The sequence below is a fragment of the Xiphias gladius genome, chromosome 14, assembly GCF_016859285.1.
Source record: "Xiphias gladius isolate SHS-SW01 ecotype Sanya breed wild chromosome 14, ASM1685928v1, whole genome shotgun sequence".
Lineage (NCBI taxonomy): Eukaryota > Metazoa > Chordata > Actinopteri > Istiophoriformes > Xiphiidae > Xiphias > Xiphias gladius.
In genome coordinates this window covers 4,567,339-4,639,427 of record NC_053413.1, presented here as the reverse complement: position 1 = coordinate 4,639,427, position 72,089 = coordinate 4,567,339, and the positions used below count along the sequence as shown (strand labels likewise).

The window sequence follows — 72,089 nt, the reverse complement described above, 5'->3', positions numbered from 1 at the left end:
CACCAGATCCTTCTCTCAACCTTTGCAAGGGCTGAGCTTCTCAGGTTTTGCAGCCCTGACACACATGCTGGGCCAGTCTTACCGTCGACTTTTCTACCGATATCTATACATATATATAGTTAGATCATACACTTGCATAGCTTCTCCTACCATTCCTCTGCTGATACACCCTGCTATTCTTCGCCTCCGTCCTTTCTGATATGCCTGGCAGATGCCTCAGAGTGGATATTAAGTAACCATCAAAAGCTCAACCCATACACGAATGAGCTTGTGTTCCATCAGGGGAAAGGATGCCTGTGCCAAGATATGTCCATCACCACTAATGATAGTGTGGTGATGCCAGCTCAATCAGTAAGGAACCTGCAACAAGTCCTTGTCAGCTCTAAAAACGACCGCTAAAACATCTGACCTCTTGAAAAACAAATCAGGATGGTAAAAAAAAACACACTGTTGTGCATTATGTACCTCTTACCTCTTTATGGTGTGTTATTGCCCGGATGTTGAGCCTAATGCCTGTATCTTGGCGAGTGGTGACTTTTTTGTAAGTGTGGTATTACTGCAAATGTTTTGAGACATTTGCCATGGCATTTATTGCAGAGATCTTTGGAAGGCTTAAGCATCTAAATGAAGAAATGCTGTAGCTATAAGTGTAGATGGCTCCCTCACACTTCATAATGCAGCAGTGTAACGGTTAATATTGGTATAGGAACATATTCTGTGATTATTGGTACTATGGAAGCTAAGCTGCTCTCTTGTTTAGTCATGGTTCTAATTAACTGAAGTGCAATACTATAGCTTATGCTGTTACATAAACATGTATGTATTTCACATGTATTCTGGCATTTATAGTCCTGTCTGTCAGTATTAGCACAACTCAAAGAGACAGAGTGTTAATTACACATTGAGGCATCACTCCTCCCCCGATATGTTTTCACACGTCAAGTCTCCTCATATCTCAGTGTGTTTACTGACAAATATGTGGGAGTAGTACTTATGTAGAAAGAAATGGGTTCAGCCTTATCCACTGTGCAAAACTATTGAAACCACAGAAATTAAAATCTCAGCTTGGCCAACGATGCTAGATGTGCAAAAGAACAAAAAGTTCCTCTGCCAAAAACTTGAATGTCACATGAATAAGAAGTAAGCTGAACAAGAAGTAGTTGATATGTGATGTAATAAAGAATGGATCACTTTTTCCAGATCTTTAACCCATTTGTAATGAAGTCAACAACAAGAAATATTCAGATTTTGGAATATGTGGCAGCTACTAAGTTACATAATTGACATGTGAAAGCAAATAAGATATTTAAAGGAACTGTGTTTGGAAGAGGAAAAAGTGCATGAAACAAGGGTTTGGCCAAAACAGCAGACGACTGTTTTCTACAACAAACAGGATTAAAACATGAGAGAGCGAGAGATTTGACATTTGACTAAGGTTGTTTGAATTGTGTCTATCCGTCCTGTGTTGATCTTCCTGAGGTTTCGTTCTCTTTTGGAGGATCAGCCATAACATTAAAACCAGTTACCAGTTTTAATGTTATGGCTGAATGGTGTATAGATAGATAGATAGATAGATTGTATATTGACTGTATATGTAGTCTTCCTTGCAAAAGGTTTCTAGTTCTGTAAGATCTTTGGGCTGTCTTGCATTTACTACTTGTCTTAGGTCAGGACTTTCCAAAGTTCACCGGGCTTGTTGGCTGGACCAACAGTGGGGCCCAGCCCTATAAATGCTATAAAACAGCTTCTATTTCATCATCAGGGGGGTGTCTACAAGCAGCTAGATTTACTGACTTTTCAAGGCCCTTTAGAGGCTTTTTTTCATTAAAAAAAGTAGCGTAAAATCTAGTGACTTTTTGGACAAACATTAGCCACTTTCCGTAGAAGAGAGTCACCAGTATTGGCCCGCAAGCGCGAGGTGGGTCTTTCCCTCAGCAGGCACACCGCTCTCTGCGTCGCATTCGACTGACCGCACAGAGTGATGAGTGATCATTTTACAAGTATGTATAGCTGAAATCACAGCACAGCCATTCTCTCTCACTTATGTGTATGGTGATTTTGTAATAAAATCAGGATTTTAGCAGGACAGAGCAGCAGCTTGGAAATGGCTTGGAAATGACTGCTGGTTAACATGTAGTGTTAATGGGCTGCGTTTCAGTTACTATTTCATACTTGTTCTGTTTTCTGACAACAGAAACAGAGAAACGTAAATAAGCTTTATTGGGAATTTGACTGTATTAAATTACTGTATATGTGAGCGCAGAGAGTAGGAGAGAAGCAAACAGATAAAAGGTGGTCCAGCCATGTACTAGGTTTTGACCCAGTCAAACATCAAACCTCTGATCCTGAACTTTGTGGTGAAGATGCAGGAAAGGTTTTCTTCTGATGTCTCTTCTATGAAGGTCATATTTGTGAAGGTGTTGCTGCACAGCAGAACAGTGCACCTCCATTTCCAGAGTCTGCTAAATCTTCTTGTAGGTCTTTTGCAGTCAAACAGAGGTTTAATTTTCCTTTCTAGCAGTCCTATGATCAGTTCTCTCTGAAGGTTTTCTTGTTCTTCCAGACCTCAAATTAACCTCCACAGTTCCTGTTAACTGCCATTTCTTAATTACATTACAAAACGAGGAAATGGTGACTTGAAAACACTTTGCTATCCTCTTATAGCCTTCTCCTGCTTGTGGGCATCAGTTGTTTTAATTTTCAGAGTGCTATGCAGCAGCTTAGAGGAGCCCATGGTTGCTGATTGTTGGGACAAGGTTTGAGGAGCCAGAGTATTTATAAAGCTTTGAAATTTGCATCACCTAGACTTTCCTAACGGTGACTGTGAATATGCCACAGCCCTAACAAGCTAATTAAGGTCTGAGACCTTGGTAAAAGTTATCTGAGAGCTCAAATCTCTTGGGGTATCCAAATGTTTGTATGGTGCTCCTTTCTTTTTTTATCACTCTAAACTTGTACAAAACAAAAATGATACACTATTCTTGATTAAAATGTTTAAAAGAATGTTTCACTTTTAATTTTATGACTTTTGGAAATCAGTTCATCTTTCACTCATTTAACTATTCTCTGATATTTTGACCAGGTGTGCCCAAACTTTTTTCCCCACTGCATATATATTATGCACCATTCAGCCAAAACATTAAAACAGGTAACTGGTTTTAATGTTGTGGCTGATTGGTGTATGTGGCCAAGCGAAGAGAACAGTACTAGACCAAGAATTGACCATTGTTGTACATCAATTATTAAAGAGGGTGATGATGATAGGGGACTACATTAAAAGCCAGTGACAAGGGTTAGGAAAGGAAAAAAATAAAAAGCCAACTGGACTTGGTTGAGACCAAGGAGTGTAATGGAGTAGAATGTAATAGAATAGTGTAAATTTTATTAAAAGTTCTAGAAAATCAGTAAAAATAAATGTAAATTAATGTGCATTTCCATCCACTATTCTAATGTTTATATTAAGAGTTGGACACATCGAGATAAACTGTTGGTGATACTAATTCTCCAATTGGATGCCATTAAATCACTGCAGAGGAAGAGGGTGCAACAAGATGATGTAATTAAATATTGTTAATTTATGGTCTATTTATTTGCTATGGTTGCCTCTCTTGCATTTCCACCTCAGCCAAGCGAAAAAAACGATTTGTGATATTTTGACTTTTTTTCCTTTCTTGTGTTTCATCACCAATGCACATAGAAACATGTGTATGGAAACACATTTTAAGATAGTACTATAGCCCTGCCATATAATTGAGGACAAAAATTATTTTGGATTTCTGTGTATTATTGCTTGAGTTATGTATACACTTAGCAAGCACTTTATTGGGAACACCAGACTAATACTGGGTAGGGCAGCTTCAGTTCTTTGTGGCATCAATTCAACAAGATGGCTTGCCTAAACCACCCCCTAGTTATGCTGCTATAGGCCTAGACTGCCGGGGATCTTCCCATGATGCACCAAGCTCCTTTATCCTCCTTTCCTCTCCATCTGTACGCATTCATATCCCATCAATCCTCGTTACTAACTTGTCTTCTTCCCTCTCCCGCAGTTTTGTTCTTTCTCGTCTCTCTCCTCTCTCCTCCTGTCGCTTTTTGCAGTATTTTTTTCTCCTGAGCTGAAGAGTATGGATCTGTGACTGTGGGCCACCTACGGCTGCCATTATTAGTCACACTTATCATTATTATTAGTCTTATTATTAGTTCTATTACTAGTCTGATTATTGTCTCATTAGTTTGATTATACACTTCTTTAACATAGCATTGTGCTATGTTCTCTTTTCTCCTGACTGCTGAGATGTACAAGCCAAAGGAAAACAAATTAGACCTAAAAAAAAAAACATAAAATCAAGCAGCTTCCAATCTCACATCCTCATACAAGCAAAAACAAGTAATTTAACCACTCTGAATGCAGTGCTGAAAGTTTGTTTAAACAAATTATTTTCATTAACACATCGTAAACAATTTTAAGACTCCAGTGCACTTTCAGTGACCAAATATTGATGACCATGGTATTTACTGTCATTCAGTGTGGGGGAGAATGCTGCCAGTTTACATCACAAGGCGCAGGTGGTGTGGCTTGGAGTTGAACATGGAGATTATTTCATAGTAATCCAGTGACTCTGCCAGCTCACGCTCTGGTCACAGTAAAGTCAGGTTGTTCAGATGAGAGCTGGTGATTGATGACCAGAAACATGTTTTAATCCTGTTTGTTGTAGAAAACAGTCATCTGCTGTTTTGGCCAAAACCTTGTTTTATGCACTTCTACCTCCTCCAAACACGGTTCCTTTAAATGTCTTTATTTTTTTTTTTTGTATTTATTTGTGTCAAAGGGCATATCATTTACACACTAAAAACTCTTTACAGTAATAGTTTTCAAACAGATACTCGACCTCAGAGTCCAGCTGAGAGACAGCTGATTAAAGATCTCGAATACATCCACTGTTTCAGAATGTGTGTGTGTGTTTGTGTGTGTGTGTGTGTGTGTGTGTGTGTGTGTGTGTGTGTGTGTGTGTGTGTGTGTGTGTGTGTGTGTGGGCGTCGTCCTTATCATTTGTTTACTCGGGCCAGAATCTATGATTGAATTGCTAATAATGGATGTGCTTCCATATCCGCAGCCATAATGGAAAATAAGTGGTACAGAGTGCAGAGTGAAGTCTTTTCAAAATGACATGATTAAACTGTTCTGTAAATCAGAGTGTATTGAGATGCTTCTGTATAAAAGGCAAAGGCAAAACATTTTTCTGTAGGCCGAAAATCAAACTAGACCTATAACCTATAAACTGAGGGGTTTATAGGTTACTTTCAAAAGTAACCTATAAACTTTTGAAAGCTTCAAAGTAAGTCTTCTCATGACTAAGAAATCATAGTCTATTACAGAGGTTAAAACTTGATTCACCCCGAGCAATGTCAGAAATGTCTGCTATTCACAGGGCCCTCACTTCAATTCACCTCACAAATTCAATCAAAGGTTTGTGGTCATCAAGCACAGGAAAGTGTCAGCAAGAACAAAGTCAGTAGACAAAAATCATTAGCAGAGGTAATGATTTTTGGTTGTGCAGCATGTGGTGGCATTAGTGCTAACAAGTTGGTGGTCTGCTCCCTCATTAAACCTCTATCAGACTAAGAGCCCATAGCCAAGCTAGCAGCTCTGTGAGGCTTTATTTAGACACAGCGCTGCGTTGAATGCTAACATCAGCATGCTAACATGCTCACAATGACAATGCTAACATGCTGATGTTTAGCAGGTATAATGTTTCCCATGTTCACTGTCTTGTTTTAGCGTGTTAGCATGCTAACATTTGCTAAACAGCACTAAACACAAAGTACAGTTGAGGCTGATTGGAATGTCATCAGTATTTTAGGTATTTGGTCATAAACCAAAGTACTAGACAGATTCAATTTTGACCTGATGACACCACTAGTTTAAAAATCAGGGTAGCACCAGTGTTATTATTTTTCAGTTGTATTTTGCTAAAATTCCAACCTTGTGGTGGCGCTAGTGGAAAAGTCTGGGGATCACCACAATAGCAGTCAATCATCTCTGGACTCCGAAGTTTCATTGCAATCCAGTAGTTGTTTAGATATTTAAGCCTGGATCAAAGTGGTGGACTGACAGATTAGTGTTCTTAAGCTGAGAGTTCTATTAAACGGTTGAAGTTTTGAGCAGGTGGGTATAGCAGAGCTTTTTCAGCTGCAGGCAACTTTTTTCAAATGGAACAAGGTTGATGAGAGCAGTGAGATCATACCAAGAGTTGTCAAAAACTGCGGGTCATAAAACCAAAACTGTCAGCTGAAAGAAGCTAAAATGAACAAAACATAACAAAAAAACAAACCAAAAAAAAAAAAACAGGAGCGGTGCCCTTAGCTTGTCTTCAAAACCCTCTGCCATTTCTGATGTTGTTTGTTAGTGTGCTGCTGACGTTACTTCACACTCTGATATACTGCCCCCATTGTCTGTGCACTTAAGCATTTATGCATTATCATGCACTTGCAAGTTAAATATAAAAGTTAGAAGCTTAGTGCCCACTCTACAAGCAATAGGTCAGCACACAAGTTTTTAATTGCCCTCCTGTGTCTCTCACCTTGACATCTCAACTGCTATCATGCATAGTTACTATACACACATTTATTATACACATTTATTTTTGTCTGCCGCAATGAGAGGTAAAATGGGGTGAACGTTACTGCACACCTGCAGCAAGGTCTGCATGAAAACATCAACATGGTTAAATTTTTACAACAGATTGCCTGAAATTTGCTGTTTGCTTCTCTAACATCCGTGTCAGCTCTATTTCTGCCAGTTACCTCAGATTGCATCTCAAGGTAGATGGTTCATCAAGATGGGTGAAGAGTGCCTCAAGGTGAAGTGCTGCATATTGTGGCTTTCGGTCCTTCAATAATAAGCCTGAGCGTACATCTGAAGGGATCAGTCACCGGTTTACTGTCAATGTGTTCCTTGTCTTAAGGATGTTATATTTTTCGTGATTGGTTTTTTGCAGTGAATATTGTTAAAACATAAAGAAAAATGAAGTATTAAAATCTGTGCTACTTCCTTCTCAAACTTATTCTGGGCTCAAAATAAATTTAGACTTGTGTGTGATTCCATCACTGATCACTGTTTTGGATTAAGAGACAGTTTTGAAAACAGGAGTTTAAACTATTAACATAGGGGGGGATTTATAAACCCTCATTAACCATGTTCATTGCCTTTTTAGTTTTCAGCATGTCCGTGTATTTTTTTCACGCTACAACTGGAGACATCAGAGGGAGTTCCTTTTTCTCTTAAAATCAATATTAACCCAGACCAATTTGCAGCAGGCTGTCTCTAAACCCTGACAAGAGCCAACTCAATAATCAGCATCTCATCGCGATAATCAGCACTCATCACTCAGTGACCTTCATGATGTTCTTGAGGAAGAAAAGCCGAATGCAAACCACATGATCTCATCTGCAACAAGTTGGTGCCTGATAACAATAAAGGCATAGTCCAAAGCTGATTGGACTTTTGTTCATTTTCACCTTTATACTATTTCTGTAACTTTAGAATGTCCCTAACTTTGTACATAAACTGATTTGAGACGGAAAAAAAAAATCAATAGAAACTTTAACAAGCAGAGCGAAGAGGCTTGCGTTCCGAACAAAATTCTATCATGGATCCAGTGATGACTAAGAATGAAATCAGGAGTGCAAGATGATTTTTGCTTTCACCTGATGAAAGATAGATGCTGAAAACGTTTTAGTGGGGTGTTGATTCAATAACAGAAACATCTCTCTGTGTAATGCAGTACAGTTCAACAGCACCACAAACTACTTCCGCTAAAATTATAGAGTTGAATCAGCACCTCTGTAAAACAATTTCAATAAAAACTGAACATTATGGCCATGAAATAGAATTTATTGCCGGACTGTTGTATTAGACTGCATTGGTTGTAGCTAGGTGTCCCTAATAAACTGCCAACTGAGTGTATTATAATAATAATAATAAGAAGAAGAAGAAGAAGAATTAGAGAAAAGAATAATAAATAAATTAATATTATAGGATTTTCTCAACTAATACAAGATTGTCAATTATGATGAAATTATGTTAACTTTAATGCTGCTCATCAATATTTTTACACTAACAATAGATCAAATGACTGTGTGGTGTGAACAGCGTTGCTCGTAGTGATTTACCCACCGAGAATTATCAACCAATTTGTGGTTTCACTACATTTCATGAGGAATAGTTTTAGATTTTATATAGTTAAGTTGTATTATATGTGATTGTTGTAAATTACTGATGTGTGGTCTTATATTAATATGACATCTATCCTCCATTGCCATTTTGGTTAGGTCTCTTGTACAGGAATTTCACAATTTACTCTTCCTGGTTAAATAAAAGTTAAATAAGAAATTAAAATATGGAGGATTTCAGCATCTTTGTATCAGCATCATTGTTTTGGTTTCATGGCCCACAACTTTGCTTTCTCCAACCACTGCCTCTAACATCGTTTTCAGTGGTTGTTCTCAGTTTATAAACTGTGTCTAATCCACTGTACAACACTCAACAACACACACATCACTAACATTCATTTCATGTTGTGTTTCTGTCTATCTGAAGAATTGAATCCTAATATTCATTCTCATTTTAACTCTGATTCGGTCTCCAACAACTCCTGAAGGAAAAATCTGGCTCCTTAACCGCTTTAGCTATGTTCACTAATGAGTTGCTGCCTTTGGTGCAGGTACTGTGAACAAGAAAGTTTGGGTTTGAGGAAAAGTCACAACGCTCTTCTACCCCTCCGTTGTATAAGCAGTTATTACCTTCTGTATGATTACTTGGTTTGATGATTTCTTAACGGGTGGCAAGAGCAGGCTGCAGCACACAGTTAAAGTGACCAGTAATTTCCAGCCTGATCTGTTTCACATCTTACACAAGGGAGCAATTTGAAAGGCTCAAGTCATTGTAAAGTGTCCTCTGCACCCTCTATATGGAGTGTGTGAGCTGATGCCATCAGATTGTTCAATGGTCATGAGTCAGCTAATGATGAGTCTTATTTATGGCAACTGGTGGGTGGTGCTTTAACCACTTATGATTAGAATGGATGATGGCTGGATGTGGAACAGGGTTTTATGATATGTCTTTACGTGAACTTGTGTGTTGGGTTTTGGCATATGTTTTTCATATTTGTATTATTTCCATTAATTTTAATATACATGTATCATAACTTCAAGTCTGTTCTCTTTGTTTCACATGGCTGTAAAACAAATTTGCCCTTGCTGATGATAATGTTAAAGTGTACTGACAATTCTCTATGGATTTGGCACTATGACACCTTCCATCATGTAGTCATTAGATCAATTGTTGATATTATAAATGTTTATTGGAAATTAAAGTTACATGTTTTTTTTCTGCTAGAGCAAACAAATCTAAATCACATCCTGTGCTCTCCTCTGGTATGTATATTTTGTATTTTTTGGTTTTCTGATTGCAACCCCCCATTAAATTGCTTAACACAGTCAGAATGCTGCTGGCTATCCAGCAACATGGATAGAGAACTTTTTTTAATACAGCCAATCACATAATTTTCTTTTAAACTGCATACAGCAGTTGACATCACCATTCTGTAGGCAGATGGTCCCACTGACCAACTCCCCACTCAAACAATAACAAAAAAAAACTGGAAAACCTGTCATTTCAACTTGTTGAGTGTTCACACATTAGACTAGATGAGTTTCTTCTCCGTAGTGTGACTGGGCTCCAGATAGGGCTAAAGATAGGGTGCGGAGCTCAGACATTCGGAAGGAGTTCAGAGTAGAACCACTGCTCCTCCAAGTCGAAAGGAGCCACTTGAGGTGCTTTGGGCATCTGATCAGGATGCCTTCTTGGCACCTTCCATTGGAGGTTTTCTGGGCATGTCCAACTGGTAGGAGACCCCGGGGAACGCCTCAAGGTCCCTCATGAGGACCCAGAAAACGTTGCCAGGGAGAGGGGCATCAGGACTACCTTGATTAACCTGCTACCACCACGACCAAAGTCCAGATAAGCGTTATAAAATAGATGGAGTGATAAAAATCATTTTGACATTATGGAAAAATGGGTGACAAAGAAACTTTCGCTTGGATTTAAAAACTCTGACTCTAAAATGCAATACATTCTCCCCAGTGGTGGCTGGTGACTGTTTACCTGGGTGGGGCTGCATGCACTGAGGACTGCTGCTTACCCACTAACAACGTTGCTGTCTAGTTTGGTGCACTAAGCTCTGATTGCAACTACAGACGACTGTTACCTTTACTCAGCAGGCCAATCAATAAAGCAAACACACTCCCATCAGATAGCTCAGCATGGCTACTTACTCCATCTGTGTCTTTTCCCACCAAACCGAAAGATCCTTGGACTTCAAAAAATATTTTATTCATTTAAATTCAACATAAATGCTGAATGGACATTGATTACTGTTTTTCATGAAGATAAAATTATTGTCTTGATTTGGTTGTAATATATTTCTTTCCTTTCTGCTTAACGCTTAAAGACTTACTGCGTTTGTGATAGTTAGACCAATGCAAATATGCAACAGTGCATATAAAAAGCTGCAACAGTCTGCAGTTTAGCCTACCATACTATCTTGTAGTCATAATCATTATTTAATTTGCTGTGTGTGTCCAAAACAGATTGTTTAAAAGCACTGGTGTGCTCATTCTGGTTGTTATATTTGTAACATTAGCATGTTTGTAAATCCTGCTCTTTCCTCAAAACATACCAGACACCAAATATATGCCAGGTTTGCAACATGGATGTAAAAACTCATATCAGAGATGACTGCTGTGTAAACAGACAGAGCTTCACTCTTGACAAACTGTGTCAGTACAGGATTTAATCAGTATTACTGATCCGCCACAAAGATTCATGGAAAGAGACTCTGTGCGCCTGTTCATTTTCTGGAAAATTATAAACTAGACAACATTTTCCATCGAAGGTCAGTTTCCTCTATCAACTGCCACAGATTACCAAAGTCCAGAGCAGTGACTAGATCACTGGAGCAAACAGCTAATTCTGCTCTTGGAGCTACTGGCCTCTTGACATAATGAACGTTTTCCACTATTTTTTGATTTGTGCAGTTTTAGGCACAAAAACGACTTTCCATGTTCATCTCCTCATAAGCTGTCAATCATTTTGGGTCATTTTCTACCCCATGCCTGCAAATGCTTCTCACTGATGTTGTCATTTGGGAAACCCGTCTATTGACTGCTCTTTTGTCACATTGGTGCCATCTGCTGGACTGGACCAGTGGAGCTAGAAATGACTAATACTGTGCTAATGGTAGTGTGTACTGAATGGCTGAGACAGCGTCCATTAGGAAAAAAAAGTACAAAGTGGAGTCATTTTTGCAGTTAATATCATTTTCTATAACTTCATTCGCTTTTATGTTAAAGAGCTTAAAAAAAAGGAAAAATTATTCATTTGCTCATTTCGAATATTTAAAAATAATTTATTAAGCTTGCTGACTCTGAATTAAGCTTTGCAGTTGGTGTGGCACCACGAGTGCCCTTATTGACAGCCCGCCACTGATTCTCCATTCCACAAAGCAGGAAAATTGTATATATTGTATTTGTATTAATACTCATGCAAATTTCTTATAATACACAAATAGATACATGTTTTCTGTACCCCCAGATATTTTCTTGAGAACACACTTTCAATGAGCATAAAAACATCTCTCACTGTTGCACTTCTCATGAGCTGTGGCAAAGAATGGCAAAAAAGGTCAGAAGAGACTTGATAATGATTATACATACACACACACATACACACACACACACACACACACATATATATATATAAACACACACACAGGTGCTCCCTTAACAGCATATCTTGTATTCTGATGTATTTTCTTTGGAGGAACTGATGAAAAACAAGACAATAACAAGGTGCTGCTAAAACCCAAGTGAAACAGCATACATGCTGAAGCAGAAACCGGCTCCAGCTGAGCAACAAACCAATCCAAGTGCATTTCAAATTGTTTGGACTCTCGCCCAGAGCAAAGTTTTCATGGTTTAGTATATACTTTAGAATAACGGTGTGTCCTTTGGGACGGATGTATTGAGCAGGAGATTGTTCAGTAAAAAATAGACCCTGGCTCAGGGTACATTTATAGGACCATAAACGGAGAAAGAGATGGAAGAGAGAAAAAGTGGAACTGAAACAAAAGCAGAGCGAAGGGGCAGAGACTTGTGTGTACAGTTAGTTTCTCTTTCATATTCTGAGTGTGTGTCTGGTGTCTGGTCCCTTGTGGAAACAGCAGAGTGCAACATATAGAGAGCCTATTGGCATTTAACTGTTCACTGTTTCCACTCCATCCAAGCACAGCCTCTTGGGCTACCATGTAAAAAAAAACAAAGTCTGTTTAAAACAGTTCAATGTGGCTCTCCCTTACCTCCCTCCAACTTGTGGGTTGCTAGGTTGAGCAAAAAAAATATCCCATTAGGCTGGGTTTATTAAAGCGCAAATATTAATGTTTATTATTAGTAAACATTGCTAAAGGGCTCTTACAATATTCTATCGATAATAAAGCCACTAGTAATGCCATTTGCCGATTAGAAAGGGGTGCCAATAAAGCCAGTCATTTAAGGCAAGGAACAGCCTATTGTAAAATTGGTAGACACATTTAATAACGGGGATATAATAGAGATGAACAATACTCTACCAACTCATGTTTTTGTTGTATCATGACAGTAGCAGAAATAAAAAAATAACCTGGAGACGATAGAAGTATTTAAATCAAAGTGCAAACAATTGTTAAAACCAACAGGCACTAAGAGTTGTTTCACATAACTAAGCTGCAGAAGCATGTCTCTCCAAAGTCTGCAGGCAACAGGCAACAGGGAACAGGAGTGATGTCCACAGGCGAAGTGGATAATACTCTAACAAGCACTGAGTGTACTGTCTGTTTGTGGTGCATGAACGAATCCAGCGAGCCCCGAAGATCCCACTTTGTCTCTTCAGCATACTTCAGCCTATGGGCTGCAGTTTGGCGTGTACGAGCAGTGTCGAGGGCAGCATAGTCTAGTTTAACACGAATTCACAGTGACTTCAGGCACAGCATGTTTATTCATATTTTACCCAAACCACGATCTTTGCCTAATCTTAACCAAAGTGCTGTTGTTGCCTAATCCTAGCAACGGACGGGACTCTCTGGTGACTCCATTGCTAATAAATGTAACGCTTCTGTCAAAAATGTTGACTCTGAACGTAATCCAGTCAGACATAATATTTGCTACAAAATGTATTTGCTGTGGCAGTATAGTTTTATATAAATGTAATTGCTAGGAGACAGGGTTGCCCTAAAAGTCCAGTCTGGAGCAGGCAGCCAGCCCAGTAATGAGCGTCTGTCCATTAAACCTCAGACAGTCTGTTCTTTATGATTACCTACACTGGGTTTCAATGCAGCTGAATTCACATTTAATCTCATTTACACACATATTTGTTTTTGTTGTCAAAAAAGGAAGAAATAACCCAGTGACTTAATTTGTGGCTCAAATGTCAATCAAGCTGCTGCGTCACGGTGGTAACCAAATCATTAGGCTTTATAATCACATGGTCTGTGAAAATCAACATAAACAGATTAATGAAAGTCAGGCTATATCGTTGGCTGTATCAACATGAGTGATTGCAGAGAAAGTTAGAGACTAGAGAAGGTTTACTTCTTGACTGTATATCATGTTCAATATTTGCACGACTTGTGCCACAGTGTTATCCATGTTCTAGATCCTCTACTTTAAATCTGCAACCCTGCTTGTCACTTATCTTGTATGATATGAAATACAGCGAGAGAATTTATTAGTATTGACCCTGCTTTGGGAGTCCCAGCTTCATATAGATAGATTAGTAATGGGGGAGTGACTGTACGGATAGGCTACTGTACTGTACGAGATACTGTAAGACAAGTGGATATTTTTAAAATGTATTTATTTGTAACTTCAAAACCATTAAAGTAAAGTTTCAGGTTAAAATTGGGGTTTATGCTGTTAAAGCCACGACATTAAAATTAGTTACCAGTTTTAATGTTGTATATATCAGTATATATCTTTATTTGTATATATATATATACACATAGATAGATAGATAGATAGATAGATAGATAGATACTGTATGTATACACCACTGAGCCAAAAAATTAAATGCGGTAACTGGTTTTAATGTTATGGCTAATCGGTATACAATAAAAAGGTTAAAAGGAAACTCTACCAATTTTAGACATCAAAGTCTATACACTTAAGTCAGTGTCAGTTGGGACTAAAGATTACAAGACTGGAAATGAGAAAAATCCAGGGTGTGGAGTTAGAAAGAAGCGAGTTTACCAGACCACTGTTCCTCACCTCTGTTTGAGGCTGGAGGTTCTGGGCCACATTACAGTAGCTGCCACTAGCATAACAAACAAATCTGACAAAACGGTCTGCAGTCACGTTGCATTGGGGGTAATGCAAGTGCCAAGTTTTGATTCTGCTTCTGCTTCCTTGACTTTGCAATTTTTTTCAAATGTCTTCAGTAATTTGTAGGTGCTTTAAGCCCTCAAAAAGACTTTTAAGCTCAGGTATATCACTGTGAAATGTAAGACTTTCATTAGAATACAACTGGATGAATTTCTTTTGGGAGACTTTTTTGTCATTCTTTGCATTACTGTTAGGAGGCTAAGAAAACAATCTACAGACTTAGAAGTATTTTTGACCTGGAACTTCAGTGAAACTGAAGTGAAGACTTACCAGGGGAATACTCATTTTAAGGAAAGACAAATTTTGGTCTGCCTTACTTATTTCCCATACAAACACTGGGACACAACATGGCTGCCTCCAAGTTAATATGCATGCTTTTTTTTCTTAACAACACTTCGCTTTAATACTTCATGGGATGGTGATAAATTTCCCAACTGTAAATTAATGGCACACTGTGGAGTTTCTGAACACTACTAGCGCTACGGAGCAATGTTTTTAAAAGTGGGTCCCCATTTTGTTTGTTTCATCCCATTCCATTGATTGACAGTTGTTGGTGGTAATGAACAAAAAAAAATCATAGAAATGCGCTGCAAGCTAGCAAACATGGATGTGTATGATGCATGATTTAACATATTCAAAAATGGGCTTCACAAGAGGAGGTAATTGCATTCAACATTTGACCTCAAGAATACACACAATGTGGTTTGGTAAGAAACAGTATCACCTTTTAAACTTAAGTTTTATGTCAGTGTTAAATGATTCAGCTTTAAAGTCATGTGTTTACATCCAGGGAGAGGCGCAGTGGAGCCTTACAGAAACATGTCATCATGGTTAATTAGTCCTCATCATCAACACAATACTGCAATTCCCTCTCTCCTGTAAAGACAACCCGTTTTCTCATTTCCTCTCATCTTACCTTGTAACTGATGTCATCATTTGTCTAATGCTTCAGGTTACTGCTACCCCAGTAGCCAAGCTACATTGGCCCACCAAAGATCTAAATTCAGCATGCCTGGCTACCAGAGTCATGCTAGACTATTCCACAGGGTTGAACTCCCCAGGCTGGCTGGTACCAGAACATAGGCGAGTGGATCGACAGACAGTGACATTCAGCCTGAAGTGGTTGAATCCCCAGGTCAAAAATGATGTCACCTATATTAATAGTCTATTAAATTATTGTAATTAATGTCAACAGTCATAAGGAAGGGAAGGAAGACTGCTATAGGAGTCAAGGACTAAATGGGCAGTGTACTCTATTAAGTGTAGGTTTACTGATTTTGCTTTCTCCCAGCACTAAAATGATCTGCTGTATGTTCAATGTGTTGTAAACCAGTGTCCTTAGATAACTTGCTAAAACTACATATGGTGATTGACCCTCTGTACATTATCTTGTCATTTCATCTTTTCCTTTTAGGAATGTTTTATTTTACATTCACTTGGCAGACACCATTGTCCAAAGCAACTTACATTTTTTTCCCCGACATATATGCACATATGGAGAAACTTAGGTCCTATCAGACTGAAATGAAAACACTCTGGATATGACTTTAAACAAGCTAATTTGACTGCCAGTGCAGTAAGTGATTTTCACTACATCCGATCTTAAAATAAATCAGAATGTCCAGCTGCCAGAAGTCTTAAAATATGATCAAAAAGATTCATTTTAAGGATTCGCAAGATCAATTATTGTTTAGTGTTAATCCAATTACAAGGTAATTAATACTCAATACTAGGGGATTGAATTAGTTAAAATATCATTAGTTTTTCTTGATTCCATTTAACAAGTCCACACAGGTAAGACCAACGCATATTGTCTCTGTCCCAACCGGGTTTTGAACCTACATGACCTTTAAGTTCCAATGATGTAATGATTATTCTAAGACTATAGTTTTGTTCATTGTATAACTGAATGATATGTAAACCATCTGAAGCACTGCTGTCATCAATGGAATGTGATAGGTTGAAAAAACATGAATTTATGTGAAAAAAAAGAATAAAAGTTGGAAATGAAATATTTTATCCCAGGAACAATTTGGGAATATAACCTTGTGGAAACCAAAAGACTACAACTTGAAACAAAATTTTTTTGTCTTGAAATTTCAGAGCAACTATATGATGAACACATATGTTGTACATAAATAGAAAGAGCTAACAAATGTAAGTAAGAAATCTACCACTTGTGTGAGCAATTTTCTGAGAGTGAAAACAGAAACAAACTTCTGTCCTGTGTAGTTGCATAAAAACACCCCATTTCCCACACAGTTGTGGTGTAGAGAACGTCTATAGTGTTTGTGTTGTGTTAGTTGACTGACTGTGACTGCACATCCATCTTTCTCATCTTCTGACATGTGGACAAAAATTCTCTCATGGGTTTTGAGATTTAAAAAAAAGGCTGCTATTGATCTGTAACCGAATCAAAGTCCTCTGCTGTCACTCTATTCTGCTCAGCAAAACAGAGAATCCATTTTGTGACAGTAGGTCCAACTACACACCAAAACAAATGAAAGCTTAACAGAGCTTGGGCACAGACCCAGGGTTAAAGTATGAAACCTTGCATGCGTATATCAGTATACCGCTTCTTTTAAATGCCTTTAAACACGTTTAACTAAATACTGGAAAAATGAACATTTCAACATTATATTTTGAAAAATAAAGTGACAAAAGCTCCTATCAGCATTTCTCTGTCCATTGGTGTATATTATGCCATAGTGAAAGTTATGGCCGAGACATCAGATTTGAGATAAAGTCAGGGTCTTAGCATCAGTCATCAGCATGTAACCTTACAGGAACACATGGATATGTAATCCTCATCCCATTCAACCATCTGAGGCTGGACCCAGAGGTTGCTCTATGCTTTTATTAGCCCAGACCTGTGCCCAGAAACATGAAGGGGAAAGCAGAGGAGGAGCTAGAGCAGTTGCAGAGACAAGACATCTCTGATCCAGTTGAGTTCTCCAAGTGGGTGGCTTCCATTGTCCCTTTCCTAAAAGTGGATAACACAGGAAGCATTTGTGGTGACTACAAATTAACACTCAATAAGGTGGTAAGGCAGGATGAGTAGCCGCTGCCTCGGGTGGATGACCTATTTGCACCCGTTTTTCTTGGGGTGAGCCATTCACCAAGCTAGACACGTGCCATGTCTACAAGCAACTGTTAGTACATGAGGACTCAAAAGAATACATGACCCCAAACACACACAAGGATTTGTTAGGTACAACCTCCTGGTGCTTGAGATCGCTTCCAGGCCTTCCATTTTCCAGAAAACAGTGGATAATCTGCTGCAGGGCATCCCATATGTACAATACAATACAACAGAAACAATTTTATTAATCCCACAAGGGGCATTTTGTTTTCAGCAGCTATGTTTACACACAACTCAATAACATACAAACAAACCAATTAAAAATTCAATATATAGCAAACAAAAATAATCTAAGAAAACACCAGGGAACTCTATGTAAAATTAAAAAAAATAAATCAGATAAGACATCTATCAACAATGAAAATGCTAAGACCTGCAGAACATTTAGCAGTCAAATTGCAGAGGGAATGAATAATTTAGAATAGCAGTTAGTTTTATAAGCAGGTATGCGTGCGTGTTTCCAATCAACCGAGAGGTCCAACTCAGATGCCACTGATGAAAGAGTCAGATAGCAAAGCCATGACGCGCAAGCCAGGGCCCAAGAACTGCTTGATTGCTCATCCTCTGAGCAGAACAGAGAAGAGTCCTGCACAGATACAGAGGACTATCTAGCCTCTCATATGGCTGCCATCATCCTAAAGCCAAGGCCAAGAAGTCCGAAACTCTTACCACACTCAGGGCACAAATGCGCCACTTCTGGGGAAGAGGCCAAGTCTTGGCAACCCTCACCTTTGGTGCCCCCAAAACACCACTCCCACCGAAGGAGTGAAATGCCATCCTCACCTCTAAGGGACTGGAACACTGCCCTCGCCACGAAATGGAAAGGGTTGTATATCGTCTTGTGATGATTACAGGGAACACCCTCCGTCATCCTCTGATGAATCTGTTGGACTTTGGCCTTAAGGAGACAGAACACTGGCAGTCTGAATTTCCTCATGCCTCGCTATGTGAGAAAAGCTTATCTGAAAAACCACCTACAGAAGCATTCCTGCTTTTGTTGAAACATAGCCTTCATGTGTTCAAGACATGCAAAGTCCTGCCTGCCATACACTGATAAAACGTAAGCCATTATCAATTCCATTCAAATTAGGCACAGAAAATCAGCCTATGAGAGAGTATTATAGTTGCCTACAGAAGGCTTACTTCGAGGGAAGTAATGCACCAGGCCTTGAAGAGGATTATGGTTTCAAGTCTCAAGATAGATAGGATAGATAGATGGATACTGTAGATAGAGTGCTTTATTGAATCCCAAAGGGAAACTGCGGTGCTGCAGCATAAATAACAAAATGAGGGAGGTAGGTAACAAAGAATACAATTGAAGGCTAAATTATATACAATAAAAAAACAGTCTAAAAATAGATCCATGCACATTAGTGCAAGTCAGGTGGATATAATGTGGATAGAGGTGCACAAAACTTGAAAGATGAGATCAATCTGATTTATAGCAGATGCGATAAATAATGTGATAAATAAAAAGTCCAGATTAGCAGTCTGTCCTGTTACTAGGAAAAACTATTTTGTCGGAGGAGTCCCCTCTCCGGACACAGAGGAGAATCATTGTATAGATGATGACGATGGTGAACATGAGGACAATGCCAGGGTCCTTTGCACCCAGTCATTAGACAGCAAGAAACTAGAGCTTAAATGTCGCAAGATCCTTTCAGCCAGAACGAGCAATGGATCACTCCTCAGAGGCACTTGTTCTACCATGGCCACCAGGGTGTGTGGAAGAGCTGGGATGGCTGCAGCAAGAGGGGCAGCTGCGATGGCCACCTTTATGAGCTGATTAGGTCAGGTGATGCCCATAAAAAGAAGGCATATCACAACAGTGATAGTCAACCAGCTGAGTGTGGCTCCAAATGTGGAAAGAAGGGCAGGGGAAAGGGCTCAGAACCCTCTGAAAGGAGCCAACTGATGTCAGAAACTGACACACTTAGGGCTCATACATAGGAATCAGAGCAGATGTCATGAAGCATCTTGATACGTCTTGCTGACCCTTGAAAGAATGTTGTGACAGACACCCTCTCAGAAACCACAGGATCACTTGTGGTCAGATCAATTCCAAATCATAATCCCTCTATGAGTTCACACATGTTGGACCCAGCCAGAGAGGCAAGGCCTGACATGACCCAGCAGATGAGACAGGAGAAATGGGATCGCACGTTCCACCAGGCGCTGGATCTGCTCGACACTATTCAGTGGAAAAGATGGACATCTGGTTGCAGGCATAATCACCAAGTAAGGCTGACATCAAGTCAGTTACAAGACTGTGCGTTAAATGATGCTGAACGATTGCAAATTAATACGGAATGCTTAGTAGGATTTTTATTGTGAATTTCTTTTGTGTTTTAGTAAGGTCTCTGACCGACTACAGTCTCTGCTTATTTGAAAAGTTTGTTTCAGTTGAGATAAATATAGTATTAAAAGATTTGTTTAGAGACTTGGTTGGAATCTCAAGCTACCCACCTCGGGCTCATAACCCTTGTTCTGTTTACTCTCACACATGTTCTCATTCCCTAACGTGGATAAACGCCCACTGCTTCTCTCTCCCTCTTGTTCTCTCTCTCGCTGTCTCTCTCTCTCTCTCACACACCCACACACACACACACACACATTATATAGCTTCAACAACCTAGGAAGGGTTAATCATGTGTGCCCTGTGTTTTGTTGCACTCAAACAGTATTGGCCATATGGTTGATGCCCTTAGTGTGTAATTTATGTTTCAATAAACATGTGTGATTGTTGGTGTGGTATTATCCGAAGCCATCTTCTGCCTACAAAGTAATCCAGTTACCTACATGACATTGTTATGTCATTGATGATATAAATATGTTTGTAATATAATTATGTCTAAATTTAAATGCTAATAATTTTACTAGATTTTCCATTTATTGTGATCATTTTAATGATTAATTACAATCCCAGAATAATGTTTTTTGAGACTGATTTCTATGAGACTGATCTGCATACCCCAATTGTACCTACATCACTTATACATTCTTTTGACTGTTCTTATCTCATTCCTTACTTCTTTAGTAATTGCGTTCTTCTTCTGAAAATTCCTTGAATAAAAAATGCATTACTGGTTGTTTATGAATTTTTTTAATTCTTTACTAACCCAAGGTTTATTATTAAGGGAGAGTAATGTTTTTACTTGGAATGTTGGCATCAACATAGAATGATAGGAAGAAAAAGTTTGTGCACGCTCATTTAGGCCAGAGCATGGTCTATAAGAGATATCCCAGTCTGTACAATCAAACCGAGCTTGCAAGCTGGCAATGCTGTTTTCCACCCAGCATTTAAATGTTTTTAAATGTTTTTAATGGTGACACTTACAGATGGGCTCACAGATTGGCAGAAGCACACTATTATGGTAGCCCATAATAGGGGGCATGGTCATAATGCCGACATTATCCTGGCCTGCAAGGCCACTTCCTATGACGTAGCAGTGCTTTCGCATAGGATGGAGGATAGTAAAGAAAAACCCATTTCCTTTGTCTCAAAATCTCTGACAGTAGTTGAAAAGGGTTATTCACGGCTCGATAAGGAAGGTCTGGCTGTTGTAATGGCTGCCAAATGTTTTCATCAGTATCTCTATGGGAACCCGTTTACCATCTGCACAGACCAAAAACCTGTGAAAAGATTGTTCAGCGAGAGCCACTGCATGCCACCCATGGCCTCAGCTTGGAGACAGTGCTGGTCCCTATCAGTTCACGTCAGTTTCAGAGCAGGTAAAAACCATGCAAATGCAGATGCTCTGGGTCTCTTGCCACTACCAGACATGCCTGCTACAACATTTGTGCCACCGGATATTGCACAGACTGTCGTGTAAACATTTACAAGTGAAGCAGATCAGAGAGTGGACAGACTGGGACCCATTTTTGTCTCAGGTATAGAATTTTCGCATGTGGCCCCAGAGACTGAGGAACTAAAGCTGTATGCTAGACACAAAACAGAGCTAAGTTGGATGTATTCTTAAGGGGTTGATAGTGGTTGTGCCATCCTGCGGTCATAGCACTGATTGTTGAGGAGCTGCATGAGGCCCACCCAGTGACCCAGGGCCAGGTCATCACAATCACAGACTGGCTCCGACAGCTCCCCTTGCACCCATGGGAGTGGCCAAACCACCCGTGGTCCTAGCTCACACCAAGGACAAGGACTGGCCACACTCCGGCTGAGAGATGGGCATATCATCCTTGGACACCAAGACCGCCGGTGCCTGCACCTGCCACGGCCTATCAGAGGTCCCACAGAGCTGCCAGTGGCAGTACCACTCCCAGAGGACTTGTTACCACCAGTATCAATGCCCGAGGAACAGGTACGTCAGGCTGTTATGGCAGAGAGATTGTTGGTCACAGTGATGAACAGGCACCTAACATGCCTTCCACCCCAGAATACCTGGGCTTTGCCCAACCTGAAGCATCTAAAAGGAAACCAGGGGAACTGTGTTGGTCACAGAGCCCCCATAATCCTCCCAATAAACGGAACCTTTGAGTTAAACAGCATATTGTTTTGCTAGTCAGTCTGCCTTAACGTTCAATTGTTCATGTTCAGTAGTTGTTCCTGTGTTTCTCCCTGGTTTGGGTTAAGTTGGTAGGGTTTTGTATTTAAAGGGGGAGAAGCGTTCTAGATGTCATACTGGTAGCAAAGCAAATTTTAAACTGTGTCTTCATAGACCACTTGAAAATACCTTACTGATTTAGTTCCCCATGCCACTGGTGGGGTTGTGACAGTTCATTGTTTTCTTCCACCTGCGGAGTTGTCCTTTTTCCTGTTTTTCTACGCTAGCCACCATGTTGTCTGCTCCTGCCTAGCTTATTTAAAAGCTGTTTCAAAAACATGAAGTGTCCAACAGTTCTCTCTCAAGTTACCACAGTAGCCACATGTTTGGTCAGAATGTGCAGTAAAATTTTCACAAAACACAATATTATATCAACATTAAACACTCAACTAAGGATTCTGACGCAACAGAAAAAAAAAAAAAAACCTTTGTCCGTAGTTTTGCAAATTATAACAAATCCAAATTATTGACCCTATTCTTATTCTGTACGAGCAAAATGAAACTTTACTACATCAATAAACTTATACAACAAATGAAAAAGAAAGTTTCTTCAAAAATAAATATGGTTTTCTAACAGGCATGCAATGTGCAGCGTTTGCTGTTGACTGATTCTGTTCAGACCTGGCTCATCTCAAAAGAGCTTACTCAATTTCTGTGGAGCAGCTCCGTGATTTGACATAATCAAACATTGAATTTAAATAGGAACAACAGAAAGGTGACAAAGTAAAGGAAAAACCTAAATAAATGAGTGGAGAAATGTAACGAATGGAGATGTCCACACAGGTGCACAGTGCACCTGTGTGGCAGTTAACATCCCATCATGCTTTGTGTCATGTATAAAAATGCTGAGCAGGCACAGCTGATTCTGATTTTGTATCATGATGGCAGGAGGAAAAGATGTAAGTGACTTTGAAAGAGGGATCATTGTTGGGGCAGAGATGGCGGGAGTCACAGAGACTGCTCAGCTTCAATAGGAACAGTGACTAAAGTGACATCTGCATTTAGATCAATGGGAAAGACGTCAGCAAATAGGCTTGGGAACTGTATATGTAAGGAAAAATGGAGAGGAGCAACTCTCCCTCAGGTGACTGAGAATTTCAATGCAGGACATGATCAGACTGCGTCAGCAAGAACACTCCGTCGACAAATACATAGATAGTAGGGTTTCTCTTCCAGGATGACAATGCCCCCATCCATAGGGCATGAGGGGTCACTGAATGGATTGATGAGTATGAAAATGATGTGAATCGTATGCTGTGGCCTTCACAGTCACTGGCCCTCAATCTAATTGAACACCTATGGCAGATTTTGGACCGAAATATTAGACAGCGCTCTCCGCCACCATCATCAAAACATCAAATGAGGGAATATAATTTGGAAGAATGGTGTTCGATCCCTCGGGTAGAGTTCCAGAGACTTGGAGAATCAATGCCAAGGCACATTGAAGCTGTTCTGGCAGCATTTGGTGGCCCAACACCTTACTAAGACACTTTATGTTGGTTTTTCCTTTAATATGTGCACAATTGTTGGGCGCAGTGCCATTATGCACAGCTGTCCACTATGCTTACCTTTATTTAATCAGGTGGAAATGACACCAGGCTGCTACTACGTAACCCCGATACTATACTGCACAGATCAGACTGGTCCATTATGACTCGGTATACAGTCATAACGGACTCGCAACACAGCTGCTCATCAATCTCGTGTGTCATTGCCTCATCTCCAATTTCTTTTATTTCATGTTTTATTCTTGAAATGCATTACAGTGCAAATGCTCATGTCACATTTTACAGTGTGATATGAACTTTTATGACACGAGATACACTCGTGTGCGTCAGTGTATGTGTGTGACTCCTTATCTAACAAATTAGTTGTGGTAAAAAATAACTTGTTTAAAGATACTTCAGTATGTCCTTTCACAAAGTTTGCTCCTTCCTCTGTCATCTTCTTTCAACCAGACTTAAAGACTAGAAGTCTATAGGAACAATAGCAGCCTCATGAGGCTGTCATAATAAATACACACCAGAAAACGTGGATGGATGAAAAATGAAGTGACAGCCACACCATTAGTGGCGCAAAAATTGTAAAGTTTGGCCCAAAGGAGATGTCAGAGAAAAGGCCATGTTGTCACTTATCACAAAAGATTTTATCCTCTGTCTGATGAGTATAACAGTGTTGAGAGATTTGCAGGACAGTTATCCTTATGTTTTGGTCTGTAAAGTTAACAGAGTGACAATACATAGGGTCCATCCTCAAGTGCTTCAACAGATTCACAGTAATCTGGTCTTGGAGTGGCTTGATTAGTGCTTGATAAAAGGCAGGTGCACTGGGAAGGTGTTTTGCAGGTGCAGATCATTCGGTGAGGATATTATATTTTATTATTTTCTTTTTTAGTTCTGTCCAGTTCTACACCAAACCAGGAAAAAGTTTCTTGTGCATGGGGCCATGATGAAACACGAAATTCTGTCTCCATTGCCACAAACTTGGAATCTCACTATTGTCTAAAATATACTGTCTGCTGTGGCATCAAGATTCCAGTTACTTTGAACTAAAGGGTATGTAGCCCTTTAGTTGTAGTAGAGTTTATTTTGGGGTTAGTGTATCAGTGAGTAGGAGTGATTCTGACAGTATCTTTTTTGCTTTATAGCATATGAGAAGTTTCTCCTCCAGTTCATTAAATCCCTGCAGCATCTGAAGGCAGCGGGACACATACGAATTGTACTGGTAATATTATAGAAGTAACATTTGAACCCTTAAGTTTGTGCTTTGCCTGCATGGTCGTTTTGTGACATGGTGCAAATGCAGTCAGCTTGTAGAGCATGCCATTAATGGTCATCTCTACTATCCCCGCTAGGCCTGAGAAGATAGGTAAATGTGTATCCTGCAAACCCTTTAAAGTTTCATTCACAAAAATAAAATAATTTGAGAAAATTTAAACTGTAAAGCCCTAAAAAAGTTACCAATAAAATGTTCTTCTTTGTTGCCGCCTGCTAGACTGGAACTACTTCACATTTATAGCGGCAACAGCATTTCTCTCTCATATATTTGTCTTTATGCTTCTGACAACAGTCATATTCTACAGCCACTCTCATAAAGAAACAGACACATTGTTTTCCAGGGAAAAAGTTTAATCCTTGTCATAGTGAACATGGTCCAGAACTGCTGTAGTGATCACAGCTGAGAGATGGCTGCTTGATTCATGGAAACAGACACCAGAGATCACAACCACGTTTGGGTCACGTGTAGGACAGACTGCACAGAGGCTACTCAAAACAAGATAGTTAAATATAGTCTAATGAGTGAAGGCTGGTTGATTTCGGTTCATCACAGTCACAAATGCATCATTAGTAGCTCACGATTAAAGGGAAACTCACTCAGTTTGGGAGCCAAATACAGTAGTACTAATTTAGTCTAAGACGGCCTAATCGATACTTACTTATCTATAAAATGCATTAGCAGAGCCGTTGTAAGAAAATTAAGACTAGAGTTGAAGATGTTGAGAAAAAAAAGATATATCAGCAGAGGTAAAATAAGAGCAGTCGAGCAGTTTCTGGAAATTTGAAGATAACTTGCATTCTCTGAAAAATACAGTCACAAAGTTGAAAACAAGGTATTTTGTTTTTGTAAAAATACGCTTCTCACAGGACAGCTACTGGACGCTAACCGGGGGGGCCCCGGACCAAAGCAATAACCTTTATCTCAATAAAAACCTTGAGTGAGTGGGGTTTCCTCGTAATGCTGTGGCAGTGAAAAACAGCAACATATACTTGGAGATTTTTCCAGAAAAAGCATATTACAGTTGGCCAGACTGCATAATGTTTTCTTCAGCAAAGGGGATTATATTCCCTCTACTAGACAGACACTAAGCATTTTTCACAATCGGTATGTAAAGTGTGTTGTACCAATGTTTCAATTTTGGAAAAATACATGAAATGGTCAGATTCTACATGTCATGTGAACATCAATATACTGTATGGGACTGCAAAACATCCAAAAGCATAAACATTTTCAACATGAAGATTTGCATTCAGCAAACACATTATCAGCCTAACAGTGTTCCTGTGACTTGAAACCCCCCCACTAACCGAGAGAACGAAAACCCGACAAAATCTAGATTTGAACATTAACACTAGTATTCAGGTGAGGACCTGCTTGCTTATCAACACGTGGCTATCTTAATGCATAACAACAGCCTGTCAGCTGGCACTTGAAGCAATGCATTTGTTCCGCACACTTTTTTAAGTGCAGAACTGTGATGTTACAAAGAGAAAGTCAAAACATGTAGTGTCGCATCTATGAAAGAAATGCACAGCGTCAAAGCCATCATCAGTGTGAGGCCTGAAATGTCTGATTCCCAAGTTGATCTGCGATCATTTTAGACCCCCACCCCCAAATCTGGAAAGTTAAACACCCATAAAAAAAAAATACAATTAAGAAAAAAAAAAGATAAAATCTAAAATACATTTCCAATCACAGTGCAATAAATTATGATAAGATTAACACAAGCCAATCCACCATCTACTCAAAGTGTGAGCTGAGATTAAGAGAACTGCAGAGGATCGTCCATATCAGTACTGCACTATAACTGTCATCCAGCCGGTGGTGCTGTTCCACTGTACTGCATATGAGGACATTAGAAAACAAAAATATGGGAAACTGTGTATGCAGAACAAAAGTGACCTGTGTCTCAAAACCCCATGGTTGTGTAAAGAAAAACAATCGCTAACTACTGCAGAAGTTGGTGTTATTTTATTAATGCATATAAAGTTAAGAATTATATTAATGTGGTTAATTCTTCTACAGACAAACTGGGCTAAATATGCTTTGCTGCATTGTTCATAGGCCACTGTTATTTTTCTCTCCAATGTTTTGAATTTGTTGCAGGACGGGAGCCAGATTTTGATGTTACAAGGGTGTAATAATAATCCAGCTACATAAAGTGGGTTTAATTCTGGGTTCAACAGCTCCCTGATTCTTGTTACCAAGGCCACTAAGGAACATCAGAAAAATGAAATCTTCACATTTTATATACTACAAAACTACTGAATTTTGAAATATGATTAGACTATATGATGCCGTCCTATCCAATGTACTATTAAATGACTGAGAATCCAACAGTCTGTATTAACGTTTCTCAACTGAACTGGAGCATCTGCGCTGTCCATGTTGTGGTAAATCTATCACCCGGAGGTGATCAGCATCTTCAACGGATGCCTGAAAAACTTATGACATAAAATATTTACATGATCATAAAATTTTTAATGTGAAACTGAGCGTATTTCTTGCATCATGGGCTTAAGCAGCCCTTTTTTAGACAGAGATACTATACTCATTTGGGTCCACGGTAGATCACTGACTCCCGTATTCAACGCAAACACCAACAACTGTAAGTCATTTTATGACCTGGGCTGTAAACACACAATCTCTCACTTCTGTATGGAAACAGGGTAATGTAGTAATGTAGTATTTCAAAGCAGCATGTTTGTATTATATTGGATTTTCCAATCTCCAATCCAACACATTAGGGCTTGATTTTACATTAGGGATTAATTTTAAATTATAACAAAGGGTAAGTCTGATTATATTGTGCATTTTTCTTCCTGTGAACAAATTCCATGCAAACTCCAAAACCAACAATTAATGTATCCCACTAACAAGTAGTGCGTTTTACCAAAACCTGATATAGTATCTTATTCCTATGTGTCATAGAGCTCCATTGGTTAAAAAAAAAAAAAAACCCACACCAGAGAATCAAATGTGGATTAATCCGCATCTGAAAGTAGTCCCATCAAATGCACAATTTCCTCCTCTTTGAGTAATGTTAAAATGTTAAAAACTACATTAACCAGGATTTAGGATAATGCTGAGCCAAACGTCTTCGAGATGAATTAATGGACAGACAGGCTGAAAAGTTGGAAAGTACTGAAAGATTAACACCTTGTTGGTTTTGGTCTTTCCATGGGAGTTGTTGACAACAAATAATAATATCACCAGCGTTATCCTTTTAACTTTATCCACTTCTGAGGTCACACCGGCAACATACAATCAAAACACACTATATGACACTGTTAAGACCTCAGGGCACTTCAAACGAAATGTTTTTCAGATCATCCAACATGGTCTCAAAACCCCTTTCCAATGGCAGAATCCAGGGGACAATTTTTGTAACTTTCCAAAACAGACAATCTGACAAGCACACCCACCTTACACAGTGATTGGCCAGCTCTCTGTGTTAAAGTAGGCAGGGTTTGAACTTTAAAGCTCTCATTTTTTCCCTTGTATCACACAACACCGTTAAAGCATGGAACCGAGTGCAACACCATGCTGTCTTCGAGGAGAAAGACTGTCAAAAAATGTACATCGTTATACCCATTTGTACACTTATTACAATGTGTTGAGACTGTGAAGTCCCGCAAAAAGCAGCGTGATGCAGCCAGCAGGAGGCTATGATGGCAGGCCTTTGAGTGCTGCCATTTAGGAGAGGTATAAAAACCTTCTCACCTGACACAGAGAGATGACCTGGTTCGTTTTAAGCATACTGTGGCCTTAAGGCTCAGTGCTGGAGCCATCAATAAACCAGCGACATGATTGGATGATTTTGGTGTCTAAGATCTTTCCACTTAAGGGTTGTGTTGTCTAACAGGCCACATGGTATGTGACCATCTGAACTGAAATCTTTAAACATCCAAGTTAACAGAAAGCTACAGTAGCCTCCTGTAAAGTGCAGCAGTCCCACTGAGTGACAGTAAGTTTGAGTCGCAGTGGCTTCCTCCTTCTCCTGCTAATAATCTCCCTTGGTGGCAAAAAGAGATAGAATCTGTTCTGGGTATCCAAGTGACAGCTTAAATGCAGAAGGAAACTACTTCACACTTTACCAGTATTCAATGCTACACATGAGGCCCAGAGACCTAACAGCCACAGCTGAGGTGTATACTTCAAATCCTAAAGCCTAGGAGAGACAGAGTGAGGGAGCAGTCAGTATCAATGCTGTGTCTCCAGGAAATAATAAACTTCACACAATAAACAGAAGCTTTTCTGGTCTTCTAGCGGTTTCTTAACTCATTCAGGGCAGTTGTCATGAGCCAGAATTTCGGGGAAGGCCTTTTAAGACAAGGGATGCTGATGGAGGCTATCTCAGTTGGAAAGACTGAAAAAAGCCCTCTTCCAGTGACCTGATGCTTTTGATCTTCTTAAACCTCAGAAACGTAAAATCATCTCCCCGAACAGCAAACTCAATCAAGTCTAGCTCCATTCCATTCAAATGTCCCAGGCCGAGAGGCCTGGCGGATGGACACTTGGAGAGGTCACAGGAGAAGGACCATCCTCTCCTAACTGGAAGCTTAATGGTTCTTTGTAGACTTCTGCTCTCAGTGCACTTCACGGTGACCATGGTCAATCGAAGACAACCAAAGGTAATCACCTTAGAGAGGGGGGATGGGGATGAATAGAGTTCAAAAGTTTGTTTCTCTTTCTGTCTCGTCTCCCCCCCACGTTTCTCTGATCCTCGCATGACTTAACAGCGTGTCTTTTGGAGGCACGAGAGTTGGTGAAAAGAGGCATCCCTTGCAACGTGATGGGAAGTGAGTGTGTGAGTGGGGGGGGTTGGGGCGGTGGTGTTACCATATGTGGGATTCACAATGAGTCATTTTAATGACACCTACCCCCCCACCTAGCCGGCGGTAGTTCATTCCTCCGTACAACCTGGAAAGAGGTGACAATCAAATGGCAGATTAGAAGAGGAAGACAAGCAGGAGTGGGACAATGAAAATTAATTCCTTATTACCTTGTTGGAGCTGCTATGATGAATAGTTTAGTAGGCCTGTCCATGTAAAGGTCTAATCAATCTCATTTTCACCTCTTCTTGAGTGTGTGTGTGTGATCACTCGATCTAAGTGTTGTTTTGTGGTGGCATGTCCTGTAACTTTCATAATATTTTGATGTAGTGGTTAACTTCTAAATTTGCCACAACAGGATATCACATTAGATTAAAATTCTTACACTAATGTTTAGTTTTCACTTTTATTGCTAAAACAGGATGTTAAATAATTAAAATGATTTTTAATGATGATGATAAGAATGTTGTTTTGCAGCTGAATATCCAATGTGTGTCCACCCACAGGGGTCAATAATGATACAGTATCAATATTCTTTACTGTCAAGAGAAGACTGGTCTTGACATTACAGACAAGAGTCTCAGGAAAAAATTCACCATCAAAATTTATTTTTTTGATAGAAAGTACTTCTTACAAAAACTGTTGAGGTTATCCAGATTGTTAAGAGATGAATACTTAAGCACAACAACTGAGACTCCATTCACCTTAACAGAGGCTGACATCCCTCAGCGCTTTTCACGTCTTAACCACTGGAAGCCAATTGGACAAGTTGTGTTACCTGGCTTATGCTCACTAACACGCTAACTTTATGTTCTAAATATTATCAGAAAAACAATCCTGGATGGATGATATATCGCTTTGCCGATAAAGCTGATATCATCTGATACCAATGCTGCACTAAGTTCTTGGTGCATATCTGAATATTAAATAAAAAGTAGGCAGATGCAGCTCAGATGATCCCAATATAACCTCTACCCTCAAGTCTTCTTTCCATGGAAACTGCACTGTGTGAGACTGCAGTTTGAGAATATTAGATGTGTTAAACTTAAATAGGTTTGCATCACAGCAGAAAAGTTATTGTAAATTAGATACATGTTAAAAACTATTTCGTCAGTAATATTTTGAGTAATATTACTTCAGAATATACTACAATATGACCATAGAAACGTAATCTTCTTTGTAATCACACCTGAACCTCACTGTATAAATACAGTATCTCTAGTTCAAAATCTACATTCTATTCAATGTTGTAGCAGGTGTATACATGATATCAATGCATTTATGTAAAGGGGCTTTGTGGTACATAAAAGGTCTAATCATGTGGAATGGACTGTACAGAGAACTCCAGTCCACATTCTAAGCCATGTGACATCCCAGGTCTTACTGCTTTTCAGCCGAGAACAAGTGTCACTGTTCCCCACACTTTCAATATGCCATCTGACTACAGGCTTTACTCGTCTTGGTTTTTTTTGTATTTGGTTTGTATGTTTGTTTGTTTTTTTTGGGGACCAACTAATTGATGTCTGCTTGCTACTGATGGGAAAAAATCAGATAGACATCACATCATTTGCAAACATTTACACTTTTACAATAAATCACATATTATTCTAATAGTGTAATTTATTTATTACTACAATAATGTTTATATCTAAATATTTGCTTTATGTATATTTGCTGGCTAACTGCTATTATTGCTGTATTGTTTAGTTTCACAGTTGTACCATGTTAACATATTTTGTAGACTTTCTCAAGTGCCACATACCTCCATGTGTTGGCATCAGGGTCGTATACTTCTATAGTTTTGAGATACGTCGTCCCATCAAAGCCTCCTACTGCCATCAGCTGACCATTCACCACAGCTCACGCGCTCGCTTATTCACTCACACGCTCGCTCACTCACTCACTCACTCACTCGCTCACTCACTCACTCACGCGCTCGCTCACTCACTCACTCACGCGCTCGCTCGCTCGCTCACTCACTCACTCACTCACTCACTCACTCACTCACCCCGCTCCGTCTGGATGTCATGGCCACCACAGGAGACCACTGGTTGGTCCTGGGGTTGTATCGCTCTGCACTGCTCAGCTCTGTGGTGTCGTCTCTCCCTCCAACAGAGTAAATCATGTCCTGGTAGACTGCACAGCCAAGGTGCTTCCTCCTGGTCCCCATTGGCGATACAGTGTGCCAGCGGTTCTCTTGAGGGTTGTAGCGTTCCACTAAAGAGAAGAGAGAGACAGGAAGACAAGAATCAAAACTATAGAATAACAGTAAACTAAATGGCGGTCAGACGGCTGAGTAAGAATTAATGGCGTAGTCTGATGTATTTCTATTTCAACAACTGGGCTACAGTTCTGAATGTGCAGGTGAGTGGTTCAATGCACAGTCAATACCAATGGTGTTACATTATTCCACTGATCAACAGGTGGCGATAAAACATATATATTTTATGCAGCAACATGCCAACAAAGGCAGGGAAGAGGAATAGTGTAAGGTAGTACACATGGATGTAAACAACGCAGGATTTATATTACTTTTTAAAAAATGGCGTTGAAAATGTTTGATTAGGAAGGAAATGCACTTGACAGGTTTGTTAAACCTCAAGGATACGCACAATGCGTTTTGATGAGTAACACCGAATGTAAACATAATTTTTGTTTGTTTACAAGAAAACTCAAAGGGGCCACTTTAAGAGGTATAAAAGCTAAGGATAGGAAAACTAGAAACCCTTCAGCTGATTAAGGCTGAATTGGCAGGGAACCTCTCTTTGGTGTATAATCACTACTGTTACAGCTCAGTGTTTGTGATCCTGTGATTTTCAGAAATGGAGTACCATACCTGTATTTAATGGTGACGTCCCATCAGACCCTCCCACAGCATACAGAAAACCCCCCAGCACAGCCACAGCCACACCCAGTCGCCTGGTGCTCATGGAGGCCACACGAGTCCATTTGTTCTCCTTAGGATCATATCTGAAGGACAGGAAGGATGGTGTCCAATTACATAGAACTATTTTCACATTTTAAATAATCAATACAGAAGTTAATATATGGTTACTAAATCTGTATGTGAAGTGGGTGCATGTCCAGACATGGGAGTTGCAACACTGAAAATGAAGAAAGAGTTAACGCTAAGCCAAGACAGCAGGTTTGACCTATACACGAGAGTTTTGACTGATACCTTTCCACAATGTTGAGACAGGAAACCCCATCCTGTCCTCCTACAGCATACAGATAACCACCAAGGACAGCCACACCCACACTGGTACGGCAAGTGCTTGTAGGAGCCACATCACTGCTCCATTGGTTGGTCTTAGGATCATATCTGGAAAACAGAAATGGAATCCAGAAAGGCCATTCATTTTACTTTTATAAATCTGAATAATAAAGATTGGAGAGCCATGGAGAGAATGGAGACAGAACGGTCTCCGGCGAAAGCTTGAGTGATCATGCCTCACCTCTCTACAGAGTTGAGATACGACGAGCCATCGTGACCTCCCACCGCATACAGCAAGTCATCCAGAACACTAACGCCGACTCCACATCGCCGTTTACTCATCGATGCTACCATCCGCCACTCGTTGGTCTGAGGGTCATAACGCTCCACGCTGGAAATGGCGTCTCCGCTGCACCAGCCACCGACTACAGGACAAGGGACAGAAGAGAGAGTACACAGTATAAAACTTGCAAATTTGCACAGGTGAGTCACTTCATTCAGTATGATACACTTTTTACAGTCCTCCACACTGGCAGTGGTGTCATCGTAGTACTATAAACCAACTGAAAACGGTAAATATTTTTGGCTGTGATTTTAGTGCATGAAGGTACTGACCCGCAAAAAGTACCTCTCCACAGCGGATGGGTTTCCTGGGCCGCGTCCTGGGGCCCTGCATCAGTGGCCTCTCCTGTGGCAGCAGCAGGTAATTCTTAGCCTCATCAACCAGGTCTCTGAAACAACAGAAAAGCAAGTACATGATCTATACGATGTTCATCATAAATCAAAGTTAAACATTGCCACTGTATCAGCATGTAAAATGGAGGTAAAATAGAGGGTGATGTCTCCTCCTTCCTCCTTTCAGGTATTTTTTCAAACTCGACCATTCTTTTAAGCTCAATGTTCAGATCTCGATCTGCAAAAGCAGCAGTTTTCCACCAAAAATATTTGAATGTTTTACAACTTTTATGTAAACAAACAGAAACCCACCTGCACTCCTCGTCACTCTTTATGAGAGGATCTGAACCCACAGTGCCCACCAGAAACTTGGGACTGAGGAGCGGTAGACGGACATGCTGCAGGACCTGTAAAACATACAACATCCATTTAATTCCGCAAGTTTACTATTGCCACAGCAGATTATTTTGAAAGTAATGATTAGAATTAATGCGTGGCTGGTACACCAATTACCATAAAGGCTGCAATAGCTGTAATGGTTGTGTTAGGATATGTTTTCCAGCAACAAACCTGGGGTAGTTGTGGTCTGCGTTCCTGGATACTGTATTTCACCCAGGCCATCACAGCATTGAAAACCTGCTCTTCGCTCCGCACATTGAGCTCATCGCTGGAAATGATGTCAATCAGCTGGTTAGCCGGCAGCAGCATGAACTCTTCACTTTCCATTACCTAGCACGCAGCAGAGGAGAACAGTTAGTTAGCAGCTCTTCCACAAAGAGAGAACCCATTCATTCAAATTCTCTAGAGATCAATCAGTAAATCTAATGAAAGTCTGTTCTTCTTCAAATCTCTGTCTTACTCTCTTACTGTGAACGATCTTTCACTTAAATGCCAATTTTCACACAACTCCCAATCGTTTCATAATGTACTGTACACAACTGACTGATGATTTACAATAGACTTTTCTACTGGTGGACATCTTGACAAGTCATAGCAGCAGAAACACCCATGTAATTAATAAAATTAATAATGGTTGTATCCTATATTGTTTTCTTTTTTTAGGTATGACAAGTTTAAATGTCTGCTGCCTATCACCAATGTGAATAATCAACCGAATCAATTTTGGAAAACCAAAACTAACACTGTCACCCGTTTCCAGAAAATGTAATAATTAAAATTGTCCACCAGATGTAGCTGTTTAACCTGTTCAGATTAGCTGTAAAATGGTACTACCAGCTCTTTGACTTGTGAGACATCACTGGAAGGCAGATCAGGTGACCGTGTTCCAGCCAGACTGAAGGATGCGGATCCTTCACTGAATTTATTTCAGGGACCGGTTTCACAAAGATAGATTCTGACTATGGCTTAGATCCAACGAATAGTCAGACTTCAGACAGATGTAAAAATTAATTAGTTGCATAAAGCTGTCTACTTCTTGACTATCTTAAGTAGGATTGATTTGCAGTGAACTCTGGGTAAATTAAGACTTTTCGAAAATATATGTCAACCGAGCAACCATGTCAATCCACTCAGTTCTGTTCACTCCAGTAGAAAAATGTTCTTCTGGAAGAATTCAACAGTTACAGAACATTTTACTGGGACATTCAGCAAAGAGTGTAACAAACCCAAAAGCTGTATTATCATAGAATCTCAGTGCAGTGCAGACATGTGGCATATGAGTGGGTTTACATCAAAAACACCAAGTGTGTGCGAGATATAGCCCTTTTAATACATAGTGCCCAAATTGCAGATGTTCAAAAGCAATTGGACACATGGCTGCTAAATGTTTCTTTGGCAGCTGTGTGTTGTTTCAACTTTAGTTCATTTACAAAAGAGCTCATACTTAGATCGGAATTGATTGATAGTTGAGAGTTGCCATTCAGATTGAGGTGAAGTTGTCTGTCAATATGAGGAGAAAGATGTGACCATGCAAGTGAAGAAGCAAAAATCTATCAGAGATATCAAAGACAGTTGGTTTGCCAAAACAACAGTTGGGTTATTTCTGAAAAAGTAGGTGTGTACAGGAAAACTAGAAAATGGCAAACAACTGGTAGACCAAGGAGCACAAGTTGTCCGGATGAAAATCATTTGCATGGTGAAGAAAAACCCCTTTATGACTGCACAGCAAGTCAAGAATGCTCTCCAGGATGTAGGTGTACATGTTTCCTTGTCAATGATCAAGAGAAGACTTCATGACCATAACCTCAAAGGATTCAACACAAGATACAAACCCCTGGTAAACCATAAAAATAGAAAGGCCAGGCTGCGATTTGTAAAAGAATACAGAAAAGAAAACTATACAATTCTGAACAAAATCAACCTCTATCGATAGACGAATGATGTGGTGAGAATAAAAGAAACAGCTCATGACCCAAAGCCCCCACCTCATCTGTCAAACATGGTAGTGGCTGTGTTATGGCTTGACCTTGAGTGGCTGCCAATGAAACTGGCAAACTGGCATTTATTGATGATTTCATTGCTGACGGAAACAACAGAATTAATGCAAAGGTATACAGGAGCATTCTGGGCTCAGATTCAGCCTGAAGCATCAAAACCCATTGGACGACATTTCATCACTCAGAAGAACAACATCCTAAACGTATGGCCAAAGCAACATCAGAGTTTGTCACGGTGAAGAGGTGGAATATCCTCGACTGGCCGATTCAATCATTTAATCTCAGTCCAACTGGGCCACATTCTACTCACTGAAGACCAGACTAAAGGCAGAGAGACCCCACAACAAGCAAGAGCTGAAGGTGGCTGCAGTTGAGAACATCTGATAGAGCATCACCAGAGAAGATACAAAGTGTCTGCCGATGTCGGTGGGTTGAAAACTTCAGACTGTCATTGACTGCAAAGGATTTTCCACAAAATGTTAAATATAAATATTTTGTTTGACTTCATGTGTATCGGTCCAATTACTTTTGAACCCCTAGACTCTGGGCAATAATATTATATATATTAATATTAAAATCAATTCGACATTGTTGTAAACCTATTCAAATTAAAGCTGAAACAAATTGAATGTGCTCAAGCTCAGAGCCTAAACAACAAAAAAAGTAATTGTCCAAATAATTACAGTGTGGATTGTAAGTGTTGCCTGTTCAAACAATAACGTAAGCTCAAGTCTAGATCCAATATCTAACTCTATGCTGGAAGGGATGTTTGCCTCTTGGGATACTGAACACTTTTTAACCATCATAGTTCATCATGATGCTGTTCTCGTAAACCGTCAGTAACTCGGTGTTGTTTTCTATCCTCTGTTCACACACCAGAAGATTTCCTCAATCTGAACATTGTCTTTATAGAATATATTACTGGCTGATTTTATGGTTGTACTAAGCAAAATCCTTAGAGCTGCTGAAGAGAAGAAACTAGAGTTACCGCCTTGCGGTTGTATGCCTCTGCAGCCAGTTGCAGTTTATATCCATGTCTGTCCAGATTCATATAATATACGTAGTGAATTAGTAATCTAATAAAAGGTATTTACTGTATTTTGTCATAATAGTGAATGGATTCTCAAGTTATGGCCAAAAACATGTTTTTGTGACCTTTGACCACCAAAATTCTAATCAGTTCATCCTTGAGTCCTACTGAACGTTTGTGCCAAATTTGAAGAAATTCCCTCAAGGCGTTCCTGAGATATTGCATTCATGAGAATGGGACTTAGGTACGTACATATGGACAGACTGAAGGACGACCCGAAAACATAATGCCTCCAACCATAACTGTCGCCGGCACAGAGGCATAATTATCATTTTACATCCTTTAGAGGACCCTCAAATCCACAGTTATTTTCTATGCTGATAGATCATTTCAGCAGAAATTTCGACTTGCCATCACAGAAAAATCAGGGGTGATTAATAGCATCAATAATGGCTACATTCAGTTTGAGGGCCATGATATTGGAACAGAGATGATGTTGATGTTATTCGTAACACCTGTGCATTTCCTGCTAATGTCAAAGTCAAAATGTTGGCTGGGAAAAAGGGCTACCTAGGCCTCAGCCAGAAATCATGCGAACTATATGCACAAACAGTGTCTGTACTTACACATTACACATTTGGGTAGACATAAATTACACATTTGGGTAGATATAAATGTTTGTATTAAATTACAAAGTGGCACTGAAGAAGAGTCTCCCATCACTTTTTCTTTTTTACAAAAAATCCACCCTATATTTATCATGAAAAGCAAAAAACTGAAGTTATGAAAGTCCTCTAAATGTGATGCTTCCCTCTTCTGTGCTGTGTTAGCACGAGCCTCCAAAATCACATGCCTCAAACTGATGGTTGTAATCATGACTCAATAGACTGCACTTTTTCCATGTTTACAACCCCAAGTGAAACTACACTGTCAAACAAAGAATCACACCAACGACCATATTAGTTACTGTGTGCACTGTTCCTGAGGCTTGGAAAAAGGGCAGGTAAACTGTGCAGTGATGACAAAACATAGTATGTAAACACAGACACATGCTACACTCCACATGCTTTCAATAAGGACCAGTTGTTCACATGCGCAGGATCCATTTTATTGCTGATTTTCCTGCAGTAACCAGATTGTTTGAGTTTTTAAACTATGTTCTTACACACACCTGTGTGCACAACAACGACCAAAGACATGGAAAGTAAAGCCCTTTTCTGCAATGTCTATATTCATCATCATCATTTTTATAGCATAGTGCTACATGTGACTTGTAAGAATCTTAAGGGACTGTGGACAGTTGTTCTCATATATCTACATTCTTACCTCCTGAAAATTGTGCTGGGTGAATTTGTCTGCAATGCGGAGCAGCTCACGGCAGGAGTGTGTGTCAGCGAAGGCCCTGATGCCCAGACAATTGGAAGGATCCAGCTGCCTCTTAAGGAATTCACAGCAGGCCTCCTGGATCTCAGCCAGCTGGAGAAGGCAGGCTGCGGGGAGCAACGTCTGGACATTCCCCTCCTCTACAGTCACCTAAGAGCAGAGAGGGCAGGACATCCCAGACTCTTCACATATAGTTTACTGGAAAACTAAAACTGGGAGAGTACCAGGGCAACAGCTGATATGCACATTGTCTCCCATCTCAGTCTTGGAACCCTCTAGCATCTTCTCACCGTCCCCAGGCCTCTTAATGGCCTTCTTGCACAGACACACCAGATGACCTGCTGTGTGCAGGTTTACAGCTGCAGGGATATGCAGTGCCTTGGAAATGCTGTTGTATCCTTCTCCTGATCGGAACTTTTCAGTTACCTTGTTTTGGATTTATCTGTAATGGTCTTTTTCAAGACATATTTTCTGAAAGGAAACTGACTACCCAGCAGTTAGACTGTTTTGATCCAACTTCCTTACTTAACCTAAAATCACTTGTCAAATCCATTTTAGATGAATCCTACTAAAGTGTGTGAAGATTTATTCAATTATTATTTTATTTTATTTTATCATTTACATAACTGAGATAAGGCACAATTCACGTATTGCATATGTACTCCCTGGGTGGAGGCCACCAGTGGTGTACATGTTGCAGAAATAAAACACAACAGTCAGTTGTGGTCAATTAAGACCTTACACTAATAATAAATAATTAGTTGCGCAGTTGCTCGGTGGGCCCTAAATAATAACCCCAAATAAACCAACAGAAAAACAATACTAGTTCCCAATGAGAGAGTATACCATAAGTAATCTCAACATCATTAAACAGAAACCCTAATTTTTGTGCAAGAGGCCAAAGTTAATTAGCCTTGTCTTTTTTTGGCAATAAAAGTACAGATAGTATCAGGAGACACAGATCTTCATATGATTTGTCAACGTTGTGTGAAGATTGAGTCAGATACTGACCATAACACACTTAAAGTACTGCTACCAAGGCCAAAGCGTTCCATTGGTGGGATGGTGTAGTTTAGAAGCAGCAAACTGACATTTCAACAGTAAAATGAATTACAAAAATCTTTGGAAGCTCTGTTTACTCCAACTGATGCCCTGGGTCGTACATGCAGATATGATTAAATTTATTTAAACTGATTTACAGCAGATTTGAAAAGCTCCCTTACTTGTTTGTATTTGTCCAAATGCAAATAGCCTCTGAGTGACTAATGCAGATCCATTTTAAAATGTTTTATTTGGTTCACCGGATTCTGCAGGGGCAAAGGTACCTGTCATGTCCCTCTTATAGCTGGTAGCAACACTAATTTGCACCAACCTGATATTTGGCTATTTCAAGGTAATCGTCTGCATTCTTATGGTGCATATAACCATATGCATTCCAATCAATAGTGTCACATGCCGTTTTGTGAGCCTTAATGTAACAGCAAACAACACACCACCAATCCCTGATTCCAAATATTAATAAAACACTGTTCGATGGTACCTGTGAGGTGTAGGCAAAGTCAATGAGCAGTTCCATGGCTCTCTCATCGATGTCACGGATAACTACCTCAGTCTGCCTGCTTTCAGCCAGCTCTCCAGTAAACATGGCCCTGTAAAGAACATGGAAATAAATCGAGATATAATATTGTTACAGCCAGCACTCTAAAGTACTCCACCTGCACTTTGATGTTAATTCATTGGCCAATAGATTGATTTCCAAATATATTTACCTTTAACAGATGTGAAATAAAAACAATTTTTCTCGTTGGGTACCTGAAGTACGGGCTGCAGGCAGACAGGATCACACGATGAGCGTAAATCTTCTTGGCACCCACCACCAGCACCACGTCACAGAGCTCACGGTGTTTTCTCAACAGGTTGATCACCTCCAGGGTCTGCCGTGGGTGTTTGTCCGAGACGTAGGGCATGCGTGCAGGCTGGGGGACCCCTTCAGGGAGTTTGTTGGGGTCCCCCAGAGTACAGCGGCTGGTGATGTCCATTCCAGTGGCGTCTTGGCGTGCGCTGGTGGCCCTTGACATTAACCAGATGGGCATTTATTAAGCAAGTAAATATATACTTGATTTTCAATTGATATCTTCATAACTCATCTTGTTGAGCTCCACACATTCATCTTGTTAAAAACAAAATGTTTTCGCAGTCAAGTGAGTTGGTGCTGTTAATGTACCGGTACAGAGTTTGGAAACATCTGTGTACACAAATGTGTACACAAATATTTAAATTACAAATCGCTCTAAATGCAGTAGCAAAAAAAAGCATATGAGGAAAGATCCTTTATTAACTTTGAAGAAGAAAGGGATGTGACAGTGTAAAACACTGGGTTCCACAACTGGAAAAACTGCAAATGGTTTATTTGATAGCAAAATCTAAACTCGCATTTTTGACAAGCTTTGACGATCAGGTTCTTGTAAATACAGAACATGTGTTACACATACAAATATAGGCAGTATACTTGTTAATTCACAGCCCTCTCATCATTATACACACCTGATCTAAGGTCTCGGTCTGTAGATATCAGCTGACCTAAATTTAGTTGGGTCACTGGCCACTAGATAGACAGTTTAAACCTATTTAAACCATTAAGTCCATATTTTTTTAGAGCTTTGGGCACAGGATCATTTTGGTATTTAAAGATTTACACACACAAAAGAGTCCGGACAACTTCTTTCAGATATAATTTAATTATAAATAAATGAAAATGTAACTGTTTTTATAAACAGTTACACATATAAAGAACAGACACCAAAGATAACGAAGGGATATTGACAATGAGAACCATGTATAATAGTAGAAGATGAAATAAATGATCAGTAACTAATAATCAAAGATGGGAGTGCAAGGGAGTAATCAATGGCTAAACCAACTTTGAATATGAGAGTTTTATGTAAATAAAAGGAATAGATTCGAAGAATGGGAAAACACAATAAAGCTACAGGCTACTCAATGATAACTATGAAGACTATGACGCTTTAGGGATGCTACAACTTGAAGAGGTGAGTTAGATCATTTCTGGTAAGAACACTTGGATTGCCCCATGACACCCATAGCCAATCTGTAGCCAGTCTCCCGCAGACCACCATGCAGGTCAACTGGCAGTATCTGCTCGTCATTTCATCTGAACTTTAGTGGGCCGCATACAGCAGAATGTTCAGCATTCAGGTAGGTGAAGTCTTCAGCCAGACGTAGCTGGTGGAGGCAGTTTTTTATGCACCTTTGGCAAACACAACAGGCTGTTGAGGTGGCGCTAGAAATCCCACACCAGTCAGATGACAATTTTTTAGATCGGCTGCTGAGACAATCGCAGCATATGGAAGAGTGAGCTCAAGTCGGGTTCACAGAGGAGAGAGAGATCATCTGTGTCTCTGCTGCTGTTAGTACTTAGGTTTTGGGTAGCCTGGTTCCTTTGGCCGGATGAAACTCAGGATTGACACGGCACAGGCTTTAGAAGTTGCAGAAAGTCTTTGCTGTTTCATTCCTCCATCTTCAATTCCTCAGTTCAGTTCAGTTCAGAAGAGGCAGTAATGTGGGCTGACGTGGAGAAGAGTGTTCAGGGCCAGAAGTTTTAATAGAAGGGTATCAAGCAATAGCAAGAGATAAAGCATTAGAGCATGGCCTAAGGGCATAGACAGAGCATGTCCAAACCACTTCTAGTTTTGGGTTAAAGTGGCAGTAACCATAGAAGTTGACCCTCATCTTTGCATGAACACTAAGACTATACTTCTATTAACAGATGTTCCTATACTTAAATTTGGAATTATCTTGTATGTTGTACGAGATATAGATTTGTAAGTAATTTCCCCCAAACCATCATGATTTATGCTGTTAAATGACACCAAAATGACAGGTCTCACACCATGAGAATTCAAGTTATCAGAACATTAATTATTATTACTACATAATCATGACTCTTAATGGAGAAGGGATCATGCTTTACACATCAAAAACAGATCCTATGAATTAAATGTTTGAGTCAGTGACACGTGCAAGTGAGGTGTCACAAGAAGAATTAGGCCACTATTTTGGTAGGTGAAACACCAATTAAATATTGGCAATTTGGTCAGCAATTGTTTCCCAGTATCCTGCAGTGACCATAAAATAAATAAACTGAAAGTTTTTGTCTTCAAACAGTTGGTGTGGTAAGACACTATCAAGTAGTTATACATGATGTGCTGTCAGCAAACTAGTCCAATCAGGACTGATGGGTCTAATTACAATTTCTATTACTTTCAGAAAGAAAAGGTGTAATGGGTTACATTCCATTGTCAAAGGGGCAATGGAGGAACCTATTGCAAGAAGCATGTCACACATTGAGGCTGACAGGTATACTCAGCTATTCTTAGGCCCCGAAAGTCAAGTCCTGAAGAGATAATGCTAATATCCATTATCATATAGTATCAGCTACCATCCAGATGGTACACAACTATCTCAACATGTGCTATACCATTAAAGATAACAAAAGCAGCATCCTTCTGTCACATAGCATACACAAACAAGGTAAATTCTTACATGACCACTACTATACTCGCCTAGGTAAAATTCAAAGGGTATCAATTCATCAACTTACTGGGTGTCAATGCAGGCCTGAGAATATGGGGTCATTAGCCCCCGGTATATTAGTGACTGACACAAAAGGGTTCCTCCATTTGAAAAAATGGGCACTAAAACAAGTATTTCAGTATTGTAACGTAAACTGTCACAAACATCTGATAAAACGGGACCAGTCAGAGGGTTCTGAACACGTGCTCTGAGATTTGCAGGTCTTTGGTTGGTTCAGGTCAACCCCTGAGCTTTGAAGAAGTCTTCGGCATCTGGGGCCTAGGAGGCAGAGTGGGTCGTCCAGTAACCAGAAGGTCGGTGGCTCCATCCCCGGCTCCTCCAGTCCGCATGTCGAAGTGTCCTTGGGCAAGATTCTGAACCCCAATTTGTGAGTGTGTGTGCGACTGGGATGAATGCGGCATGTAGTATAAAGCGGACTGAGTGGTCAATAAGACTAGAAAAGCTATAAAAGCTATTTATGTGCAGTCCATTTATTAGATGTAACTGGTGGTGACAGCTTTTAATGCACATTTGGCAACACCACAGGCTGTTGAGGTGGCGCTGGAAATCCCACACCAGTCAGATGACAATTTTTAGATCGGCTGCTGAGACAATCACAGCATATGGAAGAGTGAGCTCAAGTCGGGTTCACAGAGGAGAGAGAGAGATCATTTGTGTCTCAGCTGTTGTCAGTAGTTCAGTGTGGGGTGGCCTGGTTCGTTTGGCCAGATGAAACTCGGGACTGACACGTCACAGGCTTTAGAAGTTGCAGAAAAAGTCTTTACTGTTTCACTCCTCCATCTTCAATTTTTCAGTTCAGTTCAGTTCAGGAGAAGACGCAGTAATGTAGGCTGACGTGGAGAAGAGTGTTCAGGTCCAGAAGTATTAAGAGAATGGTATCAAGCGAAAGCATGAGAGAAAGCATTAGAGCAAGGCCTAAGATTGTGGACAAAGCATGTCCGAACCTTTCTAGTTTTGGGTTAAAGTGGCAGTAACCATAGAAGTTGACCCTCATCTTGGCATGAACACTAAGACTATACCTCTATTAACAGATGTTCCTATACTTAAATTTGGACATATCTTGTATGTCGTACGAGATATAGATTTGTAAGTAATTTTTCCAAAACCATCATGAATAATGCTGTTAAATGACACCAAATATGACAGGTATCGCACCATGGGAATTCAAGTTATCAGAACATCAACCATTACTGCTATTATAAATGTCAGATATAACTTTCAAACATTACACCTTAGTAATATCAACATGCACAAAACATTCCAAAACATGTAATTCTGCTATTTATATGAGAAATATTTTTTGAGATCTCAGTCAAAGTTTGTGCAGATTTTCGAGGGAAACAGACCTGGAGTCTGATTTACTTGTTTTTCGATCATCCAAAACGAGGCTTGGGTATTTTAATCACATGTTGTCCTCTATCACATACACCAACATCCTGTGGGTCTCATTGTATGGGGAGACTGGCAGAAGTGAAGAAGTTGGAGTTCTTTTAAGGTGGAGCAGGGAGAAGCAAGCCGCATGCATTACAGCTATCTTCTCTGTTTGTTTTCTTTAAGGCAATAAACCAAGATTTTTGCATATTTATCTCACAGTGGGGAGCCAGCCAGTCTACTACTGAATTAGAGTGAAGGATACACTGTTTTAAATATACAGGCAAGAGGGAGATTAATAATTGTGAGTGACTTCCAAAATTAGTTTAGAATTTCCAAAATCACAATGTCAATCTCTTCCCTTGTAACTTGTCCATTCCCCTTAAAAGTACATCTGGTAATCTATTCAGTTCAGTTTATATTTTTGATTTGTGGACCTGGAGTTGGTGGTTCCCTTCAATGTGAGGGCACTAGTTTATTTTTAGCCGGCAAATGTTTCTCAGACTATAAAAAAACAGTTCGAATTTCCTGCTCAACATCATCATCCCTTCACCTAACTCTCAATCCGACCATTAAACTGTCAGAGGACAGACGCTGACCACAGGCTTAAATTAAAAGCCATAGCAAAGCAATAGAGCTATGGTCAGATCCACCCACTCCTCTGGGGGTTGGGAGGTGGGTGAAATTCTTGGTAGAACCCCCAATGACTAGGGGATCAGGGGGAAACTGTATAGCAGGGATTTGTCTGGCTAGCACACAAGCTTATGTGGTGACGTAACCAGTTGGACAGGTGTCACTGAGTCATGGGGGGTTCAGACAGGATCTTTTAATAAGACTACTTCTGAACAAATTTCTTTACTATAGTGGATATTTGTGGTTATGGTGACCTTAAGTCTAAGTTTTGATTAACAAGACCAGGTCAAAGCCGAGCATATGGCTGGACCGCATATTTGATCTGTTTGCTTCTCTCCACCTGTCTGTGCTCATACATACAGTGTTTTAAAACAGCCGAATTCCCAATAAAGCTGATCTAATTTCCATGTTTTCTGTTTCTGTGGTCAGAAACCAGAACAAGAATGAAATACTAGGTGAAACGCGACCCATTAACACTACATGTTAACCAAAAGTCACTTCCAAGCCATTTCCAAGCTGCTGCTCTGCACTGCTGAAATCCTTATAATATCACCACGACGCCGTCGGACAAAATTACCGCACACATAAGTTAAGGACAACAGCTGCGTTGTGATTTTGGCTATGTTTACTTGTAAATGATCACTCAGAGAGAAGTTAGAACCTCAATCACATCTGTGTCAGCTACAACACTGTCAACTGAATGACTTGCATAGAGAGCTGTGCCTGCTGTGGAAAAGCTCAGCCTTGCCATTGCGGAGCAAAACTTGCACCTCTTTTCTAAAGAAATTAGCTCAGGTTTATCTGTTGGTACATGCTTTTATGAAGAAAAGCCGCTAAAGGGGTCCGAAATGTCAGTAAATATTGCGACAAAGGCACTACATTGATAACACTGCCTCTAACCCCTAGACATTACTCTATACTTCAATACCACACCTACCTGCGCATTGGCTTTGCTTCCATGCACTGATGAATAATGTTTGGTCCCACACCTTGAGGTTAACCTACAAAGCCAAAAAAAAACAAATCAGTCTCTCTTTATAGTCAGTTTAGAAATTGCATATCAATGCAGTAATGTTTGCCATAGAACCTTTTCCAAAATTTACATCTGGTCCACTTAGTTTTACACGATTCCTTTTGGAAAATGTGTTCAGCCTGCTGATGAGAAACTATGGTATCTTCTTGTGAGGGCAGTCTAATGCTCTTTCAGTGTTCACTGTAGTTTGTGACATATCCCTGTCCTGATATCTACTGAATTTGATCTGGAGCCATTTTATCAGATTGATGTGTTTGCCTACACTAAGTCACCAGTTTTTTTGAAGACAGGCCTGTACAATCTATTGCGATCAAACACAATGCAATAAACCCTGCCTTTGTAAAGTTTACAATGTATGGTTTTTGTTGACACCATGTCAAACAGGTGTTTAATCAACTTAGTGGTCATTTGGAGTAATTTAGTTGTGGTAACATTTCTGGTTTGCTGTTTCCCATCATGTATTTAAATGGGGGTGGACATAGTGTAAAAAAAAAAAAAAAAAACACACCGTTCATTACAGTGCAATCCCATACAACACCACCACTAAATACAGCCTCAAAAATGACCACAGACTTGGAACCTCACTTTTCTGACACAGACACAAAAAACAATATCGACTACAAGCAAGGTAGTAATTATAAGAAAGTAATTGTATTGGGCTGCAATACATTTTACAGATGCAATTAATACACTTTTAACTTGGTATATTTGCTAGTTACACTCAGGTGTTACACTCGAGTAGTTAGAACGCTTATACTGTGTAAAACTCAGCAGTCCAATAGAATTAATCTGTGCTCTTCGTATTGAGGTAATCGTTAAGTTAAGAGAATGAATGGAAAACGTAATTTAGTTGCATTGTTGGTGGGTGAATGGGTTACTGATTTATTGCAATACAAATTGAAATCTTCGGGCCTCCAGTCATTTGTTATTGAAATCACTGTCCATTTGACATTTAAAACAGTTTGGGCTCCAGACAGCGGCTTAACTCCGGCAGCTGATTCACAAATCCAGTTTCCAGGTAACATTACACGCACATTATTGACCATATCACAAATCAAGATTCATCAGTGGGAGAACGGGAAGGCAAAACGGATACTGTTCCACTGGATCATCTAGACAGCAGCTCAGATGCTCACTGAATATTGACATCAGCTTTGTGTCAACATTTCCCCATTGCCAGTCTTATCACACCATATAACGTTAATACACAGTAGCTCCATGTGTGTTATTTGTTTCTAGCTAGCTTCATTCTTCTTCTGACTAACAAGTGGCTCAGATATGCTAACTGCTTCTGGTTAGCAATTTTAGCAGACAGACCGATCCGGATACGCAGTCTGCTAACCAATTAGCTAAACACAATTTCCAATGGTGTGGTATGATTAAGACCTCATTCGGCTGTGGCAGAAACTAATGAGATAAACAGCAGGCACGCGTGCTTGCGAGTCTAAATTTATTCGAGACGACCTATAAAAATCAATGAGCTAGCTAACATTAGATCTTTTCCCGAGAATGTCTGGGAACGCTATGTGCTATCGCTAGCTCGGAGGTAGGGAATCCACAGGTTTTCTGACTACAAAGCTAACGAACAAAGTTACAGTGAACCCACACAACCAAAGTAAATGTTATAATATATGAAGGCATTAATTTGTTAGCCGAAATGTCCAGGGTATCTGGAGAGACTATCTCAGCATCAGGTTAGAAACCGCGGGTGCGATATGATATACTGTAATGCTAAAATTAACTAAGTTAACATCAACGCTTCCGAAACGGCATGTAATGGTATTGTTAGTAGTGACAACTATCTGACTAAAAGTATGCATGCTTAAAACGGGGTTTACCTTATATTTCCATCCTAACGACGTACAGAAGTCGCCCAGGTTGCTAATGTTTACAATTCTATGCCGTCGGTTCACACTGGTGTTTTTCTTCCTCGATAATATGCGCATGCCAAATGCAGAACGCCACTTCCGAACAGTGTGTTTTCAAAATAAAGGTGTGAGATTACGTCATCGCATAATACAGCACAGTGTATGCAGACCAAAGACAAGTAGACAAGAAAGTAGAATTTGCTCAAATCCGCAACGAATTAAATTACTGGATCAATACCAAGGAGATTTGCACAGTTTATACTCATGCTTGCTACATAATAGTGTCCCTGCTGTAGTGCCAGGATATTCAACTGTTATTTTTCCTTGGTATATACCAGGTATGGACCCCTAAATGTACTGGGCATTACGAGTGTTGGTTGTTTTACATCTTTCAAGCCAGAAGAGTGCAGGGCACACTAACATGATATGCCGGTATCTCTTAAAACAATATGTTAATACTCCCAGAATGTTAAGCTGCAGGCTGCATAAAGCTGATAAAGTATGAAATCAAGAGGTTTCTTTACTTAACTTAGTGTTATAATGTTGTGTTGAAGCTACCTGAGTGCTTTTAGATAGTGCTGTGAATAAACAAACTCCAACTCAGATGTTCGTTGTATCACGACAGCAGCAGAAATAAATAGAGACCATTTTCCTACGGGGTCACACCTGCCGCAACGCCTGTCAGTACTCAGTAGTTATTACTACATCATTACATGAGTACTCAGTAGTCATTACTACAGGGTCAGACCACAACCATTTTTAAACTTAGTCTTCATTTTGATCTCAACTACACACCAGTAAAGTTTTGTGACTGTATCTTGCACAGTTGTGACGTTATTACAGTCGCAAAATCTGCCCAGAGAATCAGACAGACAGACCTGCCAAAGTACTCAAAACCGCTCCCGTGGTAATTCCTGCTACAGTGGGTCTCTCAAGGACCTCACTTTGCCATGACGACACATAGACAGATTCACAAGGTGAAAATTACATTACACCAATTTTTTAGCTCCCCTTCACTGGCCGCCTATTCATGTTGTATCCGACTTTAATGTGCTTCTAATGACATACAAAATCATAAATCTCCTACCTCCTCTGTCCGATCTCTTATATTCCATCACATGCTCTTCGCTCTGACCACTATGTTTGCTTCTCTGCTACTGTCTGTTCACATATACAGTATTTTAATACAGTGATTTACATGTTTTTCTATTTCTGTTGTCAGACAACAGAACAAGAATGAAATAGTGACTGCAACACGGCCCATTAACACTGCATGTTAACAAGCAGTCACTTTCAAGCCATTTCCAAGCTGCTGTTACCTGTTACCATTCTCCCACCAGCGGGTCAGTCTCAGTGAATCAATTAAACCTAGTGCTTACAGTATAGTCCATGTTGCACCGTTGACGAGATCACTGTAAACTTCCTGAAACCCACTGCATCTGTTTGTTCTTAAGCACTTGACCACCCAAGCCATGTGCCTATATGTCTCTCTTCTCCTCCCTGTCCACTCAAGCTCTCTATGCGGGACCATCGACTGTCCTGTCCTCTCTCCTGAGAGTCTGTGCCCCATTCCAGATGTTTTGGATCTAGGTCTTTGTCCTCCAAGAGTCCCAGTCTCTTCCTCGTTTCTCTCCTCGCTCTCCCTTGTGTTCATGTTGTCAACATCTCTCTCTCTCCTGTTGTGGGTTTGTTTCCTTCTCCTAGACGTGTGAATAATGTGCTTGGTTTTGCCTCACGTATATGTTCAGTCTGTCCTTCTTTCTAGTTCATCATGGGGGAAGAGGTCGTCGTGTTGTTCCGGTCCTTTCTGTCTGGTGGCAACTCATGTTTACAGCCTGTAATTTTGTCTCAATTCTGTACACATTACATCTTTTGCATGGTCCATCCTGGAAGAGGGAACCATCTCATGTTGCTCTTCCTCAGGTTTCTTTTCACCCCCCCCTTTTAAAATGGGTTTTTTTCCTTATCCAATTGAAAGGTCAGAGGATGTTGTGTGTTGCACAGATTGTTATGGCCGTGAGGCAAACTTGTAATTCATGATATTGGGCTGTATAAATAAAATTGGAATTGACATGTGGATGAGTTAAGAGTAAAGTCTAGGCAGTGCAAGAGAAGAATGAAGGAGGGCCGTCCATATTTGTTGTTTAATATAAATGCATTGTACATGTTCATCTCGTCAATAAGACAAAAAGGATCAGGAGAATATCTCCCTCAATGTACCATCTCCAGTGGTTTTAATACGCAGTATAACCCAGTCCTGAATGTTCCAGTAGTCTTTACACAGAGAACCCATTTGATCCTCTCTCTTGTAAATGCCAAGTCTGACATTTTCTGTTACATTGTAAAACAAAAACGTAAAAAAAAAAAAAATTTAAATTTTTTTACTGAAAACCAAAGAAATTTTACATCATTTTCCAAAAAAGTGCCTTTTCATATTTTCCAAATATATTAAAGAAATTCATAACACTTACATTTGTTTAAGTTTTACTTGTTTCATCTTACAAATATTAATATTTCACTTGACATTTAACTTACTCTCATCTGTGAATCCTTGTGCTATTGAATTAAATTAATTCAGTGACTTAACAGTCACATCTTTTTCAAGTGTCTGCTCACACATCGGGCAGTGAAAATTAAATTGTTTAATCGCTGTCCGTTTGGTGGACAGAAAATGAATTGACCTCATCCAATCTTTGCAGGAGTTTATTAAAGTGAAATGATTTGCTCTTCATCTTCCCATCAGGCACTTATCATCCTTAGTTTTCAGGAGGCATGGCTGACTGGCAGTTGTGTCAGTGGATGGGATATAAGTGGCTGAAGCAAGAGTGGGTCTGGAGTTTGGACTGGGAAAGTATGAAAGGAAAAAAACAAACAAACTTATGAATAAACCACAAAGACTTAATTAAAATCATGATAGTTATTTCCTAAGTAACTAGTTCTGTAACATTTGCAACACGCTTTCCCACAAACTCTTGGATTTGGATTCAATCAACACTGGTATTCAAGATGTTATTCATCCAGGTATGGGCCTAGCTTTGGGTTAACACAGCAGCCATTCAGGTCATAAAAAGCTTTATATGGATGATTCAGATTGTTAAAACTGAGTTAGCTGTGTATGGTCATTGAGGTGTTTTTTTTGTGCGACAAAACTCTACTTTTCTCAGCATAGTGATGTGTGAATGGGTTTCTTACCATCCATGTAAGTCAGTGTAGTGAGGAGGGGTGTGTCTGGGGAAATAAAGGTTGTGTATTGCAGATCATCCATCAAAGGTGGAGTCAGCTGACCAGGAGCAAGTGATGTCATCATTGTTGAGGATGCAGGATTTGGGCTGATGTGTTTCTTTTGACGAGCTCGACAGTTCTGAAACCAAACCTGAAGGAGGTAGAAGGGCTTGATAACTGGACTCTGAAGCGATAGTCTCTACTTTCAGGTGCTGAAGTGGTACCTGCTGGTTAAACAATACTTCCCTCTGCTTTTCAGACACAGAAATATGAGACTAAGCAATATTTGTGCATGGAATGTTAAAATTCCCTCAAGTTGTCGTTGTTCATTATGATTCATGTGAACACTTTAAATTCACATGCAGAAATAGGAAGCAATCTGGTGGCATTTTAATATTCAGATTTAGAAACATTTGACCATTTCAGAGAAAATGTGGCTGTAAAAATTAGTACAAATGTGCCAGTTCTTGCAAATAATGCAGCTATGATTTCAATTGTATTCATTATGCGATCGGTAGGAGTGTAAGGATGGCAGACTTCTAAGACACCTGTACAGTGCATCTCAACTGGCTAAGCATAAACATTTAATTCGTCAGTGCACTGACAATTTAAATGCTTAACTAATATGAGTGGCTTATCCTTAAGAGCCCAATAACAATTGCTGAAGTCAATCAGCATTTTTGAAATAACTAGATTTCACTAGAGCATTTCTCCAAGAGGTAACAGTTGCTTCACCTGAATAACCCTGCGGCTGAGACCAGTCCTCTCTGCCAGTTTCTGGAGAGTCTGGGCATCTGGGTTGTTGTCTTTAGCAAACTGAGTTTGCATTACCTACAGATGAAGAAATGACAGAGGGGGACATGTTTATATGGTTGACCTTTTAGTCAAGTTTGATAATTAGAGTATAACAGTTTAGAAGAGACCACTGAGTCGGGTTTCAAATAAAATGTAATAACTGCCACTGCCACTAGAGGACAGAAAAACAAAACAAAAGCTGACTAAATATCACCAGCTTACACATTTGTTATGGCTAACACTGACTATTTACACATTCAGCACTCACAGAGCAACATTAACATTCATTTGGAGTCATGTGTCTGCCCACCTCACAAATCTAAATCAAACATTCACTCATTCTAACTCAGGGTTTGGACTCTTGACAAATTTACCTGGGTCTTCAGCTTGATGAAATATTATTGAGATCAGATGCAGATATGTAATACTACCAATACTTTAGTAGAAAACCACACTAGCCCAATAGTGGTGCTGAGCATCTGCTCAGGGAAAAGGGTTCATTGGTAATTAGAAATGTAAAGGGAACGGCTTATCCTATGGCTCTCTCTCATATGCAGGTGGCAAGCCTCACACTGTCGTGGAAGTCAATCAATTTTACTACAGTCAGAAGGAAAAATGGCCCTGTACTCACAGCAGCAGTAACCCCACACAAAGAAATACCAAAACACACACACACACACACAGTAGTTGGCGGTACCTGTAACTGGTCAACAGTGAAGCTGGTCCTGGCCCTCTTAGCAGGTCTAGGCATGGTACCGGAGTCATCTTTGTCTGCCACCTCGTCCTCTACTTTTGGTTGCTCTTTAAGACGACACAGGACATGTTACAAGGATTGTCTGACATTTTGAAATATGGGCTCTTACTTAAGTGCCCTGTTCCAGATCAGTGCCTCCCTGTGGGCATTTTTCAAGTCTGTACCATAGTGACATCAGAGATGTACACGTATAGAAAGTTGTAGGTCTGGGTTGACTTTTGTGTGAACGCACAAAAGTCACATTAGTTAGCGAAAATGATTGAAGCGCAATTAACTGATGCAGATACTAAATTATTGGAAATGGGGTTCTTTTACATTCAATGTGCCATTTGCATTTTAGTTTGATTTAAAATAACATGTAGTTTGACATGAGCTGTTGCAGACACTGACCGATGCTGTGCCATTTTTCACGTGACGATTCCACTGATCTTCTCACCAAAGACAGCATTGCTAACTTACTTTAGTTACAAATGACTAGTGACTTGGCACATGCTTTGAGTAACTGGTGTCAGTCTTATCAGAAATTTAAAAAAATATCTTAATTGCATCTGCAAATAACCAAACTCTTATACTGAGATTATAAAAGGATCCGAGGATTATTCTGATTTTCAGAACAGTGTCTGAAGGGACTAGCTGCACCTCCGTTTTACTGGATGGGCAGCAGAAATCAGAGGCAAATGTCACAGTTTTTATCTGTGGAGGTTTTGAGCCATTTTCATATAACATGGAATGCTGTATTTCAGGCTTGTTCTTCAGTGACACACACTTTATTATGAACTCAACATGTGTAATATGGAGGAGCAGCATCTCAGACTGGACACACTCATGAGCTCTTGTACATGGCTTAACACTACAGTCTCTACATGGTTAAGAATTAATGATGTTGGTGGCCAAACCCTTTATTTCTGAATGCCCAGACTATATATATTTTTTTTTTTATTTTACCTAAAATTCTTACTATTTAGTTTTGTGTAATGTAGTGTAATGTTTCATGACTAATTTACTGACTTTGCTACCATTCAACCTGATCCTTGTTATCCATCCCACCCATAAACTCACCATTTTCCTTAGAGCGTTTGATATTCTCCATCATAACATCATAGTGTGGCCGGCAGAAGACCCTGTTCTCGAGCAATCCACATTCCTCCCCAGTGGACAGCTGGCGCTTACAAGAGGTGCAGGAGAAACAGGCCAGGTGGAAGGTGCTGCCTCGTGCCCGACGCACCCAGTCACTAGAATGGATGTTCCGGCCACAGCGAGCACAGCGGGTCCCATACTTCCTGAAGAAAAATGAGAAACAGGAGGAGAGGTCGAGTGTGAGGAGGAACAGTCGTTTTCATACATTCAAAACTTAGACAAGCATTAGATTAAATGATAACTGAATCCTGGCATTCAGTGATCTTGCACATCAGAAAAAGAGACCTGCAGTACGACACAGTCCTTATAGTCGCCTGTTAGCCGAGCATGCGTCATACAAAATATTATTTTCCTTTTTTCCTGCTGTATTTTGTCCATTTGGTTTCTCATCTGAAATCAGCACACCTTGGCTACACTAATTTTTCTGTTGTATTTTTGCCTCTTACTCAAAACAACAAACCACAAATATGCATATTTTCAGAGGGACCATGTGGCACCTTGTCACCATCATTCCCCTTCATTGTATGATTAGGTCCCAACCACTGATATAAAATAAGACACCTGCTTTTTTGTTTTGTTTTTTGGTAAAACATTTATAAAAAAGACAATCACTGGAGATAAAATTATTCTAGGTCTCACTCACCTGAAGTAGTCGAGTTTGCAGAGAACCTGTTTCTCTTTGATATAGCAGCTCACGTGTCGCCCCAGTGATGTCTTACACACACTGCATGTGAGGCAGCGCACATGCCAGCACAAGTTGTTCACCTGAGGGGGAAAAAAAATATTTTTTCAATTTTTCAAAAATGGCTTGCAATTGTCATTTTAAACATCCCTTAATAGTATAGTTAATACTATCATAACGATGTAAAAGATTGACAACGCATTTTATTTATTTATTGGCTATAATATTCCTATGAGTGACTTAGTCTACTTATAGGACTATGCTCATGTTATTCCAAAGGTTATTTGATTTGCAACCAGAGATATAAACACTTAACAATCTGGGGTAAAAAGAGTATAAAATCTGTGCATTCGTGAAATGAAATACCATAGTCCAACAACAACCAAAAATTACTTGTCTGCTGATTTAAAATTAATTTAACGTGAACAGTCTAACAGGCTGAAAAATATTTTCCCCTTTGAAGCCACACCTATATTCATTTTAAATTACAGTAAATCTATTCTTTTCATTTAGGTAGAAACAAAAACCTTTGAGTAATAACTGGAATAATGACATTTTCCCCCAGTTAAGAACCCAGTTGAAAACTAAGACAAATAAAGACAGTTGACATTTGATTCAGGGCAACAAAAATGCTGAACGTGAATGCTCCTCTGGGGACTTCGTTCTCTCATAATTAGCTACGACTAAAGGGGACTCGTCTTGCAGAGTTATCGGCGACTCTCAGTCTGACCTTGAGGAGGTATCGGTCCACTATCTCCAGGCCGCAGGAGGTGCACAGGGTTTTCCCCTGCAGGGAGGGCACGGTGTGGACGGACGACGACGACGACGAAGAGAGGGAGGACGGAGAATACGAGTCCTCCTCGAAAATGTCATCGGGCCCCGAGGAACCCTGTGGGAAGGGGGGGGGGAAAATCCCACAATGTAGCAACAGCCTACTAAAAACTTCTTAGACTTTATGTTCTGTGTGTCAGAAAATGCCCGTATCACAAAATGCAGAGCGGCGTTTTGGGGTCTGGCAGCCGGTCAGTGACAAGCAAAGCGACCATGAAAATGTTTTTAAAATGTCTGAAAAAGAAAACTACTTCCAAACTGGGCTGCGAGGGTGACACGGGTTCGGCTTGGTCTGCACGAGTCCAACGCCGAACGCTCTCGCTCGGGCTTGTTCGGCGGCACTTTGAAGTGCGCAGACGGCCACGCAAGCTGCAGTTCATCCGAGCTCTCTCCTCCTCCTCCAGCGAGCCACTCGCGGGAGAAGCTCGTCCATTTGATTAAAAAACACACCTACCGTGTCGACAAAGAAATGTCCTTCTTGCGGCTGAGCGAGAACAGCCTCCGCCGGTGGCCTTTCCCCCTCCGACATGGTGTCACCGACACGCCCGGCGCGGTGAGCAAGCCATAGTGATGACCGCGTAGGCTAATGTGCCTTTCGTATTTCCATGACAACCCCAATGGTCAGCCCACCGCCCGCAGGGCCACCTGGAAAACTAAAAATCGGGTGAAACTTTCTGAAAGCATGTTTTTTTTTTCCTTGTAAAGCTCTTTTTAATTCATGTGCGCTCATATCTCGGTGTGGACCGCAGAGGTCCACATATTCACTTTGATATGGACGCCTGCATTTTTGCGATGGAAAAAAAAAACAATAATGAGAACATTTCCGCCCTGTGTTCAATTAGCGAAGCCCACTCCCGGATATCAGGAGAGCGGCGTCCAGCTCGCGCTCACAGCTGAACGTGATTCTGACTAATTGTGATCGTAGCCGCGCACGTGCGCCCGACGGCGAGCGAAGGCCGTCTCCCGGTGACGCGCAGGTTCGTCTCGCTCACGCTGGGCCACCGAACTGCAAAACCGGGGCCACCGGTCGGACCGTCTACCGTTGCTTTTCTAACCCGCAGCGACACGCTGAAAAGGGGTCTTTTTGTGAGAGATCGAGAAACGAACCGAGACGCACGTATTTAAAGAAAACACAGTTTTATGATTGGCTCACCCTTGACCCCCCCATATTATCTGCGATATTAAAGCAGGTGCAGTAAGTAAACCTACCGGACTGGTGGGGTTGATCTCTCATTAAGAGGGAACGGCGTATAATGTTTAAACCAAATAAGCGCCGCCGCTGTGTTCCTGGTATGACTTTTGTAGAGGCCTTTATAATATGACTTATAAATAAATATCAGATTAATCTCGCCAAGTACCGTAATAACCCATGTTACCGTAACCGTGTTATTGCCACTTCTGCTTTAGGCCTACATGGCCTCACCACTGTAGGTTATTAGGCCTTTTATTTTCGGTTTGCTGGCAGAAAATAATGGAACGTGATTGTATGAAACTGGTGCCATCACAACAGGCCCCTAAATTCAGGATGTCCCGAAATAAATAAAAAATAGTGGTAGGAATCGTATAATGCTTGTAGGTAAAGCGTTTATTTTGCGTAGTGCGTTTAATGAAAAATAATCACTGAGCTATGAAGTTAATTGTGCAATAAATGATCCGTATGAATAAGGGTTTCTCCAAAACTCTATAATGAATCTAGAAAAGCATGTTTCTTGTTTAAAAAAAAAAAAATATATATATATATATATATATATATATATATCTATCTATATATATATATAGATATATATATATATATATATATATATATATACATACATACATATATAATTATTAATTCGAGAAGCCAAGAGACTCTAGTGAAACGTGTTTGAAGCTGGGGCTTCGTAAAGCAGGGCTCTCCGGTGCTCCTACTCACCACGCCGTTGGAGACACAGTTAAACATTTTCGCGGAGCATCCGCCGGCTCCTGCAGCGCATCCCTCCTCGGCCAGATGTTGGTATTTCCACAGCGGCACAACTGGGAGCTCTCTCGTTTCACCCCCGCTACCAGTCCGCTGTAGTCCAGCTTGTCGGCCCCCCTTCGGGCCCGGCTTCTCGCTCTTCTGAGGACTCCTTCACTCACCGCGACTTCTCCGTTTTAAGCAGCCCTGCACGCGCGCCTCCCACTCCGGTGGCCCGGACCCTCCCGCTGCAGCACCAGTGAAAAGTTCGGTTTTTTTTTTTTTTTACTGTGAGGATCCAATGAGCTTCCGTTGTTCTTTCTTTCTTTCTTTCTGTTTTTTTGCAGATTGGAAAAGTATATGTACAGTATATGGAGGTTAACGACTAGAGCTCATGATTTAAAGCTGCGCAAAATGCTGATTATTTAAAACTCGTTTCCCTGGCAGACCACATAAAAACGAATCACACACATCTCACAAATGAGATATCTGTCAGCAAATATTAAAGAAGCTACTTAACAGGATATGTGTTCATATTATTATATTCTCAACATCCTGCTAAGACTAAGAAAATCCTCTTCAAAGCTCCTTCCCTGTGAGAGGCCCTTAGAATCACTTCTCCCTCGCGCCCGGTCTGACATTATCAGTGTTTCCCACGTATCCTCCCTTCGTTCCGTGAGGGACATTAAGAGCACAGCACGGGTCGTGTTTGGGGATGATTTACATGGGTTTAGACGTCCACACCGTCGGACCAGCAGCACTGGTCGGGCCAACTCACCAGCACAGCGAAACGTTAAATCCCTCATACCTGGGAGTGAATTGGAACAACATAGTTTCATGGATAAAATGACCTGAGACTGGGTGAAATTCTTTTTTTTTTTTTTAAAGCAACAAAAAAAAAAGCAAAAAAAAAAAAAGAATCGACTCCCACACACTGTCAACACTTATACTTTGTATTTGTTGAATCTTTTGGTAGGGCAATGCCTGATGGAGGAAGTGTTGACAGTGTGCCGGAGGTGATGTTTTTGTTTTGTTCTGTTGCTTTTTCTGCAACTCCTACTTTAGTAGTGTGCAAAGGCTACTCTTTCTTTTGTATTTTTTGGCATGCAACACTGAATTAACGCGCAGCAATCTTCACCTTCATATTCTATAAATAAATACACATATTCATGTAATATATTGTCCATTTTACATAACGCCCACGATTTAAGACTTTGTACTTTAAGGAATTGTTTCATAATCTAGCATCTGGATGAGAGGGGGACTGGCAGTGCCAAGTGATCTCCCCTCTTTAGAAAAGAGGGGAAATCAGCCAATGACTAGGGTCAAAAAGGCATGAATGAAAACATTCTCAGAGCGCACTTTGTGGAGGCAAGAGACTGGGTCAAGGATCCCTCTGGGTCTTGTCTGTGCATATGCGTCTGCAATCCAATACCTCAGTCCCCCAGCCATCCAAACTGGGTCTTTCTATGAAACGGAATGGCTTGAATGTGTGGCAAAGAGTTCATTTAGCCTCTAAGAGAAAAAGTGTACAGCAGGCTTTATAAAATAATCTTAAAACCGAAAGAATCCACAGCATTAAAATGATCTAATTTTACAAATTAAGCCCCAAAACAAATCCTGATCTTGCAAGACTGATTTGACTGTTATTTTGAATTGTAATTACTATTATTTAATTGGTATTTTTAAATGAAAAATCTACTATAGTTAACAGTTACTGGGTTGCCAAAAATAAAAAACTCACCGGGTAAAACCTGCATCTTAAAATTTACAATTTTAAGATGCAAGATTGTCTCCAAGAAAATGCTGTGTGAAGCTCACAAAATTTGCTTTTTATTCTGGGGAGCATTAAAACAGCAGCGGCAAATTTCTCTGTCTACTGTGAATTTGAAGGAATTAAGGATGCGGTAAATATTTTGCTTTCCCCAAAGCTTGATAAAAATGTCTAGGATTGACAAGTAATAATAATCAGCTTGACTCCAACTGTTGGCGTGAATGTACAGGAGCTATCACTGTCCCACAGCAACAAAAAAGAAGTCCAAGTCAACCCTCATTCACTGAATGCAAAGTCTGTTAACTTGTAATTTTTTTTTCTGTCGTTGTGTCTTTCCCACAGTGCTTTCATCATTTTCAGTGCTAACTACCCAGTTTTTCTTCTATTTATTCTGCATTTCTACAGCTACAAATGTAAAACAGAGAATTTTTCCCAGTGGAGATCTGCCTGACTCTGGGTGTTTAGAACCACAAATGCAAAAGGCTTTATCAATCTATCCAGTGAATTATTATTAATAGTTTAAATATTACTTTTCTTTACATGGAAATATCAGACTATTATTAAAATATTAAAACATCAAATTTGAATATATTGAATATGAAAATAGATCAGGTGTTCCAATAATTAAACCAAAAGGTGAAAAGGAGAGCCATCTGCTTTGATTTCAATCGGAAATAAAATCCTGCAGTTTCTCACCTGTGGCCGGGGCTGGATTACCAACAGGGCAAAGCAGGAGGCTTCTCCGGGGCCTGAGAACTGAAGGAGCCTAAACGAGCACATTGGTCGCTTGTCCCTGCCTTCGGATACGACCCGTAGGAGCGTACCAGCGGCAGGTGTGCTGGACCCTTGTCGCCATGGTAACAATAATAAGCACGCAGGTAAGCATAGGGAACGGTCGCAGTTTGGTTAGGTTTGAGTAAGGACTTCCTTAAGGTTAGAGGAACTTTGTTGTCACGGTTACAATACTAAACATGAGGTTAAGGTTGTGGAGCAGTGATGGATAAAAGAAATTATGCTGATTAGCGGTTTCACATAGGAAACAAACAGTTCCCCATGAAGGTCCTGTGTTTTGTGAACCCATCCATCCACCCCACCCCCCTCTTCCTAACATGGACTTTGCCGCTCTAAATACTACGTCACCTGACGTCCTCCTTTGCTACTGACATAATGACTGCGGCCACAGGAAATATTTACATTTGTAAAGCTGGAACCAGTGAATTTGGAGCAATTTTACTTTAAAAATGACTTAAGTGATTATCAAAACTGTTGCAAAATAATTTGCTTATGATAAGCTAATCAATTAAGTTGACCTTTTATTGAACTTGTTGGTTTCTTGACTTCTAGGTTGCCATGTATATTTGGAGCCAGTGGCTGGTTAATCAAGTCATGCCTGTGGCAGACATGTCCAATCCACTTCCCCCTAATCCAGGCTCTTTACTGTGTTTGAGGATTTAGCACAATACTCCTACAGACGGCATCTGCTGATCCATTCAGATGAATAGGAGGGGTGGGGCGGAGTGGAGGCAGCTGCCACATTAGCTCTCTGGCTGGTTAACATCATGGCACCAAGAGCTGAAGCTAAAAGTACACTTTGCCTTTTGTTTAGACCGCAGATAGAGACTACAGATAATTGTCACTGTACAGTTTCTGGTTAATAATCCTGTTTGGCCACTAGGGCTGCTGCTAAACAATGAGTTAATTGACCGCCCAAAAATATACGCGGCCTCTAAAATTATGAATCCGCCTCCTATTATGGTCTAAAAAGAGTTACACCTTGCCTGGCACAATTGCAGAAGATTGGGGAAATTGCATGGTTGCCTTAATTCTCATTTGTTTAAAAATGAGCATGAGCTAAGAAGGTCTGAGAGCTCTGGATAACATACACACACTGCGGACACCTGCTCCTTTATGAGAATGGTTGGGTAATTTAGCTGTCAACCTGTGGCTGTAAGCGCTGGTCAAACAATCAGTCACAAGACATAAAACAGGATTAGATGAGGTTGGCACTGGTCAGACGGAGCAAGAATATATCTATCTTTTGTAAGCTTACAACATCTAATACAACATCTAATCTTGTGCAATAATTAGGCAGATTAGAGAGATTAGCCAGGACATAATAAACCACTGGTGGGACTACTGGGCAGAATATCTGGTCAAATGATACTTGATGACGAAAGTTCAGTGACTTTTTCGACCTTCTGAACTTCACAGTGACAAGTTTTTTTTCATGACGTCAGGGTGCGTGAGCAGTGGCAGTGTTTTTCAGTGGGCTTGGTTTCCCTACTCAGGCCAAAACAATCTCAGCATCCTAAAAACACACCGTTGTTTATGGAGTAAAGCCTCCAGTTGCTTTTGGTTTGGCCATGATATGCCGTAGCTTATCTCACTGCTTGGAAGTGTCATGGTGAGTGCGTCACCATACATGCATCTGTGTGTGTGTGTCTGTGTGTGTGTGTGTGTGTGTGTGTGTGTGTGTGTGTGTGTGTGTGTGTGTGTGTGTGTGTGTGTGTGTGTGTGTGTGTGTGTGTGTGTGTGTGTGCGTGTGTGCGCGCAAGTGCATCTCAGATTACTTAGCTTGATGTCAGGGAGAGTCGCTGGTGAAAGATTGGATGGGTGTCCATTGGTTACCCGACCTGTGACAGGTAGAGTTCAGCTGTGACGGGTATGGTTGGAAGGACACAACTGGAAGATGCTGGAAGGGCCTGTCAGTCTGTACACTATATGTTCATTGTGACAAATATGTTCATTGTAAATGATTTTCCAGCACTGACACATGTCACGTGGCACATTACTAGCAAATACTGACCCTCATATCCAAGGGAACAATGACCTAATAGATTAGTTTTGTACATACATTATATACAGTATCTATTTTATGTACTACTGTGTACTCTGTATCAAAACAAAATTTTTATTAAGAAAATGAAAATGTTGGTTATGCAGCTTTTACTTTGACATTGACTATATTTACATACGTGGTCACATTCCATTCTCATGGACTACTGTGGGAAGAATGTACTCCTTTCACTTTTCCTTTTTGACACTCTGATTCACACGACATTACAGTTACATGATGTCAACATACAGTAAACAGTAAAAAAAAGTAAAACATAGATTTTGATCTTATCTTGACTGTAGCAAGCTGTATTACTCAGCAGTGGTCAGTGTTTTCTTTAAATAACTATATTCCCAGTTTTTGCCTTGTATGTACAGTAATCACTGTTTTTACAGTTGAGACTTGCATTTAAAATTGCATTTGAGTCACAGACGTAAGCATCTACTTTCATCAAAGATAAATATAAGGCCAAGACTGAAAAACAAATAGTTTTACATCACTTACTGCTGCCTGAGGACGTTTTTTAAAATCCTCAACAACCTCCCCTTCCCCCTGGTGGAAAGAAAAAATTTAAAAAAAAAAAAAAAAAAAAACACAACAAAAAAATATAGATAAATGAATGAGGAGAAAAATTGTATTAGTTAGACAAGGAAGAAGATACATCACTTCTGGTTGTACCGAAACAGTTGATAATCCATCTTGAAGTTTAGCTAAAAGGCAAATTTTCATCTGCAGCTCCAGGGCAGGTAGATGTTTTACATTAAAAGCAAGACCACATTCTACCAGACATACCACGAGCAGACAAAACAACATCAATGCACATACTGTATAAGAGGACACTATGGAATCCCAAAGTGTTCAGTATTAAATGAATAAAGAAGATATTATGAAATAAATAATCATGACTAACTGTGTAAAGTATGTAAATCAGCCAACAACGTGTGAGATACTTCAAGAAATTACTAAAACCCAATTCATATTATGAAATGATATTTCATCATTGATCATGTATTTGTTTTACAGGATAGAATTTTTATTTAATTATAGACATTTTATTTCAATGTGCCCTTTTTCAAAAGTCTGTTTTTATTTCATACCGGCAGTAGTTAATGGGACCAGGAGTGAATACTTCTTGCCCCTTCTTGTGAGAGGAATGGGGAGGGAATTTGGGTCTGACTGCACCTTTAGTCTGTACCGGACTGGATGAAGAGAGAGAGAGAGTGACGACATCTCTGCTGACTCTACACTCAGCAGTGGGCGTCAAAATAGTTCCTAGCACTGGGGACTTGGAACCGCAGAGTTGCGGTGTTTTCAACACATTTTTACAAAGCATGTTTATTACATATAGACGTCATAATTGTAATAGATGCAATAATTCCCCTAGTACTAGCATAAACATCCGTTTACCTGAAGGGATGGTCTTCTATGTAGGCTATATTCATATTAGTGCGTAACTACTTAATTGAGTCTAATACATGGATCAAAAAACTAATATAGGAATCTGAGAGTCAGAAAGATTACAACAAGATGTGATGCCAGCTATCACAGAAGATGGACTAGCCTATGTAGCCTCTAATCCGTTTCTTCTATAATTAACTCAATACTAAAAATGTCGGCGGAGATGCTCAGTCATCCAGGTCATGGTTATCCATGGGATCAAGGGCAACCGGACTCGGCTGTAGATACTTGAAGAGCTTCCACTACTCATCCAGGAGTCTTCTTCGATTCAGAATCAAATAAGTCTTTGCGAGCTTGCAGTTGTTTGCTGGTAAATCCTCCTGTGCCCTGGGGAAAACACTGGATCTGAATCACCCACATGGAACAATTCAAAGCTACATGACTCACATGACCCACGAATGTTTTGGTTCCCTTGCTGCTGTAACCCTCTTATATAAAGGGCTCTGGTCTGTACCCTTATTACCATTGTCACACTTTTGCCTGTTTTGGTCACACGAGCTCCACTTTCTATTTTATGTGAACTGCAGGGAATTGTGAGAAAATTACATCAGACTGGACTGCTACAGTAACTGACCGACCAGTCAGCCAATAAGGTAATTACTGCGCGTGTGTGCAAGTACTGTACATGTCAGTGTGTTCATTTTTTCTCTGTTCTCCCCAGCATCTTCAGCCCCTGTTTCATCTCAGCTACAGTCCTCCATCACCTGGACAACCAAAATAAACAGGGCACCGGGTTGCCATGACAGCAAAGGATAACACGGCGGGGCCAGGTGGAATCAGACGAGTGCCACAGCTTAGCTTAGCATCGCAGGCCAGTGACAGATGACTTTTATTCTGCCCGGTGACACAGAACGAGGCTGAATGGTGGTCCACTCTGACAGAGAGGGAAGTGACTCTACCAAGGGAAACTGATGTTTCCTGGGGCTTGGGGAGCCATGTCTGGACCTGGAGGGATATAGTTGGTATTGACAGTCTTCCTGTGGTCCAAATTAGGACATTAAGGCTGAAGTGTATGAATGTGTGTGTGTGTGTGTGTGTGTGTGTGTGTGTGTGTGTGTGTGTGTGTGTGTGTGTGTGTGTGTGTGTGTGTGTGTGTGTGTGTGTGTGTGAGATGCGTTTCCTCTGATTTCTCTTCTTTTTTTGCTGCATCTCTTCCTCATGATGTATAGCTCTTTTCAGACATCAAATGTGTAACATTGCTGGTTTAATCATCCCTTTAGTCTGTTGAATGGATGGCCTTTTAGCATGTAGACATACTGTAGGCGTGAGTTGGGTAAATGTTCTTTGTGGCTTCATTCAGACTTGACAGGATATGCATCACAGCTACTTTCTGGACAGATTCTGGGGGTTATCTTGGTCCACTTTAATGACCGCCACAATGGTTGGACAACAGAACTCCAACAGCAAAAATAATACATCACTTCACTTTCTTATGGCGTTATCACTCCACCAGGTGAAACAGTTACAGATTCTCCTAATCGATCTATCAGAGCAACATTATCTCGTCCTTGGCTGTGTGCATTCGTATCACCACGTATCAGGAAATGTTGATTTTCAATACCAATATCAAGAATCATCTGTGTCAGTTCATTAAATATACTGACATTACAACGTAAGATGTGGGATATAAGCAGCCAGGAGCACAAGATCGTTATCATATTTCAGCATATGCCTGTTTATTTTTAGACATCGTATCGTATCATTTGTTTTAGTCTAATAAAACACAGTGCATCATATTCCAACATTGAGAGTAAAGATCCGTGGTCCAAGGTGACCTGTTACTGGATGAAAACTGTGCCTCTGTCTGCCTCCCCATGCCTGTCCTAGATTTAAATTCCAAAGGATTTGTAATCCGCAATATCATGACCAATCGCACCAGGAATGTTAATGGTGAAATATTGGATTTTCCTTCTCGTCTCTTCTTACAGGATGCTTCAGTTTTATTCCACATCATCTCCGCTTTTTTCCTTCTGCTCACAAATCTGAGTATCATAGGTAGGGATCTTGCCCTCTTTCCTTGGAACCACCCAGACGCCCAGACGGTGCGCTGTAGAGATATCATTTTCCTCAAGACCTGTGTTTGCAGCTGCGGCGAGTTTACAAACCTTCTCCACCAGTTGATAATCAGTCTCTTCACCAGTCTGATCCATTTCAATCCCCCTGATACGTTTTTTTTTTTTCCAGCTGCACTGCTCCACTTCATCCTCCTTGTACCTGCCTCCCAGGAAGTTTTCATTAAGTTGGTTATTGTCCACAGATGCCATAAACTGTTTCTGCAATGCTCTAACCCGGAAGCGCTGTTTTGATAGTGATCAGCAAAATTTTGGTGAGATCTTCAATTCTTGAATCAGATTTAGCTTCAACTGCTGCCATTATATCTGCATGCATAGTGTCCTCCTGGCTCCCACCTCTCATTCCTATAATCGTGGCGTCCTCCTCCTCACTTGTCTCCTACTGATTGGAAAGAAGCACTCCAGGCTTCTTAACCCCATACCTCCTCCTCTCCTGTGTTGATCCGCTATCAGCATGTGGATGGGTGGGTGTGTCAGACAGGTGTCTCACTCATGACTTCTTTGCCCTGGGCCTCCTCGAACTCTGTCAGGTCACTGTTCTCGGACGGTATCCCCTTATCCCAGGCTTCTTTCATGCTCGAGGTGCCATCATCCTTCTGTTGCCTCACTTATGGGCACAGTTTGCTGGTTTTGTTGTATGCCGACGAGTACGCCATTCCTCACTGTGCGGTGCCTTTTATTCAGTCAGGACCCACCCACACCGAGTGCAGGACTAGTTCACGATATTACCAAAGGAGTTCATTTACTTCTCAATCTGTCTCAAGTGTAATTTAGTCACGTCAAGTGAGGTATTATGTCAAAGTTATCACAAATTGCACTGCACTCAGCTCACCAGTTTGTTAACAATGTTAGTTTGTGATTGTAGGTCATTAAAACTTTTTAATAGTGATCTTATTTATATGATCTTGTTGAAATTTTATTTTTTGGTGTTAATTTTTTAATTGGTATAATGATAACAACCCATCCATTATCTGGACCATCTTAACCTATGCAAGGTTGAACGGAGGTTTAACTTGGGTCCAAAACAGGACATTCATTAAATACATTCTCCTATGACCAATGTCAGTGGTGGAAAGTGACATTTACTCACACTTAAGTACATTTTCAGGTATTTGTACTTTACTTGAGTAGTTCCATTTTATTCTACTTCATAATTCTAGTCCAATACATTTAAGAGGGAAATATTGTACTTTTCACTCCAGTTCATTTACAGATTTACTGATCAAGAAAGTATCATATACCTATAAAATAGACTCAGCTGTCTTTGAGTTGTTGGCTTTTTCACAGACGTGCGATTTACCTTCTAAACTTCTTAAATAGTTTCACTGTAACTGTTTTCAATAAGATGTAAAAGTACCTAGTATTTCACAAAAACAAAACTAAAAACAAAAAAAAAAAACTAAACTCCAAAATTAATAGAAATGTGTGCATTACAAAATTAGTAGTCTCTTCTTTCCTACCCCAATGACCATCTCATGACTGCTCAGATTTATCTGGTGACCCTTTGGAGGGGTCCGACCCCGGGGTTGGGACCCACTGCACTTAACGACCTAACTTTGTATAAAGTAGTTCAAACTGGCTCCACCTTGAGCGGATACAACAGCAAGATACTTTTTACACACTGATGCTTCAGTAGTAACAATCTAATAATGTCACATATAATAATATATCAGTCACAGAGGATATTTTGCAGCATAATGATACATTTACTTTTGATCCTTATAATACATTTTGCCAATAATATTTCTGTACTTTTACTTTACTGGGATTTTGAATTCAGGACTTTAACTTGTAATGGAGTATTCATGAATGATCTTATTTTTGTTCTAAGGGAATCAGATGCTGCATCCACCTCTGGATAAATTCAGAGTCTCCTCTCCACCATCTAATCTGCATGTCTTTGGACTGTGGGAGAAAACCCACACATACCTGTAGAGAACATGCAAACTCTGCACGAATAGGTTCAAACCCTGGACCTTCTTGTCAGTAGGCAGCAGTGCTAAACACCGGTGTGCTGTTCTGACGATATCTAGTTTGACCCAAACTTTTATCCAAATTTAAATCATAGCCAGTCCAATCGTAATAAGTATTAAATATCTTGAGTTTATTTAGCTAATGGTTGCAAGGCACAAGACACATAAGACCCAGTGTTAATTGGTTATTCAAATTTCTCATGTTAAAAATTTGATTTGATTTTGTGTTGTAAGCAAAAAAAATACTCTCTATATGAAAAACTGCAGAACTTTTTCCAATCTCAGCTTCTCAACTGCAAAATGAACCATTTTTATCACAGTATATTTTAAAAAAAAATCCCAGCTACTTTTCAGAGCTGGGTTTTCTGTTTGCGCTTGTTCTTGTGGCAATTGGTTTCCTGTAAGACATGAACTCAAAGGTACATGTTCATGTGAAAATCTACAGAAAACTTCATTCATGGTTCCTGAGACTTGCAAACTGCTACCTTTAACTGTCAATTTCACAACAAAGGCTAATCCCCTATGATGGGAACCTAGTTTACAGCCATTAAAAGGTTGTTTTGTATGATTGTGGAAAAAAATACTGACTGTCATGTTTTTGCCTGAATCTTTCTTTCCTGCTTCTTTTTGTATTTTCGTCCTACCCTTTCTCTGTAACCTCTCTGTAACTAACAACTCATCAAACAAACTGATTCAACTTAATATGGCTCACCTGCATAACTGTCATCTGTAGAAGATGCACCTTTATCACACAGTTATGAACTGTATCTTGATTACTGTTCTATCCATATGGTCCACAATGAAGCCAGTGTTTTAGTTAAACCAATCTACTTTTACACATCACTCCATTGGTCATGCATGGCTCCCTGTGTTAAGACATTTTAACCTTGGGATTTGTCTATTTGATTAATCAAAATAACTTGATACTTTACCTTGAATGTAAACATTCAAATATCAGTACAGATGCTAATAGTACATAACAGCAAAATCAGGTTTGCATGTGAGAATATTGTATATTTTTAAGAAGAGATTTTTTTTGTTGTTTGTTAGTTACGCTCCAAGACATTATTAGACACAACGGTTTTTGCTCAAGTAAAGCTCCACGCCAGAGAGCTTTGGTCAACTCTCTTTCCAGATAAGTCTTGAGGCCTTACTGTGGTTTGGTGTGAGTGCTGAAGCCTCGGCTTCAAAGCTCAATCTGTCAGTTGGTTGACTAACACAGCTAAAAAAAAACAAATTCCAAACTCACTGAAAGCCGGTTGTTGGTGCTGACAGACCACTTTCATCCCATTTCTGTATTCTTCTACTGGCACACACACACACACACACACACACACACACACGCACACATACAGTACGTTGGAATAAATATTGGAGCTCAGGGCAAAAAATTCCTCTTAATGTCTGTGTGTGCTGGCCAGCATGTTTGATAGTTGATCAAGATACGTCCTACTTCTGTGATAGAGTGGACTTCAAACAAGAAAGTACTTGGTCTTCAGTGTGTTAACATGCAGCACTGATGCTCCTAGAAATTACATTTATATATAACTAAACTGCAACAGCAGACTGGATTGCGACGGGATAATGTTTTCTGTAAACATAATGAGTAAATCTTGTTAATCAACGTATTTGGCAAGTTGCAAATATGTTGATACTGAACGCATCAGTAAATTGTTCAAGGACAACATATTTGTTTTCCTCCAAAATATCCGATCTTCCAGTACAACATCTACTTGTAGTGACTACAGTATTGTTAAACATTTACATGGTTATGTTTAGACTCTCACAGCACTTGGTTCAGATCAGGGAAAGAACCTCATCTGGTTTAACACAAAAAAAACCCACCATCTTTCCCGAACCTTAACCAAAATGCTTTTTTTTTTGCCTGAACCACAGACGGAGCTGTTGATGCGAGCCTTCGTGTCTGGTGTGAGAGTCATGCGCCTTGTACGTCTGCAATCCACCCCCACCCACCTCCTGGTGACCGCTGCTGTTAATAAATGTAGCGCTTCATCCATTCATTCAAAGTAAAGTCTCTGAATGTAATCCATACAATGATTACGTTTCCTAGAAAATGTATAGTAGTATATAACATAAGTTTTAGGAGAACGAGTTTTCTGGAGACATTGTAATGCCAGGTAAACCTTAAAGACCTTATCACAGTAAATAGAAATAATCTCTTTGTAGCTTTAGGCTACTTTTGATGGTCATAGTTTTTGCTTATGTTATTGCCATCTGTGCGTTAGAGATGTATGTAGGATGTATTGCACCTTGTCATTTGCACAGCCTATAAATATACCTTGATTTATACTTTTTCTGAATCAGGTATCCATAAATAAAATGGAGAAAACGTTAGCAATCTGAGGTTAGTGCTTGGCCTTACTCCTGTAAACGTGGACATCCCAACCTGCTTGGTTGGGAGTCACTGATCAAAACCAACAAAACTGATCAAAACCAGCAAAAACATGTCTGCTTGTAACACTTGTCACAGGTTGCATACTGTATGTCTATGTGTTTAAAGGCCTCTAAATATAAAGCTCTCAAATATTCCATAATAAAAAAAAAAACGTCAAAGATCTGAGAGAAAGATAGAAAGAAAGAAAGAAACAAACAAGCAAAAGTCTGATTAAAAATTAACATGATTTTGAGTGTAATAGTTCCTTCTTGGTAACAGTAATTCAATTCAAGGTCCACTTACCAGCTCTTTCTGGAGCTTTCATCTGGATCTCATGTTTTCCCTCTGCCCTCCGTGCCTCAGGTTTGTAAGTGTTTGCTTGACAGACCCCAAACTAACATTTCCCTGGAAGCCAAAATGTACTTGCATCTTAAATAAATTCTAACAACTACTGCCACAGTTGAATTAGAGGGGAGTTGTTGTTAACTAGAGTGTCTGCCTACAGTATATATCTCGTAGTCAGGCCAGCAAAGTGTAGGGTATGTGTGCAGCGGAGAAGGCTCTAGGAAGCTGTCAGCCGCTGGATGCGTCCCTTCAGACCAATCTCTTTTGAAGAGACTCCTGTGCCATTTATCATGGGCAGGCTAATTCTTATCCAACTTGGAGTGACAGCTGGGCTACGTTTCCGTGTCAAATAAACATAATTTGTGTATCTGATTTTTTTTTTCTTATTTCGTTGATTTGTTTTTTAACTTCTTTGGGACAGCACAAACAGAGCCGACGTATTATCATCTTATAACGTTAATATGGTGAATGTGTTAGCAAACAGTTGCTTACGTACACACCCAGCATACCTAGAGCAGCATTAGCAATCAATTCTAGTCATGCTTCTGGTTGTCTAACAAACATCCAATATTTCCTTTTAGCTCTGTTTTGGTCTCCAGCTATGACGAAACATATCTGTCTCTTTAGCTGCTAAATGCTCCAGCGTATTCACCAGCTGGTCACTAACTTTGGCTGTCTGCTGTTTGGTGCTGGGCAGGGAGTGGACAGTGGGTTATGAGAGCGTTTTATGCTGCAGCTGGAAACAAGATTGATGAGAGAGGTGAGACTGTACCAACCAGTGAGGGTCAGGGGCTGCTGAACCAAAACAACCAACCACCTACCCTGCAAACCCTCTGGGGTGTCCTGACCCCTTGGTAGAGAACCACAGCTCTAGGTCACCATAAAGTACAGTTTTGCATATTCCCATATATCACATCAATAGTGTAAATGCTATATATCTGTGAATTGGCAGCTACAGTATATAGCAGTTTTTCATTCCAGCCAGTAAATGAGTTTATGGATTAATTGATGGCTTTAGAATTTAGAAACATAACATCTGACTTTTCAACTCATCTCTACATGCACATTTGTACTTTGCAGAACTCTTGGAAACATAGCATGCGTGCAAATACAAAAAGTTGCAAAAGTGTTGAAATGTACATAGCTATATTATAACATAAAAAATACAAATATAAAGTAAAAAATTAGTAAAGGGCTCTTTCATTTTGGTCTTCGGAAATTCTTCAGAACTTGAAACTATGTACATTATATGTTTATTTGCTTAACATTATTTTCTCAAATAATGAGATGAGTGTAAAATTCTTCTGATTGTCTTCAGCGCTGGATGCTGAGAATCAAAGACAGATCAAAGCCGTGTCTGTCAGTCTGCTGACTAACACTGTTAAAAACCAAATACTCTGAGTCACTTCTGTTATTAGAAAACTTTCATCACTTCATCTGCCAGGGCACGCAGCGCAACCTGCCACTGTTTATCAAATTATATCAGAATCATAACAAGCCACTTTGTATCTAAAAGTGGACTTCAAAGCTAAAGTACGGATAATTTTGGTTGTCTTCATTCTTTCTTTTTCTGTTCCTTTATTTCTTTCTTTATTCCATTATCTGTACTTTCTTCCTTTGTTAATCTTACTCCATCCTTCCAGTTTCCTTCCTGCTCTCTGATATTCTCCCTCTATTTTTTGTCGGTCTCGTTCACTTCTCTCCTTACTCCCACTTACCACTTCACTTAACTTATTTCCATCCCCCTCCCGGCCCTCCTCCTTCTATCTCTCCCTCCATCTCTGTCTCCTGTTCTCTTTGACATGTCTCTGTGTTTCCTGTCTTTTGTGAAACCCTCCTCTCTGTCACATCTTGTTTTCCTCATTCTATC

General features: G+C 40.1%; 2 protein-coding genes across 4 annotated transcripts; both read right to left on the bottom strand.

The window, feature by feature from the left end:
* Positions 1-25,296: 25,296 nt before the first annotated feature.
* klhl20 (kelch-like family member 20) lies at positions 25,297-48,119 on the bottom strand. Its single transcript, XM_040143396.1, is given in 14 exon segments — positions 25,297-29,877; positions 31,552-31,648; positions 31,782-32,006; positions 32,626-32,759; positions 32,968-33,111; positions 33,245-33,428; positions 33,619-33,734; positions 33,991-34,085; positions 34,249-34,407; positions 38,431-38,637; positions 40,028-40,136; positions 40,300-40,557; positions 46,043-46,106; positions 47,977-48,119. Coding segments are annotated over 13 exon segments (1,836 nt in total). The 5' UTR covers positions 46,066-46,106; positions 47,977-48,119; the 3' UTR covers positions 25,297-29,792.
* A 2,574-nt stretch (positions 48,120-50,693) lies between these two features.
* On the bottom strand, positions 50,694-57,527 carry LOC120799012 (LIM/homeobox protein Lhx8-like). 3 transcript variants are annotated; one of them, XM_040143818.1, is made up of 8 exons: positions 57,343-57,527; positions 55,327-55,485; positions 54,558-54,679; positions 53,837-54,057; positions 52,721-52,824; positions 51,964-52,059; positions 51,199-51,379; positions 50,694-50,849 (listed from the first exon to the last, which is right to left on the bottom strand). In XM_040143818.1, exons 1-8 carry the CDS (start codon positions 57,367-57,369, stop codon positions 50,770-50,772), a joined length of 990 nt encoding a protein of 329 aa, XP_039999752.1. In that variant the 5' UTR covers positions 57,370-57,527; the 3' UTR covers positions 50,694-50,769. The 3 variants fall into 3 exon arrangements, with proteins under 3 accessions (XP_039999752.1, XP_039999751.1, XP_039999750.1); XM_040143817.1 differs by lacking the exon at positions 57,343-57,527 and adding an exon at positions 55,882-56,252; XM_040143816.1 differs by lacking the exon at positions 57,343-57,527 and adding an exon at positions 55,679-55,855.
* Between the last annotated feature and the right edge of the window lie 14,562 nt (positions 57,528-72,089).

Bases quoted from the DNA above. Each gene is read 5' to 3' on its own strand.
- LOC120799012 (XM_040143816.1), bottom strand. From the start codon at position 55,807: ATGAACTGCAGCTTGCGTGGCCGTCTGCGCACTTCAAAGTGCCGCCGA. The intron at 54,680-55,326 runs GTCAGACTGAGA...TTTCCCCCTCAG, and splicing joins TGGACCGATACCTCCTCAAG to GTGAACAACTTGTGCTGGCA. The intron at 50,850-51,198 runs GTAAGAAACCCA...ATACTTTCCCAG, and splicing joins TACACTGACTTACATGGATG to TCCAAACTCCAGACCCACTC.